This window comes from Hyperoodon ampullatus (assembly GCF_949752795.1).
Source record: "Hyperoodon ampullatus genome assembly, chromosome: 1".
Taxonomy (NCBI): domain Eukaryota; kingdom Metazoa; phylum Chordata; class Mammalia; order Artiodactyla; family Ziphiidae; genus Hyperoodon; species Hyperoodon ampullatus.
The window spans coordinates 162,529,530-162,585,779 of NC_136914.1; the positions used below are offsets into that span (position 1 = coordinate 162,529,530).

The 56,250-nt window shown below is 43.7% G+C and overlaps 2 protein-coding genes across 2 annotated transcripts; both read left to right on the forward strand.

Moving 5' to 3' along the window:
* Nucleotides 1–3,504: 3,504 nt before the first annotated feature.
* On the forward strand, nucleotides 3,505–30,639 carry LYAR (Ly1 antibody reactive; the record flags this gene model as incomplete). Its single annotated transcript, XM_079698284.1, has 9 exons — nucleotides 3,505–3,584; nucleotides 8,392–8,569; nucleotides 9,945–10,059; nucleotides 13,371–13,478; nucleotides 13,595–13,678; nucleotides 16,867–17,299; nucleotides 26,778–26,864; nucleotides 29,923–30,008; nucleotides 30,505–30,639. The coding sequence occupies exons 2-9, from the start codon at nucleotides 8,448–8,450 to the stop codon at nucleotides 30,637–30,639; spliced, it is 1,170 nt and encodes a 389-aa protein (XP_079554410.1). The 5' UTR covers nucleotides 3,505–3,584; nucleotides 8,392–8,447.
* A 13,402-nt stretch (nucleotides 30,640–44,041) lies between these two features.
* TMEM128 (transmembrane protein 128) lies at nucleotides 44,042–51,889 on the forward strand. Its single transcript, XM_079703990.1, has 5 exons — nucleotides 44,042–44,145; nucleotides 45,788–45,929; nucleotides 48,154–48,312; nucleotides 50,351–50,459; nucleotides 51,713–51,889. Exons 1-4 carry the CDS (start codon nucleotides 44,049–44,051, stop codon nucleotides 50,448–50,450), a joined length of 498 nt encoding a protein of 165 aa, XP_079560116.1. The 5' UTR covers nucleotides 44,042–44,048; the 3' UTR covers nucleotides 50,451–50,459; nucleotides 51,713–51,889.
* The last annotated feature ends 4,361 nt before the right edge of the window (nucleotides 51,890–56,250 follow it).

A 56,250-nucleotide genomic window follows, 5' to 3' on the forward strand; every position in this document is an offset into this window, starting at 1 on the left:
CTAAGGTTGACTCCATGAATGGCTTACTATACCCTGAGTGCCTTTACATTCCTTTTGTGATTCCAAATTTTCCCCTCACCCCCCCAATCCCTTCACCTCAAAGGATGAAGTGCGCCTTCTCCTTACAAAGCTAACTTCCCTTCTCCTCCCCCTCTAGGACTCTGCTTCATCACCCCTTTCAGTGCTCCACTCTGTCCTCCACTGGCTCACCAGTCCCTGTAAACACGCCAAGATGGCCCCGTGTTGAAAAAAGCAAAGCAAAACAAAACAGGACAACAAACCTTTCCCCCAGGTATATCTAATCATCACAGGCCCCCCCACACACGTTTGAAAGAGCAAGCTACACACCCTACTTTCTCACCACTCCTTTTTTCACCTTACAACCTGCTGCCCTTCTCACTGTGCTGAAACAGACTCCCCCCCGGTGGCCTGCCCTCAGTCCCTTCCCCCCAAGCTTTCCCACAACAGGTGGTGGTGCAGCCTGCCCACCTCCACTGTGGAACTCCTCCTGCCCAGAAGGCTCCCGGTTCTCCATGTCCCTGATCTGTCCCATCTCCAGGCTGCACTTCTTCCCTTGTGGGCCCCCCACACGTTAATGTCCCTTAAGATTCAGCACCTGGGCCCTCTTCTCTTTCCCGTCACCATCATATCTATTCTTGGCTTTCACCTGTTCAGAGCAGACAATTCCTAAATTTGAAACTCCAGCTTCAGCCACCAGTTCCAAATGTCCAGCTTTCTGCTGAACATCTCCAACCGTATGACCCTTCAACTTAGAATCTCCAAATCTCACCTCCCACCATCTCACCTCCTGGTTCCTAAGCCCTGGAGCCCATGCTCTTACGTCCATGAGAAAAAGGACATTAAAAACACAACATAGAACCTTCCTCCAAAGACTTAAATGTTAAAATACAGCAAATATTCTGAATCTATATTAGACATTCTCTAGCTATAGAGAAGTGACATGCAAAGTTATGAACCATTCCACAGTTTACTTTGACTATAAAAATTGTAACTATTCTATATTACTTAGTATAGTTCTCTAATTGCTTCATGATGTCAATCCTGTGCCTCCCCAATAAGATTATAAAAAACTCCAGAAAACGAATTTGCACCTTGTATTTCTTATGTGTTCTATGAATAACAGCTATGAATAATAATGTATCATGTACTTAGTAACAATAATAACAACAAATATTTATCAAATGTTTCCTCTATGCCAGGCAGTATTTGAAGCTCTTTACACATATTAACTCATTTAATCCTCAGAATAACTGTAAAATAGATACTACATACTATTAGCTTCATTTTACAGATGAGGACAATGAGGCATTTGGTGGATAAAAGAGGTCCACAACTTCTCGACCCTCTTCCCAAGGGGAGGTGGGATCTAGGTCTCCTCTCCTTGAATCTGAACAGCCTTTACCTTAATCAACAGAACAGGTAAAAGGAAGGGTGTAAAGTTGTGCCCATTTCTGGGCCCAAGCCCTACAAGCCGACAGCTTCCACCTTCCATGTTTTGGACACTGCCTCTGGAAGGCCTGAGTCAACAGCAGGACTGTAAGACACCCAGCTGGAGAGAGCACATGGCGCAGAAGGGCTCAGCTGAGCCCAGCCTTCCAGCCATTCCTTCCCAGGTACCAGATATGGGAGCAAAGCCACAATGAATGCTCCACACCAGCCCTTCCAGCTGATCACCACTCCCAGTCCATACCATATGGAGCTGAAGAACCACCCAGCACGGCCCTGCCTGAATTCCTGACCCACAAAACCGTGAGATAAAATAAAAGTTTTCAAGTCACCAAGTTTTGGGATAGTCTGTCACACAGCAATAGATAACCTGAACAGAGTTACAGAGGACAAACACAGCTAATAAGTAATAGGTAATCAATAAGGCACAGAATTGGGATTTAAACCCAGGGGATCTGACTCCAAAGTCCACATGCTTAACCACTTCTCCAAGTTACATGCAATAGCTCAAAGGCCTTCCTTAGAATAAGTCAGTAGCCTCTTCAGTCTACTACCTATACCTGACTGTCCAGGTGACCCCAGAGATAAGCACCAAATTAAAGCACAGCACACATGAGGATGAACATGTGCAACACAGGCCTTGTGTTGTGATACAAGAAGCACGGGGCTCTCTATATATGTGCAGCTAACTCACTTTGTCACAAGGTAAAAAAATTCTTCTGTCTTGTTGATCAGCATATCTCTGGTACCTAGAAGAGTGCCTTAGACACAGTAGGTGCTCAATACATGGTTTCAGGATGGATGGAGACTCTGGGCCTCAGTTTTTTCCTCTGTGAAAGTGGAGGGGTTCCCCCATTGAGTCAGATAATCTCTAAGGTATCCTCCTGTTCTAAATGCTACAAATCTATACCAAGATAGTATAGATTACTATCTTGCTGACACCTTGACCTTGGATTTCTAGTTCCCAGAACTGTGAGAAAATAAATGTCTACTGTTCAGGGCCCCCACCAGGCTGCGGTATTTTGTTATAGCAGCCCTCACATACACCCTCTGTTCCATTCCCAACCCTGCTCACCTCCAGAATGAAAGCCTCCTTACAGCCCCACTCTAGGCCTAATGCTTCTCACAATTCTGTTCAAACCCCATTCAACCTTCATTCACTCATTGAAGCAACACACAGTCTCCACCGCTGTGTGCGCGACCTGTCTTAAGGGCTGAGAAGAGCAGCCAAGCGATTAAGCCGCAGGCACTCTGAGTGCTTTACATTCACCAACTCATGAAATCCTACAAGAACCCCACCACGTAGGAACCGTTATTACACCCGTTTTACAGACGCGGAACCGAGGCACGGAGAGGTCTTACGCCAGTGGGGCTGGGGGGGCTAGGAGCTCTGTAGTCTTAAGCACTATTATCAACTACAGCGTGATGCAGCGAGCCGGGGCGGGGAGGGACCCGCTTCTTCCCGCGGGCGGTGCCCGGGCGGCCGGCAGCGACGAGCCGGAGGAGGCCGGGAGGGGACGCGGGTGGGGTTTCCATGCCGAGGGAGCTGCACGAAGGGGAAGGCCCCGCTCGAGGCCCCGGACCGGTCTTCGTCTCTGAGCCAGAGCACCGCGCGGCCGCGGGTTAACACGCCTGACCCGGCAGCTCCACTGACCCTCGCGGTGCCCGGAGATGCGAGGGCGGCGGTGGTTCCATGCCCTGCCCGGCCCTCGGGAACCCGGCCGGGGTTCCGGGATGCTCCCACCGCGCCGGACCCGCACGCCCTCGCGAGGCCGGCCTCCTGGCCCGGCGCCCACCTTCCCCTCGGAGGCCGCTCCCCGCCCCGCCGCCTTCTCTTCTCTTGCCGCCGCAGCCGCCCTCAGCGCCGCTCGCCGGGTTCAGCCGGCAGCCGAACCACCCAGACAACGCCCCCTCAGCCAGCAGGATCCGCCTCCGGCTTCCGGTTGCGTCACTTCCGCCACGAGGTGTGGCCGCGGCGCGCAGGCGCACGGAAGGCGCATAACCGAATTTTGCTAGGGGAAGTTCTGGAGGGTGGAGGCGGCTCCGCTGGGCGGGCGGTGGCGATTCCACGTGCTCCTCGCGGCCGGTTGAAACCGTTGGCGGGCGCTGGCTCAGAGGTGAGGGGCGGTGGCCCAGAGGTCCGACCTAGGAGGCTGGGGCTCAGAGAGTGGGGCGGGGGACGCGCTGTGGCCGATGCCTGCGTTTCCACAGTTAGAGAGTCTCTCCTTTGGCTTCTACGCATGGAAGGAGGAAATGCATTCAGGTCCCATTCGTACTCTGGGGAAGTGGAAGGAGTCCCGGATTTGGGATGACCAATCCCTCTGGGTTTTAAAATGGAAAGGTCCTCCTGCAGGGAACCCACAGAGGGGGTTGCAGCCAGGATAGTTGTTCACCGCTGTACTGGGCTGCAAGGCTTGCGGCATGTTGGGGACGAGGCGCTTGCCTTCTCTGAGTCTTGGGGAGCTGGGTCCCAAAGGAGGAGGCCTTAGGGCATAGTGGTTGAGAGCCCGGGACTTAGGGCCAGAATAGCTGCGTGTGAATCCAGGTTTGCCACTAACTGGGTGTATGACCTGCTGCAGGTTACTGAACCACTTCGTGCCTGGTCTGTCAAAAGGGAATAATATAGAATCTAACTCAGAGGATTCTTGTAAGGATTACATGAGCCCAAACGTGTTAACCGCCTATGATAGGGCTTGGCACATAGTAGATGCTCAATAAATGTCAGGATTTTCTGCAGCCCCTGCCTCTGAGGAGAGATTAGGGGCCTGAGGTGGGGTGTGAGTGCGTGCAAGGCCGCCTTTCCTGCAGAGGGCCCATCTGGGACTTATTCAAAGAGCGCCCCCAGCCTTCCCCACCAGTGCCTAGCACGGTGCCTGACAGGTAGACTTGCACAGATAGTTATTACACCAGTGTTTAAACCCGTGCTGGTGATGTAGTGTGTGGGGAGGGTGTGAGACTGGAACTGGGAGGCAGAGAGACACGGCTCAGCTTCTTCCAGCCTCAGCTGGCTCACCTGTCCAGTGGAGATGGGTGTACCTGCCTCCTAGAGTTTTTGCAGAGCAAGGGAGAGGTCCCCCCTGAGTGCACATCCAGACCCTCATCACCTCACATTCAGAGGTTTAGGTGTGATGGTGGACAGTTTGTACTTGTTGATCCTTCCCTTTCACCATACCCTTCGTTTCTTGGAATTCTCCCTCCTCCCCACCACCCCCCAAGGGGCTCAGGGCTGGCGTAGTTGACGAGATGCATTGTTTCACAGATGGGAGAATTTAAGTTCTGAGGGTTGAGTGCTCAAGGCCACAGAGCTCACTGGGGGCTGTTGACAGCTTGGCCCCTCAGGTGGGCTGTTTCCATGTGTGATGGTGGCAATGGGGTTTAGGTCTGTGTGTGTATATGTGAAGGAATGTTTTAAGAATAGTTTTGTTTTTTTTTAATAAACAATACAAAAATGTGTTGGGAGGAAGGTAAAAAGTCACTCCAAATACAATCCCAGAACAAACCTGAGTTCATGTCATCAGGGAACACAGCAGTAGCGTGGGCACCCATGGGGTGGGGAGCCATAGGAGACTAGAGAGAGTTTATGAAGATGGATGGATGGACTGAGGGTCACATTTAAAGAAGCATGTGTTTGGAGGGGACTGGGAGCCATGTCACTGATGTGCAGATTAATAGATCACAAGAAATTCTACCATTGGGCAAGGATCCATCACTGACATCTGGTATCTTATTTAACTTTCTCTATGATAGATAATAGACCCATTTTACAGATAAACAGAATCTGCGAAGTTTAGGTACCTCAAGGTCATTTAGTTTTCACTTGGCAGATGCGGGCTCCAGCTCAGATCCTCTGGCCCTGACTCCAGGCCCAGGTCAACAGAACTCGGCCACCGTCTTGATAAAAGGAGACTGAGGTGCCTGGATTGCTTCACAAGTTCCCGGGCCCGTACTGATCCTGTCTGTTGCCCATCAACTCATCGCTACTGTCCAATACCCATCATACTCTGCTGTGACAAGGGTGGTCTCCTTGCCCAGTGTGGCCTGGCTTTAGGCTAAAGACTTAGGTTTCCTTTAAATGGGCGGTCATGACATATATGGCACCTGAACCCAGTAGACAGGTGTCCTAAAAGTCTTAATGCAGCCTGTTTTTAGCTTTCCTAACCTCAGAGCTACAAATGTTACAAATTTACCAAAAACATCATTTGAAAGTTTAATTATTTAAATTTCTTCCACATTTATTTAGTCTTGTGAAGTTTGAATGAGTTGAGTCTTTTGTTTCAGGAAATGCACTGCTATCTTCAATTAGAGGAGCTGAATTTTCACAGGGTGTCTTTTTATAAGTTTGTAGCGTTTGCACTTCTGAAATTGTCAGCCCTGCACTCAGACTTGCCAGGCAGGCTGTGCAGTTAGGGTGGTTTTGAGCTTGCTGTTTTGTAGCCCCTCCCTCCTCTCCCCACACAGGCACACAGGCAAGTGTTTACTGCATAAAAGAAAGGGGTAAGCTCCTTACAGACCATATCTCCTTAGCAAGCAGGTGGCCACACTGCCCCCATTGCTCATCAACTCTAAAAATGCAGTAATGGCTCTAAAAATCCAGAGGCACCGTGAGACTGAGTTCTGGCTTACTGTGCAATCTACCCATTCTGCCTTTTAAAGAATCGCAACAAATTTCTGAATGTGAACATATGCCACAAAAGACCAAATGAAAACGTTTGGAGGGGTATTTTTCTGATGGACATGTGACCAAATTCTAATCCTCTCCTGAACTGATGTTTACACTGTGTATGGTTAATCCCCAGGGGTAAAACATGTTTTACGCAGATATTCCGAGCATCTTTTTTGTCAACATCACTGGCTTCTTTGAGTTGATAAATTTTGTCTCCAGCGGTCCTCTTTGGGCCTTTAATTCCTGACCTTCCACTGCAGCCTGCACCTCCCAACTGGATCTCTAAGCTTGCCTAAGCCTCCTCCCCTCTCCTCTCCCCCTTGATTAAGATGCAGAATAGACCTCAAAAATGAAGGTTGGAAAGCTTCAGTCCATAGCTTCAGTTTGAGGGGGTATTTTTTTCATTGTTGAATCTCATTATGAAAGTACTTTTAAATTTTCCAGCAGGTAATTTGGCTCATCGCAGCTGCTTCTACCTTGTGTTGTACAATGACAGTCCATTTCTTGGTGATTAATTAATGGTTTACTCGCATTCTTAGACCAAAGTGCCGCTAGAGACTATTTATTTGACAGTGTGGTGTTGGCTTTTGTTCTGGCCTTGTTCTTATGAGGCAGGGTGGCTGCTCTGTTGCCTGCCAGTAATTTATCATCCTTCTGCTGGGTACAGAATGCTGGCTTCGGGGGAATAGGTCATAGTCCAAGTGATGCCAGCCCCCCAGGACTTGTGACTGTTTCACATGTCTTTACCATAATCAGGTGAGAAGATGGTCTTTGTTGGTGCGCATCCCAGAACAGTCAGGTTTGTTTTCCTCTGGATTCTCTGCTAGGCTGTAGCTGACCACATGTAACCCTGATGGTGAGCTGAGGAAGGGGTCCTGGGGTCAGGGACCCGCGTTTTGTGTGTAGCACATCAGACAAACTGACATCTGACAGTGCTCCGTGGGGCAAGAGACCCCCAAGAGAGACCAGCTGGGCCTCTGTAAACCCTGGAGTTGCAGCCAGGATGTACATTTCCATTCAGGTTTGAATGGATGGGAATAGCCCTGATCCTTGCTTAGGTATGTCCCCTCCAGCAGTGACTCAGAACGTGGGAGTGGAGGAGAGACAGTGATTTCATACATGAGAATTTTCCACGACCCAGGAGTCACTCATTTGTGCTGAAGGATTCTCGAATGAAACAAATTGTATCAGTTTACTTGATCCTTACCTTCACCATGAGGAAGAAAGTGCAGGGTTAAACAATTGTTCTCAATATTTTTGCTGTGAAACTTATTTATAATGTAAAATGACAATACTCTTAGAATCTAGTGATAAAAAATTATATAACCCTGGAAAGTTACTATGACTTCTGTCACACTTTTAGGTGAATTCGTGTTTTGTTGAGCACAATAGCATCTCCGTGAACTTTTTAAATGGTAGTTATGTGTAGGTGTGGACCCACTTAATCATGGGGCAGTGCTCGGGACACTTGGGTTTGGGAACACCCTTCAGTAATGCAGCACCCAGCATTGGGACACCTGAATATGGTCCCATTTCTTTCTTATTGATCTGACAGGGAGCCAGCCACACCTACTCCTGTCCATTAAAACTGAGAGGCACATCCTCATTTTTAACATCTGGTGGGTACATAGTTATGCCTATATGAGTGCTTTTTGTGCTTATAGAAATTATTTTTAGGCCTCTTCTCCACTTTCTAAACCTTCCTCAATTCCCCTTTTGCTGTGTTCTTATTGTATTTGGGGACTTGAAATAATTTGCAGCACATACCTAGAGGCTTTAGAAAGAAAGAGAACGCATGTATGCACTTTTAAGTTATTGGGAAAGGTAGGATATTTCATTTAACGCCCCCAAAACTCTTCATCTCTAGAGACAGCCTGTGAAGCTTAAATCCTGGTTCTGCTACTGTGTGACCTTGGACAAATTACTTAATCTCTCTGAGTCCCAATACCTCATGTAAATTGTGAACAGTAATAGTTCTTACCTCATAGGGTTGCTGTGAGGATTAAATAAATTCATTAGCATAAAGCTCTTAGAATAGAGCCCAGCACATGGTAAGCACTCAACAAATGTTAGCCATGTTATTATTGTTGGTTATAATTTTACTTATGTGGTGGTAGAGGTTTATGTGGATTACTAATCAACTTTGATTCTGTTGTGTTGTTGTTTTCATGTGGAAAGCTAGCTGTCTGAATCATATATTTGGAAAAGAAGTTTCAGACTACACTGATAATTATCTTTTTTCCTTTTTGATTTTTTTTTAGGATAAGACTTAACACCTGTCTTGGATAAAAAAAAATATTTAATCATTTAGCTAAAAATGGTATTTTTTACATGCAATGCATGTGGTGAATCAGTGAAGAAAATACAAGTAGAAAAGCATGTGGCTCTTTGCAGAAACTGTGAATGTCTTTCCTGCATTGACTGTGGTAAAGACTTCTGGTAAGTTCCACAGAATTCAGGTAGATCCATAGTAAAGGTCCAGACCAATTATGGAACCCCTGGTCCCACAAAGCAGTAAAAAAAACCAAAAAGAATAAGCAAGAGGCAAATCTGAGAAAAGAAATTAAGAAAAAAAATTAAAAGTGCCTTACAAGACCATTTGCCTTTTAAGGGTGATTTAAAGAGAAGACTCAGGGAAAGGGAATTATGGGTTCGGTCATAATCTGTTCAGTCTGTGACACTTGCTGTTGTGTCCTTGGCACCGTTACCAGACCCAGGGAGGTGACCACGTGGAGTAGGGTTTCAGGGGTGTGGTGTGCTGATCACAGTGAAGAAATGGATTTATAGACCAGAGAATGAATTTATTAATTCACAGTGGAGGAGCTATCTGGGAGAAGAGGCTAGGCCCTCCCTAGAAAATCGGCGGTGATGGTGGCAGTGAAGCTCCTGGCCCGCCGTGTGTCAAGTGCTTCCACTGAGAGGGTCTCTGGAAAGGGGAGGACTGAGGGGAGGAGGCAGATGGATCTTGCTCGTCCACTCTTTCTTCAGGAGGGTCATTTGCAGTTGGCCAAACTCAGCCTCATACGGATTCCCTTCAGCTTCAGGGGGTTCAGGTAAAAAGGTCATTTTTGGTGCATCTGCCCTAATGGCCTCTATGGCATTTGGGGGATATTTGCTGACAGTCCCTTTTAATTTCTTTCTAAAGCAGTGATATTTAAAAAAAGAAAAAAAAAGTTTGGAAACTGCTAGAGTCTTCATTCATACCTAATCCTAGGAGGAAGGATATATAGAACAGGTGAAAATTGGGTGGTTTCTCCTTAGGGCACTTTGCCCTCAACCTTGTCCCAACGTTTCCCTGAGGACCCCATAGAGCTTCAGAAAGATCGTTTGAGACAGAATCGAGTTTCCTTTTTTTCCAAGACTCCTAGATCTTTTTTGTGACCTGATACCACCATTTTACACCACCTTTTAACTTAGTCTACAACTGATTATTGATTGCCTGCTATATTACCAGGAAGTCCTACAGGTTTTGTAATTTAATATAAAGCCACCCTGTTGCAGAGAATTCTTTTCTTTTTTATTTAGTATATATTCACATATGACTAAAAAAAATGCTGCCTATCAATTTGATTTTAAGACATTTGTATATAAAAATAGGTGGAAAGTTTGGTGATGGGTTTTGAACAGTTGGGAAAAAGGAAAATGTGATGTGACTAGGAGGTTACCAGTATAGTAAGTGAAAGAGGTGGGATGGCTGTGCAGAGCACAGATGTGAATGTAAGTGTGGATGGCAGAAGGCTGGGGCAGCGTGCTAGCTTTAGACGGAGACTCCAATTTGAGAATCAATCTAATGGTGGAACTTTCTCACTTTAAGGGGTGACGACTATAAAAACCATGTGAAATGCATGAGCGAAGATCAGAAGTATGGTGGCAAAGGGTATGAAGGTAAAACCCACAAAGGTGATGTTAAACAGCAGGCATGGATTCAGGTAAGGTCTTTTTTTTTTTTTTAATTATGATTTTACTTGGACTGTATCTCTTTTTTTTTAAAGACTTCAACTGTTTTGTTTTTTTATTTTTTTATTTTTATTTTTATTTTTATTTATTTTTGGCTGCATTGGGTCTTTGTTGCTACACGCGGGCTTCTTCTAGTTGCGGAGAGCGGGGGCTACTCTTCATTGCGGTGTGCAGGCTTCTCATTGTGGTGGCTTCTCTTGTTGCGGAGCATGGGCTCTAGGTGCGCGGGCTCAGTAGTTGTGGCGCATGGGCTTAGTTGCTTTGCGGCATGTGGGATCTTCCCGGACCAGGGCTCGAACCCATGTCCCCTGCATTGGCAGGTGGATTCTCAACCACTGTGCCACCAGGGAAGCCCTGTAAGATCTTTCTAATTCATCAAGAAGCTTCATCTGACATCTTCTACTTTCTTGGGACACCTAAGAAACCAAGAATAAACGTATCATCCATGCAGGCAAGACCCAGAAACATCACGTCTTAGGATAGAGCTCTTTATTTCTCTTTCAGTGCAACTGCAGTGTATTTTGTCTTTAATCTACACGTTTTGCAGATTTCTTGCAAAAATATTTCCAAATTCTCACTGACTTTCCCTTGGCTACAAAACCGAATGGAAGCTTTCTAATTCGTATCTGTATCTAGTGATGATGCAACTTTTATAACTCAAACTATGTTAAGCTGTGATGTCTCTCATCAGAGTCGGGCAAAACAGAGACATTTTCATAAATGTGAGGAATTTTCTACTTCTAAAATAAAATGAAAGCATACATTATAAAAGTGGCAAAAGCAACGAAATCCCTAGTTTACTGAGGTATAATTTCCAGTATGTTATTCACCATTTACAGTAGAGTAGCAGGAGGAAAGATTCAGAAAGGAAGGTAGGAGAATGAAAAGACAAATGTCATCTGTGTGGAAACTGTATTTTCCTGGAAATCAAATAAATAGTTATTCTCTTTGATGACAGAGTTTAAATGTGAAGTTTCTGATGTTGACTAGCTTACTGAGTTAGAAAACTCCTGGGAGCGAAAATCGGTTCACGAAGGACTAACAAAGTCTGCCAGTGCGGATTGAGAAGCTAGTGAGACCCCTTGTCTTAACTGAGATATTTGGGCTGGCGGCCATCAGCCATACTTTGGGGCCCTAGGTCTGCTGTCCCTGAGTACCAGATGACATTCCTAGGCCCCTGAGCTGGAGGTACCTGGTGTGTGAGTTCTGTGTCTGTTGGCATCACATCTTGAATGAAATCCTCTAGAGCAGAGGTCAGCAAACTACAGCCCACAGGTCAGATCCGGCCCACCGCCTCTTTGTAAAGTTTTATTGGCACCCAGCCATACCCATTTGTTTACACATTGTCGGTGGTTGCTTTAGTGCTACAAGGACTGCACTGAGTAGTTAGGACAGAAACTGAATGGTCTGCAAAGCCTCAAATCTTTTCAGAAGAGGTTTGCCCACCCTTGTTCTAAACTGTCAGGCTTCAGCAGCCATACCACTGTATTAGAGATCCGAGGACTTTGTTCCGGATTCTGTCCTGGTGCGCCGGTCCGCTCCCCATCTGAGTCCTCTCTAGCTCCCTAGCTGGCATCGTTAGCAGACACCTGAGACCGAATGTGGTCTGCTGGGAGAGTGCACAGGTCCTGCTGCAACCTGTCCAACAGACATGGATTTGGGTATCTATTCTTTTCCTTAAATCCTTAAATTCTCCATTTTTAAAGATTGAATTTTGGAATCCCATCAGTGTTAATGTTCACCGAGCATCCTTCCCAATGTCTCTGTGCTTACACACGGAGAGTGGATAGTGGGTCAGGGAGAAATACCCTATCTGGCATGGATCTCAGTGTTTTCCTCCAAACTTGGTCACCGGTACGCTTCTCCTCTGGTTCAGCACGCGGCTCTGGCCAGTGCTGAGCTAGCCTGACTTCTTCCTTGTTCATGCTTTCTTGATTTGTTTTTCTGCCTGGGTGCCTTATCCTCTTTGTACCCTGTATCGGTTTTTTTCTGGTCTGTTTAAATATAGCTGCAGTTCTTCCCTAATGCAGGGACCCTTTCCTGCACTATATTTGTTTAGCTGCATTATTTGTCTTTATTTGTTGGCTCATAAATGACCATCTTTCTTATGTATTGCCATCTCCCTAACTTTAATAATTACCTTTTTCCTCTGCCTTCACTGGGATCGCCATAAGCCCTTTCTCTAGATCACTTATTTATCTTTCATCTCTGTTCTTGGTATGTCATGTTTGTTTGTTAGATTTTAATATTGTTGTCTTGATCTTAAATTTATTCCCTAGTCCCTAGAATATCCATTTTTGTCTTATTCTTTTGATCACTTTTGGTTTGTTTATATTTTTTTCTTTCACTTTTTAAAAATTGTGATAGAGGGCTTCCCTGGTGGCACAGTGGTTGAGAGTCCACCTGCCGATGCAAGGGACACAGGTTCGTGTCCTGGTCTGGGAAGATCCCACATGCCGCGGAGCGGCTGGGCCCGTGAGCCATGGCCACTGAGCCTGCACGTACGGAGCCTGTGCTCCTCAACGGGAGAAGCCACAGCAGTGAGAGGCCCACGTATCGCAAAAAAAAAAAAAAAATTGTGATAGATTATACATGACATATAGTTTACCATTTTCAAGTATATACAACTAAGTACATTCACAATGTTGTGCAACCATCACCACCATCTGTCTCCAGAACTTTTTCATTTTTTGATAGGTATTACATTTGAATCTGTAGCTCTCTTTGGGTAGTACTGACATCTTAATAATATTGTCTTCAATTCATGGACATGGGATATCTTTCCATTTGTTTATATCTTTAATTTCTCTCAGCAGTGTTTTGTAGTTTTCAGTATGTCTTTCACCCCCTTGGTTGGTTAAGTTTGTTCCTAAGCATTTTATTCGTTTTGATGGTATTATAAATGGAATTGTTTTCTTAATTTCTTTTTCGATTTGTTTACTGTTAGTGTATATAAATGCAACTTGATTTCTGAGTGTTGATTTTGTATCCTGTAACTGCTGAACTTGTTAATTGGCCCTGAAGATTCCTTTTGTGGAATCTTTTGGGTTTGCACCATATAAGACTATGTTATCTGCGAACAGAGATGATTTTACTTCTTTCTTTCCAGTGTGGAGGCTTTTTATTTCTTGCCTAATTGCTCTGGGCTTTCAGTACTATGTTGAATTTGTAAACATAGACATTAATACAAAATCTATACATGAAGTGTGAACCCTTTAGTTTGACTTTCATGCAACTCATCTGTCAATTGTTTATTGTTTTTGTTTTATCTTCGTTTTTGCAGAAAATTAATGAATTAATAAAAAGACCCAATGTCAGCCCCAAAGTGAGGGAACTTTTAGGGCAAATTAGTGGTTTTGACAACGTTCCCAGGAAAAGGGCGAAATTTCAGGTATGTATTTGATACGATTTCCTTGAATGGAAGGGATATGGGCCTATTGGTGACAGCTTATGTATACCTGTCAAAATATGGGATAAGTGGGTTTTTTTCTTTTTTTTTCCATACAGAATTGGATGAAGAACAGTTTAAAAGTTCATAATGAATCCATCCTGGAGCAGGTGTGGAATATCTTTTCTGAAGCTTCCAGCAATGTAAGTCAGATCTCACTCTAGACTTGCAGTGTGGCAAAAATGATTAGTAATAATGAAATGGGAATGTCTTATTTTTGGAGGTCAAGACAGCCTTCTTTTTCAGAGAGCCTCTCTGTGCCTTCATTAATGGGAAGGAATAAACAGTGCACTGCAGAGATTTCCTTATTGTGCCAAGAAAGGTATTTAATCCCAATGTTTGATAATGATACCAGCTAACATGAATTGATCCGCTTAGAAATCAGGCAGCGGGAAGTGTTAGAAAGAACAGGACCTTCGGGTTTCTGACCTAGTTTGAATCCCTGCTGTGCTGTTTGCCAAGCGTTTGATCTTGAGCATGTTATTTAACCTCTCTGAGCCTAAGTTTCCTTATCTTAAGTAAAAGTGGGTATTTATACTCAATACTCACTGGGTACCTGATGTGTGTCAGGCCCCAAACAAAAAACAGAAAATATCTCAGGTGTGATAGTGCCACCAAGAAAAATAAACAGGGTGAGGACAGAGAGGGTGACTAGGTGTTCTTTTAGGTGTGGGGTGAGGGGTCACGGAAGGCAAATGAGGGTATACAGGCATCCCAGCTCATGCCCAGCAGGTAGGGGGCACTTGGTAAGTGCTGGTCTCCTTCCTTCTGCTGGACGGAGAAGTCATTGGAGTAAATGAGTCAACCACCTTCAGTCAAAATGGTTTGATGAGAGAGGTCCCAGATGTGGAATACACATGCAGAGAGTCTTACTTTGATATCTTGTAGGCACATTCTTGGTTACATTGTTAAACATTTTTGTCATTAATTCAGTTGCACTTAGCTCCTACTTGGAGCTTAAGTCCCATCTGGAGACGTATTGTTAGTGTTTCAAAAAAAACAGCGGGGTCTGACTGGTTTTTTATTCTAGTCACTTTGTCAGCAATTGATTTGCTTTTTTATGTAGAGAGAATAGTTTTGGCCACAAATTGGGATAAAAATGAAACTTTCTCTTGGCAGTGTATCTAGCGTTTGTCTCTAAACATACAAACTAGGCCTTTAAAACCTTATAACCAGTCATTTAATTGGCAGTTATGTGGCACCTGCTTTTTAAAGGTTATTTACATTTTAACTAATAATCAGAAGTTTAAAATTACTTAGTTTAACTCCAGAGTTCAAGAAAAAAGTGTTTTCCACTTTCCTTTTTAAAGCTGTGAACATACTAAGAATTAAATAAAATAACCAGGAAGCAGCTCGTGGTAAACTCTGAGCTCTGTAAAACGAGGCTTGTTATTGCATTGCCTTTGTGCAGTAAATGTCCCAGCACATGCCTAGAGATCGTGGTGCAAACAGTTCAGAGGCCCCGGAGCTGCTGGGCTGGAGGCTTTGTATTCTTCTCAGCTGCAACACTCTCTGTACCCTGGTATACATCGCACCTGGTCACTGTGGACGCAGCCATCCTCAGGCCCAAGTCCTGCCCTCCAGAGCTGTATTCTAGTGGGGGAGACAGACAGCTGCGTATAAGGGTTGATGCTATGGTGTCAGGTGGTGATACGGACCAGGAAGCAACGGGAAGCAGGAGACGGGGCAGAGAGTAAAGGAGGGTGCTCTGTCAGGAGAGAGTCGGTGAAGTCGTCCCTGAGGGGACCACGTTGGAGGAGAGCCTGGAATGAAGTAGGAAGTAGATGGGGAGTGAATTTGTTCACTCATTTATTGAGTGGCTGCTGGGCTGGTGAATATGTATCTCCCTCCCTCCTTCCTTTCCTCGCTCTCTCCCCTCCCTCTCTCCACCTTCTTCCAGCAGCTGGGGGATTGGTTTGGAAGTGGAGGCGAGGCAGCAGCTGGAGACTTAGCTGAACGGGTCAGTCTCGGGGCTGCGGCGCTCAGACCCTGGTGTGAGCATGCTCGCTACACACCGTACCCTAGGAAGGAGCTTGTAGGACAGGGTGTCCCGCTTCCTCCTGAGATCCTTTCTGAACTCATCCCCTGCCTCCCCCGCATGTACATGGGCGACTTGACTTCTCTGAACTGCTGCTGAGTAAACTCCCAACTATTTAGTTTAATCTTTAGTATTAATATCCTAAATGCTACTCTTGGGGCCGGGGGCTGGGCATTAAGGGTTGCCTGAGGCGGGAGCTCAGCAGACTTCTTGTTTGTCAGTGAAAGCCAGTCCTTCATTTGGTCCAGCTTGGGGGCAGCATTCCCCCCTTGTGACCTCGCCTCTCAAAGGAGGAGGACTGCGGTGACTTGTGCCAGTCACCTGGCCGGTAACTAACAGAGATGGAACGTGGGCCCTGGCCTCGGACTGTCCACCACACCTGCAGCAGCCCCGCAGCCGCCAGCACTGACCTTGGCCCTGTCCCTCCAGATGCATCAGGGCTCCCCGAGCAGTTCAGTGAATTGCTCCACATCCTCTCTCGAGAAAGGGCAGGCCTAGAGACTGTAGCATATTTATAGTCAGAGGACAGCAGGCAATGGGGCTGGCTTTGCTGAAGTCATTTTAAAAAACAATCTGTGTGCTGGTTTGAATAAGGTGGTGCAGTAAATGGGAAGTTTATCTTATTCCAGCTCATATTTCCATGGTTCCTTACTCGCCACTTTGTACTCTGTCTAGGTGTCCCTGACTGTCCGCTAAGGGTAACCATCAATCTAAACACTGATGATAACAGCACCTCTGTCTAGTACTCAGTAGTTTACAAAACTCTTCCCGTACATCTGGCTGCTTTACTGAGCATCGCTTTTCTCATTTCATTCGTACATGAACTGTATCAAGTAGATATCACTAGCTTTCTTTTCACACATGAGGAAATAGTTTTGGAGCAGGTAAATAACTTGCCCTGAGTTACCTGGCTAGTAATGAACAGAGCTGGAACTTGAACCCAGGTCTGCAGATGCATAAATCTGGTGGTTTCAGCCACACCTACATGCTCATCTTCTACCTAAAAGGCAAATAGCGAGCCAGAGTGAAAGGTCTGGCTTTTACGTGGCATATGGATTCTTCACTTTTCCAGTGGAATGAAAATGTTAAGTGCAGAGAGGAATGTGGACTGGGGTAGTTTTTTCCATTTTTGTTTATTTACTGCCACATGTTAACTATTTTTTTGGGGGGGGTCACAGTTGTAAAATGATAAGTAATAACAATTTCCTTAGAAGAATTTATTCAGTAGATACGTGAGATGATATGTGTCTGGAATGAGTATTTATGTGTTTCTTGGTTTTGCTTAATAATAAGGAACCAGTCAGTAAGGGGCAAGATCAGCAGCCGCTGGAGCAAGCGGTCAAACCATGTGCAGAGAACAACGCCAAGGTCGCGTCCTCCAAAGCAAATGACAGCATGGAAGAGCCAGCAGAGATGAAGAAGAATAAGAGAGAAAGGAAGGAAGAACGGCAGAAGAAGAGAAACAAGGAAAAGAAAGAACTAAAATTAGAAAACCACCAAGAGAATTCAAAGAGTCAGAAGCCTAAGAAGCGCAAAGCAGGACAGGAGGCCGAGCAGGAGGCTGCAGGCGAGGCCGTCTTCGAGGCCACCGGCTCTGCAGGGAAGAAGAGCCACAGGAAGAGGAGCAAGGCTGAGTGCACCCAGGACGGGGCGGTGGATGGAGGCGCGGAGCGGGAAGGAGAGACAAAAAACAGTCTAGGGAAAAGAAAGCAGAAGCATTCGGAAGGTTTGTGGCTAGCTTATGCTCCAGGGTTTGTTTTTTGTTTTGTTTTGTTTTGTTTTTATAAATTTATTTATTTATTTTTTGTTTATCTTTGGCTGTGTTGGGTCTTCCTTGCGGCGTGACAGCTTTCTCTAGTTGCGGCGAGCGGGGGCTCCTCTTCATTGTGGTGCACGAGCTTCTCATTGCGGTGGCTTCTCTTGTTGCGGAGCACGGGCTCTAGGTGCTCGGGCTTCAGCAGCTGTGGCTCACAGACTCTAGAGCGCAGGCTCAGTAGTTGTGGCGCACGGGCTTAGTTGCTCCACGGCATGTGGGATCTTCCCGGACCAGGGCTCGAACCCGTGTCCCCTGCTTTGGCAAGCGGATTCTTTTTTTTTTTTTAACAACTTTATTGGAGTACAATTGCTTCACAATGGTGTGTTAGTGTCTGCTTTATAACAAAGTGAATCAGTTATACATCTGTTCCCATATACCTTCCCTCTTGCATCTCCCTCCCTCCCACCCTCCCTATCCCACCCCTCCAGGAGGTCACAAACCACCGATCTGATCTCCCTGTGCTATGCGGCTGCTTCCTACTAGCTATCTACTGTACGTTTGGTAGTGTATATATGTCCATGCCTCTCTCTCACTTTGTCACAGCTTACCCTTCCCCCTCCCCATATCCTCAAGTCCATTCTCAAGTAGGTCTGTGTCTTTATTCCTGTTTTACCCCTAGCTTCTTCATGACATTTTTTTTCTTAAATTCCATATATATGTGTTAGCATACGGTATTTGTCTTTCTGACTTACTTCACTCTGTATGACAGACTCTAGGTCTATCCACCTCATTACACATAGCTCAATTTCGTTTCTTTTTATGGCTGAGTAATATTCCATTGTATATATGTGCCACATCTTGTTTATCCATTCATCCGATGATGGACACTTAGGTTGTTTCCATCTCCAGGCTATTGTAAATAGAGCTGCAATGAACATTTTGGTACATGTCTCTTTTTGAATTATGGTTTTCTCAGGGTATATGCCCAGTAGTGGGATTGCTGGGTCATATGGTAGTTCTATTTGTAGTTTTTTAAGGAACCTCCATACTGTTCTCCATAGTGGCTTTACCAATTCACATTCCCACCAGCAGTGCAAGAGTGTTCCCTTTTTTCCACACCCTCTCCAGCATTTACTGTTTGTAGATTTTTTGATGATGGCCATTCTGACTGGTGTGAGATGATATCTCATTGTAGTTTATTTATTTATTTATTTATTTATTTATTTATTTATTTATTTATTTATTTTTTAATTAGTTTCTGCTTTATAACAAAGTGAATCAGTCATACATATACATCTGCTCCCACATCCCCTCCCTCATGCATCTCCCTCCCTCCCACCCTCCCCATCCCACCCCTCCAGGCGGTCACAAAGCACCGAGCTGATCTCCCTGTGCTCTGCGGCTGCTTCCCACTATCTATCTACCTTACGTTTGGTAGTGTATATATGTCCATGCCTCTCTTTCCCTTTGTCACAGCTTACCCTTCCCCTTCCCCATATCCTCAAGTCCATTCTCAAGTAGGTCTGTGTCTTTATTCCCGTTTTACCCCTAGGTTCTTCATGACATTTTTTTTTTTTTTAATTCCATATATATGTGTTAGCATACGGTATTTGTCTTTCTCTTTCTGACTTACTTCACTCTGTATGACAGACTCTAGGTCTATCCACCTCATTACAAATAGCTCAGTTTCGTTTCTTTTTATGGCTGAGTAATATTCCATTGTATATATGTGCCATATCTTCTTTATCCATTCATCCGATGATGGACACTTAGGTTGTTTCCAGCTCCGGGCTATTGTGAATAGAGCTGCAATGAACATTTTGGTACATGTCTCTTTTTGAATTATGGTTTTCTCAGGGTATATGCCCAGTAGTGGGATTGCTGGGTCATATGGTAGTTCTATTTTTAGTTTTTTAAGGAACCTCCATACTGTTCTCCATAGTGGCTGTACCAATTCACATTCCCACCAGCAGTGCAAGAGTGTTCCCTTTTCTCCACACCCTCTCCAGCATTTATTGTTTCTAGATTTCTTGATGATGGCCATTCTGACTGGTGTGAGATGATATCTCATTGTAGTTTTGATTTGCATTTCTCTAATGATTAATGATGTTGAGCATTCTTTCATGTGTTTGTTGGCAGTCTGTATATCTTCTTTGGAGAAATGCCTATTTAAGTCTTCTGCCCATTTTTGGATTGGGTTGTTTGTTTTTTTGCTATTGAGCTGCATGAGCTGTTTATAAATTTTGGAGATTAATCCTTTGTCAGTTGCTTCATTTGCAAATATTTTCTCCCATTCTGAGGGTTGTCTTTTGGTCTTGTTTATGGTTTCCTTTGCTGTGCAAAAGCTTTGAAGTTTCATTAGGTCCCATTTGTTTATCTTTGTTTTTATTTCCATTTCTCTAGGAGGTGGGTCCAAAAGGATCTTGCTGTGATTTATGTCATAGAGTGTTCTACCTATGTTTTCCTCTAAGAGTTTGATAGTTTCTGGCCTTACATTTAGGTCTTTAATCCATTTTGAGCTTATTTTTGTGTATGGTGTTAGGGAGTGATCTAATCTCATACTTTTACATGTCCCTCTCCAGTTTTCCCAGCACCACTTATTGAAGAGGCTGTCCTTTCTCCACTGTACATTCCTGCCTCCTTTATCAAAGATAAGGTGACCATATGTGCGTGGGTTTATCTCTGGGCTTTCTATCCTGTTTCATTGATCTATCTTTCTGTTTTTGTGCCAGTACCATACTGTCTTGATTACTGTAGCTTTGTGGTATAGTCTGAAGTCAGGGAGCCTGATTCCTCCAGCTCCGTTTTTCGTTCTCAAGATTGCTTTGGCTATTTGGGGTCTTTTGTGTTTCCATACAAATTGTGAAATTTTTTGTTCTAGTTCTGTGAAAAATGCCAGTGGTAGTTTGATAGGGATTGCATTCAACCTGTAGATTGCTTTGGGTAGTAGAGTCATTTTCAAAATGTTGATTCTGCCAATCCAAGAACGTGATATATCTCTCCATCTATTTGTATCATCTTTAATTTCTTTCATCAGTGTCTTATAATTTTCTACATACAGGTCTTTTGTCTCCTTAGGTAGGTTTATTCCTAGATATTTTATTCTTTTTGTTGCAATGGTAAATGGGAGTGTTTTCTTGATTTCACTTTCAGATTTTTCAGCATTAGTGTATAGGAATGCCAGAGATTTCTGTGCATTAATTTTATATCCTGCTACTTTACCAAATTCATTGATTAGCTCTAGTAGTTTTCTGATAGCATCTTTAGGATTCTCTATGTATAGTATCATGTCATCTGCAAACAGTGACAGCTTTACTTCTTCTTTTCCGATTTGGATTCCTTTTATTTCCTTTTCTTCTCTGATTGCTGTGGCTAAAACTTCCAAAACTGTGTTGAATAAGAGTGGTGAGAGTGGGCAACCTTGTCTTGTTCCTGATCTTAGTGGAAATGCTTTCAGTTTTTCACCATTGAGGACGATGCTGGCTGTGGGTTTGTCATATATGGCCTTTATTATGTTGAGGAAAGTTCCCTCTATGCCTACTTTCTGCAGGGTTTTTATCATAAATGGGTGCTGAATTTCGTCGAAAGCTTTTTCTGCATCTATTAAGATGATCATATGGTTTTTCTCCTTCAATTTGTTAATATGGTGTATCATGTTGATTGATTTGCGTATATTGAAGAATCCTTGCATTCCTGGAATAAACCCCACTTGATCATGGTGTATGATCCTTTTAATGTGCTGTTGGATTCTGTTTGCTAGTATTTTGTTGAGGATTTTTGCATCTATGTTCATCAGTGATATTGGCCTATTGTTTTCTTTCTTTGTGACATCCTTGCCTGGTTTTGGTATCAAGGTGATGGTGGCCTCGTAGAATGAGTTTGGGAGTGTTCCTCCCTCTGCTATATTTTGGAAGAGTTTGAGAAGGATAGGTGTTAGCTCTTCTCTCAATGTTTGATAGAATTTGCCTCTGAAGCCATCTGGTCCTGGGCTTTTGTTTGTTGGAAGATTTTTAATCACAGTTTCAATTTCAGTGCTTGTGATCAGTCTGTTCGTATTTTCTATTTCTTCCTGATTCAGTCTTGGCAGGTTGTGCATTTCTAAGAATTTGTCCATTTCTTCCAGGTTGTCCATTTTATTGGCATAGAGTTGCTTGTAGTAATCTCTCATGATCTTTTGTATTTCTGCAGTGTCAGTCGTTACTTCTCCTTTTTCATTTCTAATTCTATTGATTTGAGTCTTCTCCCTTTTTTTCTTGATGAGTCTGGCTAATGGTTTATCAGTTTTGTTTATCTTCTCAAGGAACCAGCTTTTAGTTTTATTCATCTTTACTATCGTTTCCTTCATTTCTTTTTCATTTATTTCTGATCTGATCTTTATGATTTTTTTCCTTCTGCTAACTTTGGGGTTTTTTGTTCTTCTTTCTCTAATTGCTTTAGGTGCAGGGTCAGGTTATTTACTCGAGATGTTTCCTGTTTCTTAAGGTGGGATTGTATTGCTATAAACTTCCCTCTTAGAAGTGCTTTTGCTGCATCCCATAGGTTTTGGGTCGTTGTGTCTCCACTGTCATTTGTTTCTAGGTATTTTTTAATTTCGTCTTTGATTTCTTCAGTGATCACTTCGTTATTAAGTAGTGTATTGTTTAGCCTCCATGTGTTTGTATTTTTTACAGATATTTTCCTGTAATTGATATCTAGTCTCATAGTGTTGTGGTCGCAAAAGATAGTTGATACAATTTCAATTTTCTTAAATTTACCAAGACTTGATTTGTGACCCAAGATATGATCTATCCTGGAGAATGTTCCATGAGCACTTGAGAAAAATGTGTACTCTGTTGTTTTTGGATGGAATGTCCTATAAATATCAATTAAGTCCATCTTGTTTAATGTATCATTTAAAGCTTGTGTTTCCTTATTTATTTTCATTTTGGATGATCTGTCCATTGGTGAAAGTGGGGTGTTAAAGTCCCCTACTATGATTGTGTTACTGTCGATTTCCCCTTTTATGGCTGTTAGTATTTGCCTTATGTATTGAGGTGCTCCTATGTTGAGTACATAAATATTTACAATTGTTATATCTTCTTCTTGGATTGATCCCTTGATCATTATGTAGTGTCCTTCTTTGTCTCTTCTAATAGTCTTTATTTTAAAGGCTTTATTTTAAAGTCTATTTTGTCTGATATGAGAATTGCTACTCCAGATTTCTTTTGATTTCCATTTGCATGGAATATCTTTTTCCATCCCCGTACCTTCAGTCTGTATGTGTCTGTAGGTCTGAAGTGGGTCTCTTGTATACAGCATATATATGGGTCTTGTTTTTGTATCCATTCAACCAATCTGTATCTTTTGGTGGGAGCATTTAGTCCATTTACATTTAAGGTAATTATTGATATGTATGTTCCTATAACCATTTTCTTAATTGTTTTGGGTTCGTTATTGTAGGTCTTTTCCTTCTGTTGTGTTTCTTGCCTAGACAAGTTCCTTTAGCATTTGTTGTTAAGCTGGTTTGGTGGTGCTGAACTCTCTCAGCTTTTGCTTGTCTGTAAAGGTTTTAATTTCTCCATCAAATCTGAATGAGATCCTTGCTGGGTAGAGTAATCTTGGTTGCAGGTTTTTCTTCTTCATCACTTTAAATATGTCCTGCCACTCCCTTCTGGCTTGCAGAGTTTCTGCTGAAAGATCAGCTGTTAACCTTATGAGGATTCCCTTGTGTGTTATTTGTTGTTTTTCCCTTGCTGCTTTTAATATGTTTTCTTTGTATTTAATTTTTGACAGTTTGATTAATATGTGTCTTGGCGTATTTCTCCTTGGATTTATTCTGTATGGGACTTTCTGTGCCTCCTGGACTTGATTAACTGTTTCCTTTCCCATATTAGGGAAGTTTTCAACTATAATCTCTTCAAATGTTTTCTCAGTCCCTTTCTTTTTCTCTTCTTCTTCTGGAACTCCTATAATTTGAATGTTGGTACATTTAATGTTGTCCCAGAGGTCTCTGAGACTGTCTTGAGTTCTTTTCATTCTTTTTTCTTTATTCTGCTCTGCAGTAGTTATTTCCACTATTTTATCTTCCAGGTCACTTATGCATTCTTCTGCCTCAGTTATTCTGCTACTGATCCCATCTAGAGTATTTTTAATTTAATTTATTGTGTTGTTCATCATTGCTTGTTTCATCTTTAGTTCTTCTAGGTCCTTGTTAAATGTTTCTTGTGTTTTGTCTATTTTGTTTCCAAGATTTTTGGATCATCTTTACTATCATTATTCTGAATTCTTTTTCAGGTAGACTGCCTATTTCCTCTTCATTTGTTAGGTCTGGTGGGTTTTTATCTTGCTCCTTCACCTGCTGTGTGTTTTTCTGTCTTCTCATTTTGCTTATCTTACTGTGTTTGGGGTCTCCTTTTCTCAGGCTGCAGGTTCGTAGTTCCTGTTGTTTTTGGTGTCTGTCCTCAGTGGCTAAGCTTGTTTCAGTGGGTTGTGTAGGCTTCCTGGTGGAGGGGACTAGTGCCTGTGTTCTTTTTTTTTTTTTTTTTTTTTTGCGGTACGCGGGCCTCTCACTGTTGTGGTCTCTCCCGTTGCGGAGCACAGGCTCCGGACGTGCAGGCTCAACAGCCATGGCTCACGGGCTCAGCCGCTCCGTGGCATGTGGGATCTTCCCGGACCAGGGCACGAACCCGTGTCCTCTGCATCGGCAGGCGGACTCTCAATCTCTGCGCCACCAGTGAAGCCCTAGTGCCTGTGTTCTGATGGATGTGGCTGGATCTTGTCTTTCTGGTGGGCAGGTCCATGTCTCGTGGTGTGTTTTGGGGTGTCTGTGGACTTATTATGATTTTAGGCAGCCTCTCTGCTAATGGGTGGGGTTGTGTTCCTGTCTTGCTAGTTGTTCGGCATATGGTGTCCAGCACTGTAGCTTGCTGGTCGTTGAATGAAGCTGGGTGCTGGTGTTGAGATGGAGATCTCTGGGAGATTTTCGCCGTTTGGTATTATTTGGAGCTGGGAGGTCTCTTGTGGACCAGTGTCCTGAAGTTGGCTCTCCTACCTCAGAGGCACAGCACTGACTCCTGGCTGCAGCACCAAGAGCCTTTCATCCACACGGCTCAGAATAAAAAGGAGAAAAAGTAGAAAGAAAGAATTAGAAGGAAGGAAGGAAGGGAGGAAGGAAGAAAGAAAAGAAAGAAAGAAGGAAGGAGGGAAGGAAGGAAAAAAGAAAGAAGATAAAGTAAAATAAAGTATGATAAAATATAATAGTTATTAAAATAAAAAATAATTATTAAGAAAAAAAAGGGACGGATAGAACCCTGGGACAAATGGTGGAAGCAAAGTTATACAGACAAAATCTCACACAGAAGCATACACATATACACTCACAAAAAGAGGAAAGGTGGAAAAAATCATAAATCTTGGCTCTCAAAGTCCACCTCCTCAATTTGGGATGATTCGTTGTCTAAAGGAGGGAAGGAAGGAAAGAAAGAAAGAAGATAAAGTAAAATAAAATAAAGTAATAAAATAAAATAAAGTTATTAAAATAAAAAATAATTATTAAGAAAAAAAAACGGATGGCTAGAACCCTAGGACAAATGTTGGTAGCAAAGCTGTACAGACAAAATCTCACACAGAAGCATATACATACACACTCACAAAAAGAGGAAAAGGGGAAAAAATCATAAATCTTGCTCTCAAAGTCCACCTTCTCAATTTGGGATGATTCGTTGTCTATTCATGTATTCCACAGATGCAGGATACATCAAGTTGATTGTGAAGCTTTAATCCGCTGCTTCTGAGGCTGCTGGGAGAGATTTCCTTTTCTCTTCTTTGTTCTCACAGCTCCTGGGTCTCAGCTTTGGATTTGGCCCCGCCTCTGCGTGTAGGTTGCCGGAGGGCATCTGTACTTCGCTCAGACAGGACGGGGTTAAAGGAGCAGCCGCTTCAGGGACTCTGGCTCACTCAGGCCGGGGGGGGGAGGGGTACAGAGTGCGGGGCGAGCCGGCAGAGGCCGGCGTGATGTTGCACCAGCCCGAGGCGCACCGTGCGCTCTCCCGGGGAAGCCGTCCCTGGATCCCGGGACCCTGGCAGTGGCGGGCTGCACAGGCTCCCCGGAAGGGGAGCGTGGACAGTGACCTGCGCTCGCACACAGGCCTCTTGGTGGCGGCAGCAGCAGCCCCGGTGTCCCACGCCCGTCTCTGGGGTCCGTGCCTTTAGCCGCAGCTCGCGCCCGTCTCTGGAGCTCCTTTAAGCAGCGCTCTTAATCCCCTCTCCTCGCGCACCAGGAAACAAAAGATGGAAGAAAAAGTCTCTTGCCTCTTCGGCAGGTCCAGACTTTTTCCCCGGACTCCCTCCCGGCTAGCCGTGGCACACTAACCCCCTGCAGGCTGTGTTCACGCCGTCAACCCCAGTCCTCTCCCTGCGCTCCGACTGAAGCCCGAGCCTCAGCTCCCAGCCCCGCCCGCCCCGGCGGCCGAGCAGACAACCCTCTCGGGCTGGTGTGTGCCTGAGGGCACCGATCCTCTGTGCGGGAATCTCACCGCTTTGCCCTCCGCATCCCTGTTGCTGTTCTCTCCTCCGGGACTCCAAAGCTTTCCCGCTCCGCCACCCGCAGTCTCCGCCCACGAAGGGGCTTCCTACTGTATGGAAACCTTTCCTCCTTCACGGCTCCCTCCCACTGGTGCAGGTCCCGTCCCTATCCTTTTGCCTCTGTTTATTCTTTTTTCTTTTGCCCTCCCAGGTACGTGGGGAGTTTCTTGCCTTTTGGGAGGTCTGAGGTCTTCTGCCAGCATTCAGTAGGTGTTCTGTAGGAGTTGTTCCACGTGTAGATGTATTCCTGGTGTATCTGTGGGGAGGAAGGTGATCTCCGCGTCTTACTCTTCCGCCATCTTCCCTGGAAGTCCGGCAGGTGGATTCTTAATCACTGTGCCACCAGGGAAGCCCCCCAGGGTTTGTTAAATACTTTTTTTTTTTCTGCTGTACGCGGGCCTCTCACTGTTGTGGCCTCTCCCGTTGCGGAGCACAGGCTCCGGACGTGCAGGCTCAGCGGCCATGGCTCACGGGCCCAGCTGCTCCGCAGCATGTGGGATCCTCCCGGACCGGGGCACGAACCCGTGTCCCCTGCATCGGCAGGTGGACTCTCAACCACTGCGCCACCAGGGAAGCCCCTGTTAAATACTTCTTAAGCTGTGATTTTGGGATGTCTAAAATCTGTTAGACCTTGCATTTTGAGCCATGTAAGGCAAAGAGCATGAGGTTTGGGATTAGACCGTCCTGGGCTTAGTCTGGGCAGGTGCCATCACCTCGCAACTGCCCATTTTGTCATCTGCCTTGGAGGAGAAACCCCATGGGGCTGGGGTGCTTGGGGAATGAGCAGGGTGATGGATCTGAGGGGCCTGGCCATGTAGGCCTCTCATTAAATGGTAGCCGCTAGTATAACTGTGAAATATTTTTTTAAATCTTTCTAATTCCTTAGTTGAAGCAGAGTCTAAGAAGAAAAAGATTAAGCTCCCGGGACATTCTGAGGACGGAGAACCGGAAAACCGTGAGGCTTCTGCAAAAGGTATGGCTGCCATCATTTGGAAGCTCTGCCCTCTTTAGGCTGGGGGAGGAGGAGGAGAGCTGGGCCCGCCTGATGGTCATGCCCTCCGGAGGCACGTGGAAGAACTTGAAGCAAAATCCGTTCTCTAGGGTGTGACTGCTAAGTAATGAGCGAGAGCTGTGTGAGTTGGTCTTACAGGGTCTGTCCAGCTTTGAGGATGGAATGTAAAGCTGTCTGGATTGGAAGCATGTGTTATCTTTGGAGCTTAAAATAAACCCTGGTTCTGAGGCCCTGTTCGCTCTCCCTGCTTCCTTGTCCCTGCCTCTCATCCTCCCCTAGAAGTATCCTGAGGTCCAGCTGGGCTTGGCTGTTCCTCCTCCCATCTCTGGGTCTGTCCCTGCTGTCCCCGCGCTCGGAGCCCCACGGCCACCCCGTCCCTCAGCGAGAGTGTGCACTTGTCAGCTCCAAGGTTCCTCTTAAATGCTGCCCCCTCCGCAAAGCTGTTCCCACTGCTCAGGCCTAGAGCACTCCCTAGGGTCCTGCCAGTTAAGAACAGGCCCGGGGACTCGATGGGAATCAAGACTTTATTCACAGAACTTCAGTAACTGCCCAAGTTGGGTTAGATTTCTTAGCTTGTAACTTTGATTATGTGAAGCTTCTCTTTTTTTTTTTAAGTTAAATTTTTAGTTTTGAGATAATTGTAGATTCACGTGCAGTTGTAAGAAATAATACAGACTTACGGATCCTTCTGTAGCCTTTACCCCATTTCCTCTGAGGCTGATACCTCACACAGCTGTAGGACAAAACTCCACTGGGCTGTTGACCTCGTACAGTCAAGAGACAAACATTCCCGTCCCCACGAGGACCCTCCTGCTGCCCTCTTATAGCCACACCCACTTTCCTCTCGCCCCACCCCCTCCTTTACCCCAGAGGTCAACACTGTCCGCTTACCTCCATTTACCTCTCCGTTTACCTCTCCATTTCTATAATTTTATAATTTCAGAATGTGACATAAATGGCATCATTTAGTATGTAACCTTTTGAGATTGGCTCTTTTCACTCAGCGTTATTCTCAGGAGATTCATCCAGGTTGCTGCACATCTCAGTAATCCATTCCTCTTCATTGTGAGCAGTGGCCTGGTGTGAATGTACCACAATTTGGTTATCCATTCATCTGTTGACAGACATCTAGGTTATTTCCAGTTCAGGGTTATTATGAATAAAGTTCATGTACAGGTTTTCCTGTGGACATGTGTCATGTTTTCTGGAATAAATGTTCAGGAGTGCAATGGCTGTCTAGTACGGTAGTTGCATGTTTAGTTTTTTAAGAAACTGGCAGCTTTCTCAAGAGTGTCTGTACCATTTAATATTCCCACCAGCAATGTGTGAGGGGTCCAGTTTCCCCACACCCTGGCCAACATTTGGTGTTACTGTTTTTTATTTTAGCCATTTTAATGGGTATGTAGTAATAGCTCATAGTGGTTTTAATTAGTATATCCCTAATGACGTTGAATATCTTTTCATGTACTTATTTCCCATTTGTCTATCTCTTCATTAAATTGTCTGTTCTTGTTCTTTGTCCATTTTCTAATTGGATTGTTTGATTTTTTTTTAACTGTTGAGATTTGAGAGTTCTTTATATATTCTAAATACTAGTCCTTTGTGAGATATGTGGTTTTCAAGTTTTTTTTCAGTCTGTAGCTTGTCTTTTTATCCTCTTAACAGTATCTTTTTGTAGAGCAAAAGTTTTTGATTTTGATGAAGCCTCATTTGTCAGTTTTTCCTTTAAGAGATGATACTTCTGATGTCATCTAAGAACTCTCTTTGCCAGCCCTAAATCCCAAAGACTTTTTTTCTGTTTTTTCCGAAATGTCTTACAGTTTTAGATTTTTTACACCCAAGTCCATGATCCATTTTGAATTAATTTTTATGAGGTATGAAACTTGGTTCAAAGTTCATTTCTTTGCTCATCAATGTCCAGTTGGTCCACACCATTTGTTGAAAAGGCTGTCTTTTCCCTCAGTAAAGTGCTTTTGCACCTTTGTCAAATATTCGTTGGGCATATTTGTGTAGTTCTGTTCTGGGTTCTGTTTCATTGGTTTGTTTATCCGTCCCTCCACCACACATTCTTGACTAGAGTAGTTATATCCAAAGTTTTGAAATTGGGTAGGCTTATTCCTCTCGCTTTATTCTTTTTCAAAATTAGAAGATTTAGAATAATCTTTTCTATGTCTGCAAAAAATCTTGCTGTGATTTATATAGGAATTGCATTATACCTGTATATCAGTCTGGGGAGAATTGATCACTTTACTGTGTTGAGTCTTCTACGCCATGAACATAGCATGTCTTTCTGTGTATTTAAATCTTTGATTTCTTTTATTAGCATTATGTATCTTCAGCCTACATGTCTTCATCTTCCCAGAAGCAGAAGTTCCCTAGATTAGTCCTAACCTGCTGACAGTAATTATTTGTGGCTGTCCTCTCTGGTTCAAGGTTCAGCCCCTTTTGCTCATCTTTGCTTTGCTTACTGTGCTTAGAAAGCCCCTTGATCTTAGTGGATCCTTAGTAAATCTTAAGTTCATTAGATACAAGTCCTATCTTTTTATAGGAATTTATAGGATGGTGGTACTTAATGATACTTAGTTAACCTGCTCACTCTAAGAATGAGTTATGTGGGTGGTAGTCAGTGCTTCTCGGCCACTGTGATTGGACGGGTCGGGTGTCTGCAGCACGGTACTGTGGCATCCTGTCTGTTCTGGGCTTCTTTTTTTTTTTTTTTTTTTTTTTTTGCAGTACGTGGGCCTCTCACTGCTGTGGCCCCTCCCGCCGCGGAGCTCAGGCTCAGCGGCCATGGCTCACGGGCCTAGCCACTCCGCGGCATGTGGGATCTTCCCGGACCGGGGCACGAACCCGTGTCCCCTGCATCAGCAGGCGGACTCTTAACCACTGCGCCACGAGGGAAGCCCCTGGGCTTCTTCATTCCTGAATAGCAGCAAATAGATGGTGCAGAAATGGTTTCTTAACCCTTTTGGTAGTACAACAAAATACAGTGTTTTACATATAATTCTCTATATTGTAGGTAAATTCAACTGGAAGGGAACTATTAAAGCAGTTCTGAAACAGGCCCCAGACAACGAAATAACAATCAAAAAGCTAAGGAAAAAGGTATGAAGTATGAACCAGGTATATATAAGCTGGGGAGAATCAGTCTTTATTTTAAAATGTATAGTTTTGTTCTGTTTTTCTAAATCTGAAATACTGTAGTGTGTATGTGTGTGTCTCAGTGACTTTCAAGTTGCTCCTTTTAGCCCCTCAGGGCTTGTGGGGAAGGGATGGAGCCAAACCCCATCCACACGTCCTCAGCCAGAACAGTGCCCACATGAAATATGAAAATTACTGCTCTGGATATGTTGCTATCTTTTGATTATTGCAGAACATTGTTTTTTTCTCATTGTAACTTTTTATCAGTGTCTGAAACATGCAGCCAAGTGCTCACACGTGTACAGCTGCATGAATTGTCACGAGCAGGACACCCTTGTGTAACCAGTACCTGAGTTCTTTCATTTGTCCCTGTCGGCCTTATTGTGGGTCAGAGAAAGAACATTGTAGGTCAATTTTCAGGACAAATACACCCATTTGACAGTTGTTTTTCTTTGTGAAGGTTTTAGCTCAGTATTATGCAGTGACAATTGAACCTCACAAGTCTGAAGAGGAACTCCTGGTCATCTTTAACAAGAAAATCAGCAAGAACCCCACCTTGAAGTTATTAAAGGACAAGGTCAAGCTTTTAAAATGAACATTTTTATATTTAAAAATCGAATCCATTTCGTTGATCTTCTTCTTTCACAACTGTTTGTAAAACATGTAATGATTATAACAACTCAAATTTTGCTTTCCAAAGCTGTATTTTTAAGTTAAGAAAAAAATATATTTTGGTAGAACTTATATGAAAAAATAAAATATATTCTTGTCCCAAGTTCTAAATTTGTGGTAGTGAAAATATTTTTAAATGTGACAGGTCAAAAAATAACTCGGTCAGACTAGAAAGCAGTTGTTTTTTTTTGTTTTGTTTTTGTTTGTTTGTTTTTTTGCAGTACATGGGCCTCTCACTGTTGTGGCCTCTCCCGTTGCGGAGCACAGGCTCCGGACGCACAGGCTCAGCGGCCACGGCTCACGGCCCAGCTGCTCCACGGCACGTGGGATCTTGCCGGACCGGGGCACGAACCCGTGTCCCCTGCATCGGCAGGCGGATTCTCAACCACTGCGCCACCAGGGAAGCCGGAAAGCAGTTGTTTTAACTAAATCACTTCTACACATTTTCAATTAGAGGGTTTTGTGGGTTAGTTTTTTGCGTGGTTTAGTGTACATGTGAATTGTAGTATTTCATCCAGGAATAGTCGAAACAGTCTTTTGTGTGTCATAGTACTTGCCCAGCCAGAAGTTCTGCTCTTTAGAAGGGATTTCTCTTTAACAGTTTGGCCCATCCACTCTGGCCCAGTCCATCTTCGGCCACAGATGGCAGATTTGTTGGTGACTAGATTTTGGGGTGTGGCCTGTGACCAGGTATAGAGAACCAGCTCGTTTGAAACTGAACCCATTATTCGGTGCTCCAGTTGGATTGGCATGCTTTCAGAACTGGTCCTCTAAATCCTAGTTTATTATGCAGGAGGAGAGCCAGGCCACTCTTTGATATTTGAGTAGGTTTTGCCCACAAGTTCCTTCACAGCTGGTGTGTGTGGTAAGAATCACCCCTTTAACCAGTGTTAACTATCATCGTTAATACCTCTTACTACAGGTGAAAGCAAGAATGGGGCATGGAACAAGTGTTAAAAGGATTGGAGGGGGGCATTAATAGGAGTGGCGGGGGTGGGCAGCAGGGCAGACAGAGATATGCTGTGAGCCTCTGAGTTCCAGATGAGCCAGCTTTCCTCCTGCACTTGCACTGTGTTCTGTTCTGATTTGGGGATGTGCTGCTGGGATTCATGGCGGGATTCAGTGGCACTGTGTCAGGAGCAGTGAGGACCCGGGCTTTAGAATCAGGCCTGGAGTCAGGCCCTGGCTTGGTCCCTTCGTAGTTAACTGCTCTGAACCTCACTCTTTTCATCTGGACAGTGGAACAGTAAAGGTCCCTCTTGGGTTGTGAGTGAAGGGACTAATTTGTATAAAGCTCACAACACCATACCTAAGCCCAGAGACACCCATTCAGTGGTTGCCATCACTACTGTCAGCAGGAACAGTTTCTGAGCGACAAGAGGCTTTAGACATTTTGGAAGCAAAGGGGGGAGAAAAGTGGGAAAGTGAAGCTTGACCCAGAACACATAGAGGGACAAAGCAGAGCCCTGAGTCCAGTCCAGGACGTCCCTGTCCCAGCACTCCAGGAAGCAGAAGCAAGGACCGTCGTCCTCTGGGAATGGGGGTGGGGCTACAGCACTACTCCCTGTGGGTACTACAAGCACCACAGTATTTCAGGATTTGTGTTGATTTTTATTTTTCCGTCAGTTTTACTGTCATGCGTTTAAGGCTGTTCCAGAATGCTAGCAGAACGTTGGGCCGGAGGACGTAGCCCCTCAGCTCCCTTGAGCTCTACGAGGATGAAGCAAGGCCAGCAAATGGCGATTCTGATGGTCAGTGTCATGGGCAGGTCTCTTCGTTGGAAACTGCAGTTGGTGGCAGGAACGTCTCTCCATGCCTGTAGTTGTCCCATGGCTCTGGCTGCAAAGCACAATCTACAGATCCTTCCCAAGGTCTTAGCACAGAGACCACCCTTTGGTTTTGGCAATTGCCTGCCTGACTTGAGCTCAAACACAGATGATATTGGAACTCTGGGGACTTTGGAACCAATCTAATGACATTTGTTTGGGGCTTTACAGCTTCATTTTGTCTAAGTTGAGTATAAGATTGAATTCTACCATGTTCCGCCTGTCCCTATGCTGGTCTGATGGGTCTGGCACTTGGGTTTCCCCAAACCTGCCAGGCATGCATTTTGACACACTTAAAAAAAATTTTTTTTTTTGATAACATCCTTTCTGGCGTTCCTGGTATTTGTCAGCTGTATGCACTGGCCATTTTCTGTGATGCTGTTTACAAATAGGATTTGGGAGAAGATGGGCTGTATTCTGCCCGCCAAAAGATTAAGATGTGTTGCCAGCTGGGATCCTTCTTTATGTCAGACACACAAGGCATTTTGCAGTCTGATGAGGAAACTGAGGCTCAGAACAGTGAAAGGGAGGCCAAGCAGGAGTGAACCCAGGGCTGCCGTTTCTTCTGATTGGCTGTGACAGCCAGACTTGTGCTGATGCAGAAGTCTAAATAGTCAAGCAGCTGAAGGCAGGGGGCATTTAGGTGGAGAGAATTTAAAAATTGCAAAACCACTCAAGTTTCCCCAGGTTAATCTTGCTCCGGGCAGGTACGAGTGGTTTGTTACCTGGGTGTGAAGTAAGAAAAAAGAGGCTTTCAAAGACCCTGTTCCTAGTTCTCTATTTAAACCCACCTCACAGGGTGGTTATAAGAATAAACTAATAAAAGTCAAGGTTAATCGCATTGTAACAGGTCTGAAAATTGTTATGAATATCCTTTAAAAGTTATTGTATTATCCTTCTAAACATGTCATTTTTCTTTCAGGGTTAAACCTTGAGCTGACCAGGTCCTATTAAAACAATTTGGCCAAACAGTTCGTTCGGGTCTATCCATAACATCTTACAAAAAAACCTGAACAGACTTGTTGGCCAACCCAGTATCAAAGCAGCCTGAATTTCCTCTCTTTTCTGAAATAGATTTCTAGGACTTGGGGAGAAAAAAGAAGAAGCAATCTTTGGTATAGATTGTTTTCTTTTATTTTTTTTATTTTTTTATTTTTTTTTTGGGGGGTAGGAGTTTAGTAATTTATTTATTTTTTTGCTGTGTTGGGTCTTCGTTTCTGTGCGAGGGCTTTCTCTCTAGTTGTGGCAAGCGGGGGCCACTCTTCATCGCGGTGCGCGGGCCTCTCACTATCGCGGCCTCTCCTGTTGCGGAGCACAGGCTCCAGACGCGCAGGCTCAGTAGCTGTGGCTCACGGGCCTAGTTGCTCCGTGGCATGTGGGATCTTCCCAGACCAGGGCTCGAACCCGTGTCCCCTGCATTAGCAGGCAGATTCTCAACCACTGCGCCACCAGGGAAGCCCAGATTGTTTTCTTTTAGATAGCACTTTTGCAGTTGAATAAGGAAAGTTTTAAGGAATCAGTAGTTTTATTCAGTTCACCTCCATTGGTGAAAACATGTGTAGTTCTTTATTCCGCCACTGAAAACTGATCCTCCTAGGTGTTTTTTTGTTTTGTGTGTGTGTGTGTGTGGTGCCCCCTGCCCTGTCTCGGTGATGAAACTGGACTCCAGCATAAAGTAGATAATCGTATATTGTTGACTTTTACCTGGATATAGAACCATGACACCATAGCACTCTTAATATTATAACTCCTTCCTTGTGGAAGGAAATTAGAGATCAATTATGCTCAGATAGGAGAAAAGGCATTTTATACGTACTTACCAGTTCTTTGTGGTTACTGGAACTCAGCGTACATTCAGCCTTTATCCCTTCTTCTAATTAAGCTTTCAAGATGGCTAGAATAGGCCTTCTAAGTTTCTTTTCTCCTTAGCCAAGGAGAGTGTATTGTATTTCTCATTTCCTAGGTACAGCAGTGTTAACTTTATGTTGATTCCTAAATGACACATGGGCAGGAGGTGGGTTGTGTAGTTAATCCTCACTCTCTCTCAAGTAAGCTGGATTTTGGCAGAAGAGTTGGTACACGTGAGAACCTCGCCCCTCTCAGGTTCGGAAGAGGAATCACTGATCATAAGCATGCAGTGGGATTTCACAATTAAGGAGATTCTGTTGGGAAGTCGTGTGCACTGATTTTTGCCTTTCCTCAAAAACATGTTTGGACCTGAATCTTCCAGTACCCTAAGAGCCTGCAGTTCTGCTCTAAGCCCTCTTGTTGTTAAAATTATTCTAAGTCACAGGGACTAATGAGGTAATTCCAGAGTGCCCACCCTGGGCCAGTCTCTGTCCTGTCTTCAGGGAGAGGGAAACAGACAACCTCAAGGCAAGCACAGTAAGAAGTCCTGCGGATGAACCAGCTGTAAGGTACACCCAGCGGGAGAGGGAGTCATTCCGCCTAGGGTGGGGATGGAGGCCGTTAGGTTATTACTGGCCCTCTGGATTGAGTGACAGGTATTTACTAACTCCTTGCGGGCTCGGGTCATCTTTCTCTTACCCCTGCCACCTCACTGTAAGGAGGACCCTGTGTGGCCTTCCCGGAAGAGGTCCCCACCCACGTCCTCCGCCTGCCTTTTGTCTTAGAAAAACTTTAGTCAAAGAATAAATTTAATCAGAGAAGTGAGAAAATGCAGAAAGAAAGGAACACAGGCAGGACAAAATAATCATACTTTAGCCATTAAACAAAGTCAAGGACCTTTAAACAAAGTCAAGTTCTTCCTCAAGGACTGTAGATAATATTCTGAGCCATGTCCTTTGAGCTGTTTTGTAGACTAAAACCCTCACCAGGTAGAAGAAATGAACTGTATGCTGCCCACAAGCCACGTAGACCCCAAACCCGTTGGAACCTGAAGGTTGATGATGCTGATTCCTGATTACTTCACCACCAACCGATCAGAAGAACGTCATGAGCTGATCACGTCCTGCTCCTTGAACACTGTTAGACCCCTCACTACACCCTCCAGTGGGGAACACACAGTTTTGAGGGTGTTAGCCTGCCGTGGCCCCCTTTGCCTGGCAAAGCAATAAAGCTATTCTTTTCTACTTCACCCAAAACTGTGGCTGCGTTTCTATTTGTCACTGGTGAACAGAGGCCGAATTTCGGCAACATCACCTACTTTCACCCTGACTCTCATTCCCACCCACAAGGGAGGCAGTGGGAGGCGGTAAACGCTAAACAGGGCTCCATGTGCCAGAATGAGACTTGACATTGAATCTGACTTCATCTTATTAGCCAAGGGCAGGTTATGTAGCCTCCCTGAACCTCAGGGGTTTTGTCTATTATACTGCCTTCCTAGGGTAGACAGAGTGAAATTAAAATATTGTACATGAGGTGTCCGGCACATAGTAAGTATCTGATAATATTTCGTCTTCCAGTGTGTGAAGTCTGCCCAGACTGCACTGTCTACCATGGATTGTCTGAGGCACTGGCCCCAGGGAGAGGCCACATCCTCTAGATACCTTGCTTTTTTCCAGCACATGGCTTTCCAAGTGACTGGGCTGTTAAAGCAAAAAAGAACCACAGTGGCCAAACCGAGCAGTAAGGCAGCATGTTTTAATGTAGAAATCCACTCTAATTCTGAAGTAATACTCTAGTTTTCAGTTATATATCATCATTTTTCAAGATACAGATACAACCATAAGACTGTCACACAAACTTATATTTTTGATAAAAGCTTTCTATTGAAGTCTTTACATACAGAAACATAAAAACTTGCATGGACAGCTCAAAGCATTTCACAGAGTGCACACACTTAAATGCCGTTACTACCCAAATCAAAGAAATAGACTCTTTAGCCGAAGGGTAAGCATATCCTTACTTCTGTCAGCATGGATTGATTTAGCCTGGTTTTGAATTTTATGTAAATGGAATCATAGGGCATGTACCCTTTGGTGTCTGGCTTCTTTCACTTAAGATTCCATGAGAGGACTTCCCTGGTGGCACAGTGGTTAAGAATCCGCCTGCCAATGCAGGGGACACGGGTTCGAGCCCTGGCCCGGGAAGACCCCACCTGCCGCAGAGCAACTAAGGCCATGCGCCACAACTACTGAGCCTGTGCTCAAGAGCCTGCGAGCCACAGCTACTGAACCCGCGCGCCACAACTGCTGACGCCCGCGCACCTAGAGCCCGTGCTGTGCACAAGGCAAGCCACCACAATGAGAAGCCCGTGCACCACAACGAAGAGTGGCCCCCACTCACCGCAACTAGAGAAAGCCCGCGCACAGCAAGGAAGACCCTACACGGCCAATAAATAAATAAATTTATTAAAAAAAAAAAAAGATTCCATGAGATTCATCCATGTTGCTTTGTAACAGGAGCTTATGCTGTCTTTATTGCTGTACAGTATTTCTCCATTCTACTGTCAATGAGATGTTCAGCTTTTCCTGTGGGGCGGGGGCGGGGGAGGGCAGCTGAATGTCTAATGAAATCAACATCTACACGTATACTGGTGCATACACTTTCTCATTTCTGCTGCGTGCCTGCCTTGGAGTGGAATTGCTGAATCATCAGGTGGATTTCAGCTGTAATAGATACAGCCAAACTGTTTTCCAGGGTGCTTTTCCCAGTTTACATTGCCACCCTCAGTGTGTGAGGGGATATGTGTTTATTTTGCCCCAAAATGCGCTGAAATTGAATATTTCTCAAATTTCTATCTCTGTATCTAGCTCCTCTAAATAGCTGTTAAATTTAGTGCTGTCAAGTATGATCCCTGGGGGTTACCACTAGATTATAAAACTGGAAAATGTCATCTCCAAGTTTTCAGATTTCAGTCTCGAATGATGTTAAAAATAAATCAGAATAGCAATTTCCCTCAGCTTAAAAAATGACAACTACTTAGATACTCTACGACTGTCCTTTTAGATCTGAGATTTTTTAACTTGCAATTTGGGGCTGAACCTTCCTTCTGTCTGTCTTGGTTACAGACAATGAGGATTTCAGAGAAACCACTGTATGCCCTGGTGAAAGAGAAGTTTCTTTGTTTTAGAGGTGAAAGGCTAATGTAGCTTTTTTCTTCTGGGATCCAGGGAAGCTTTAATTTATTCCCTTTGATATAAGTGATTAAACTGCCCTTTTAGTAGCTTAAATTGTAATTGCTGAGTAAATACATGTGTTTGTCAGAGTTGAAAGGTCAGACATCGCTGGGAAGGTCAGGCCATTGTTTGGCCACAGAGCCAGTATTGTGAGCTGCTGAAATACGACCTTTGCTGCTGTGCCTTCCTGGTGACCTCAGGCCAACTTCTGTTGGCGGCCTGTGGTGGTCCATATATTAGATTTCTCCATTGTAGATCAAAGGTAGGTAAAGACTCAGTCCTACTGGGTAGTTTGAACAGCGTTGCTCTTGGGATCTGGCATCAAGTTTACATCGGGATACTAATAGTAATGTAATAGGATAGTCCTGCTCCAACCAATTTTATCCTGAACAGAGAGGTATTTTACAGCTAAAATTGAAACGGCAATCTCTCAGTTTTAGAAAAAGTTTAAGGTAATAGAATTTTCTCAATTTTAAGGTGTCCCTGCATAAAATTTCTTAAGCTTCTTGGCCCTTGTCACCACTTGATTCTAGTTTAGATTCCGTGAAACCTGGCATAAACTTTTATAGCACTTGGTTATTTTTTGCTTAATTTATCCATATTTCATGATATCCCCCAAAAGTGGTGCTCTACTGTATGAGGATGTTTGAGAATAGTGGGTCTAGAAGGAGAGACGGTGGTTCCAAAGCATTGTCGTGGTGGCAGGTACTGCATGTAGGTCCCTAATATCCATCTTCCAGTTTCATCCAGCCTGATGCTGGGTTTCATGGTGTGGCCGCCCTTCCCTTGCAGCCAGTTCTGCTCTCCGTTGCCAGTCTTTTTTTTTTTTTTTTAAGTTGATTTACAATATCGTGTTAGTTTCAGGTTACAGCACAGTGATTCAGTTTTATATGTATATATATGTTAATAACCTGTATATATAGGTTATATACAGGTTATTAGAAAGTATTGAGTATAGTTCCCTGTGCTATACAGTAGGTCCTTGTTGGTTATCTATTTTATATCTAGTAGAGTGTATATGTTAATCCCAATCTCCTAATTTATCCCTCCCCCACCCCCTTCTCCAATGCCAGGCTGGTGTTTTCCCCTCCTTGTTCAGTTTTCTTAACCTGAGGGCCTGCAGGTTCCTCAGGAGTTGTGGCCGTGCTGGTGGAGGTGATGCCCAAGGGGAGGTCACAGAGCCCAGCTGACCCTCTGTGATCAGGATTTGCCCACCAATACAAAACTGAAGCACCTTGATTTTCCTAAGGTTGGCAGGGGGGTCTCCTTATGGATTCTGTTTAATATATGTATGTTTGCATATTTACTTTAGTGATTTTCAGTTCATCTAGATGAGTGAAGTGAGTCTTTTAGGGAAGATTCTTAACTGATATAAAAGCAGTCCCCAGCTAGCATTCTGTACTGTTGTCTGGCATGTCCCAAGCCCTCAAGCTAATAACAGCTAATAGACTGTATCTGACCTATCAACTCCAGTTAATTGGGGGTTTTCTGGTGTTCTTGAGGATTTCTTGGTTTTCTGGTGTTCTTGAGGATTTTGAGCCCTTATCCCTCTCTTAGGAAGGGGAAGAAATGCTGTTTTCTGTTAGCAATGCCTGCCATGGGTTGGGTAGGAAAGGGGCAACCAGGTCACCACATGTTCCCTTCTGGGTTTCTAACAGGATAAGGGAGTCTGGCACCAGGGAGCCAGCATTCGGCAAGAATGAGCCCTCCGGGCACTCTGACTTTTCCACAGTTTCTGTTCTGAGAAGCTCTGAGTCATTAGCACGGCAGCTCAGTGCTTAGGCTGGGAGCCTAAACCGCTGTGGGTTCAAATCCCAGCTCCACTTCACTAGCTGTGAGTCTTGGCAGAGACCTTTACACTCTGGGAAACTAGGTATTCACTCAGCAATTACAATTAAACTGCCAAACAGGTAGTTCAATCACACTCAAACCTTGTTTTATTGTAATTTGCAAACACTTGCATTTTTTACAAATTGAAGGTTTGTGGCAACCCTGCATCAGGCAAGTCTATCAGTGCCATTCTCCCAAGAGCATTTGCTCACCTTGTGTCTCTGTGTCACATTTTGGTAATTCTTGCCATAGTTCAAACTTTTTCATTATTATTATATTTGTTATTGTGATCTTTCATGTTACTATTGTAATTTTTTGTCTTGCATTTTAAAATTCAGGTATAGCATTGCTTTTTTTAGACATAATGCTATTGCACACTTAATAGACTACAGCATAGTGTAAACATAACTTTTAGATGCACCAGGAAACCAGAGAATTCATGTGACTCACTTTATTTATTTATTTTTTAAAACAATAGAAATGCATTCTCCCACAGTTCTGGAGGCTAGAAGTTCAAAATTAAAGTGATGGCAGGGTGGAGCTCCCTCTGAAGCCTGTGGAGGAGAATCCATTCTTCCCTCCTCCTGGCTTCTGGTCGCTGGTTGTCGATCCTGGCGCTCCTCCGAGCTCCTCTGCCCTCCTCGGCTCACAGTGTATGCAGCACTTCAGTCTCTGCCTTCCTGGTCACAGGGCATTGTCCCCTTGCCTCTCTGTGTCTCTCTTCTTCATATAAGGACAACAGTCACTTTGGATTAAGCCCACCCTTCTCCAGGATAATCTCATCTTTGCTAATTACATCTGCAATGACCCTATTTCCAAATAAGGTCACATTCTGAGGTACTGGCGGCTAGGGCTTCAACAAAGCATCTTTGAGGGACACAGTTCAATCCATAACACTCAGGGTTGCTTCCTAGTCCACTGTCAGTTCCCTTAGCCCTGCCCCTAGCTTGTTAAAGAATCCTTTCATTGAACCTTCTTCATTTACCCCTTTGAGTGTGCGATTCCTGCTCTGAAATGGAACTTTGACCCTTATGAGCTGTGTGACCTTGGGCAAGACACTTAACCTCTCTGAGGTTCCTTCACCTCTAAAATGAAAATAATTTTCACACCTTCCCTACCTAATTCACTGAGTTGCTGAAAGGTCTTTGTAAACCAAAGAGGCCCATAGCACTGACGGGGATCATTATCATTCTGTGTGTGTTGAAAGGTATGGCTAGGAAAGGGCCATGTCTAGATTGTTCTCTTTGATCTGAACGGAACCTAGCACCACATACCAATACATGCTGAATAAACGCTTCTTGAAGTTGTTGATGACCTATCTTGGGCATCCTGGCCGGTATTGAGAGGCTGAACACTGAACTGCTCCCCGGAAGACATGCTTTATTGAGGACATTTAGTTCCTCCTCAAGGGCTATAGATAATATTCTCAGCCATATCCTGCGAGCTGTTTTGTAGATCCTGAAACCCCTACCAGTGGGTCTCTTGTAGACCACAACACATACAGTAATGGCCTTGGCACCTGGGAAGGGAGTCTTATCATCAAAGGAGGACCAGCATTGGTGTCCCGGGAAGAGGGGCATTTAATCTTTATTTTTAAAATGGACATTCTTTACATCTGGTCAATGTGCCCTTTTCTTTAATAATTAAAGCAGATGTACAGGGCTTCCCTGGTGGCGCAGTGGTTAAGAATCTGCCTGCCAATGCAGGGGACACGGGTTCAAGCCCTGGTCCAGGAAGATTCCACACGCCGCAGAGCAACTAAGCCTGTGCGCCACAGCTACTGAGCCTGCGCTCTAGGGCCAACGAGCCACAACTACTGAGCACACGTGCCACAACTACTGAAGCCCTTGCACCTAGAGCCTCTGCTCCGCAACAAGAGAAGCCACCACAATGACAAGCCCACACACCACAACGAAGAGTAGCCCCTGCTTGCTGCAACTAAAGAATGCCCGTGCGCAGCAACGAAGACCCAACGCAGCCAAAAATAAATAAATAAATAATTTAATTAAAAAAAATAAGACAGATGTACAAAGTAGGTTTGATAGGCCACAAACAGGCTATTTTAGTTAGCATAAAATTCTAGTTAACTCATGTAGAAGCCAGAATGATTTCCCTATATCTCAATATGTAAAAATTTCTTTTATCACCTGCTATGTGCCAGGTGTTTGCAAGGCAATTGGGGAGCAGCTATGACATGGTTGTAGCCCCCCCGTCAACTGGGAGTGCACAAGCAGAAGGAAAATTGCAACAAAGAGTAACGAGCCCAAGGAGAAGGGAATAACTGATGAGGAGGTAAGCAGGAACCAAATCCAGAAAGCCTGGCAAGGCCAGTTAATAACTACCACTGCTTGAACGTGTGAGGCACTAGCCTAAACAATTGGTATACACTTATCTTCACTCTGGAACCCAGTGTGTCACAGATGAGGAAACTGATACTTAGGACAATGAAATAACTTGCCCAAGGAATCCAGAGTGATGGAGCCAGGATTCAATAGTCTATGAACACCTTGGATTTAACCACATTGTTAAGGGAAGGCCAGCAAAGGTCACAGCCAAATTAATTTTTTCCCCAAAAGTAATCCACAGTCAAAATGAAATTTCTTGGTTGGTAGCAATCTGATATCATACATCTATCATTTCGGTGCATAGTACACACATTGAAGAACTTATTTAATGGGCCCTAGCAATGAAGATGTGGTCATTAAATGCCGGCTTTTTTCCAACCTGCTTTTAAGTATCATCAATATGGTCTGCAAGAAGTGCATTTAAAATATCAGGGGGGAACAAAAAGCTGGAAGGCATTTGGATCCAAATACAAAGGCCCTGAAACCACCAAAGGGGAAACTGATCTGACCCGAACATTGTACATATGGAAACCCTGGAATGGTTGCGATGCTCTCGGGAATATTCAATTACAAGGGAGACCCAGCACTGACCTTTTTACAAGGAGACAATCAACAGAAGACTGTATTTGATAAGAGGAATTCACTTCCTGTTAACAAGGCTTCTAACCCTGTACAAGCAAAAGGAGAAGGGAGGGCAAAGACCCCAGGTGGCTTTGAAGAGATAAACCCTGGTTCTTTAGGAGTCTGAAAAGAAAAAGAAAAAAACAAAACGGGAAAAAGGAGGTATTGTGTAGAAAGGCCATATGATGCAACCAGTTGTTAAATCCTTTGCTCCAAAGGGTTTGCTACAAGGGCTGAAGAAATGATAGAAATAAACCTGTAGAAACTTGACATTCTTTTCTTGAATATTTATTGCATTTCTTCTGGAAACACTCACAACACATAGAGATATTAAAGAGTGCCTACTAATTCAGATTTTACTTCCTGGGTGGCTTTCTGGACTATCCATCCCTGTATTCAACCTACCTCAAGCCACTCTCCCTGGTCCCCACGTACCACAGCAGAATGAAGGGCTGCCCTTTATTCGGTGCTCCCATAACCCCATATGCAGTATCTCTGTTATGGCATTGGATGGAAATCTCCACCACTAGATTCTAACTTGCCCCTGTCCTCAGCATTTTAGCAGATGTAGCTGCTCAGAAAATGTTTGTTGACTGAATTAATGAAACGCTTCCATACATTTATAAATAGTGCTTTCTACTGTACTAGGTCTCTGTGGTCATTTTTGGCCCTGGAGCTCCTCAAGGGCAACGTCATGTCTTATCCATCTTATCTCCATTGCCTCGCATGGTGCCTACCAGTTCCTAGCAGACAGTAGGTGCTCAGCAAAAGTTTGAAGGGTTAAGAACAAAATTTCTCAACATATGACACGGTAGGAAGGAGGCAGGAGAGTAGCAAACAGGATTACTGATGGAGGAAAACTTGTGAATTAGTGACACAGTCTTTTTCAGTTTATGAGCGTGAGTGATGGGAACTGACGGATTTCTGGGAAAGTACAAATTTAGCTTTCACGTTTCTGGCTGGGGGCCGTAAGAAGGGGGCTAACACGAACCACATACGGGTGCTTCACATTTAAAACCCCAGAACAAATCCATGAGGCAGGTATAATCCCCGTTGTACAGAAGAGGAAACAGGCCCAGAAAGGTTTATTTCTTGCCTGAGCCCACCCGAGCGGTCAGCGCCAGGCCCAGACTCCACCGCAGGTTTCCGGGCCCGGCCCAGCGGTCCTTTCCTCCTCCTGGGTGGCCTCTGACTCTTTCAAGTCTAGCTGGGCGACTCCTGAGAAGGAGGAGGAAAGAAGCTGGGGGCTGAGATGCTTTGGGCATACAGGAGCCACAGGATTCAGGTCGCAGAGCACAAAAGCTACGAAATACCCCGGAAGGACCTCGCACACCCGCCCGCGCGCATTCGCCGGCATCGGTGAGCTTGACCCTTCTGGGCTTCCATAGTTCGGAACAAACTGGATATCTTTAAGTGGGGAAGGATAAATATTTTGAAATTCAAATCATGTTTGCGGATTTGAGCACTGAGATAGGAAAACCAAACCCTCCGTACGTTCTCACGAACAAAACCACGAAGACAACAGTCTCCCTCCTTTACAAAAGGAAATCCCTCCCTCCGCCGGCAACCGATGCCGGAAGTTCCGGTAGGCTTGACGTCACTACCGCCCAGTTTCTGGGCGGTGCTAAGATGGACGCTCTACAGGCTCGGGAGCGACTCCGGCGGAGATACCTGTTCCCGCGGGACGCGGCGGTCCAGCTGGACCGCGAGGGCTACGCCGGGCCGGGTGAGGCACCCCCCCGCCTGGCGCGCTCCGAGTCGCGCCGAGGTTCCCGGAGGCGAGGCGCCGGACACGGCCGGCCCCGCGGGCCTCTCGCAGCCCTACCCAGTCAGGAGGGACCGGGTTTCGTTTTTTCAAGGCTTACCAAGTAGTTTTGCAAGTCGGGTATTTACTGTCGTAAAAGACCCTTAGAGATCAGGTAGCCCAGCGCATCTTGGTCTTCAGGATTCCCAGGAGAGCTGGTTTAACACCTGTTTGGCAATATCCATTAAAATAAAAAATATCCACAGATTGTATGTCTAAGAACCTAACAAAGGAGCGTACTCGTAGCAGTACACAAGGGCGTGTGTGCAAAGTCTTTCATCTCAGCTTTGCTTGTAGTAGCGAACGACTGGAAACATCTAATTGTCCGTCAGCAGGGAGCTGGTTAAATACACTTGGCTGTTTATACATGACATAGCAGGCAGACTTTTATGTACCAGTGTGGATGCTTTTCAAAGGGAGGCTCAGAACAACGTATGGTATGCCACCATTTGTGTTCAAACCAGATAACATGCGGTGTGTGTTCACCTGTAGATGCATAGAATATGCAAGAATTCAGTAGATGTTATTACTGGTAGCTGCTTTGGGGCTGGGGAACTGGGGTTAAGGATAAAGAGAGAGATTTCACCTTAGATCTTTTTGTCCTGTATGTTGTAAATCTTGTGTGTTTATTACTTTTAAAAAGTAAACACAGAAAACATGCGCAGGCATGCTGGTTTATAAATTTCGAGGGTGTCTCGCAGAATTTGTATTACGAATAAGCTTCCCAGGAATTCTGATGGTCAGCTAAAAGTTCGGGAACCTTGGCTACATACTAGTGGTTCTCACATGAACTGAGAGAGAGGGCATGTCAGTCACATGAGGAACTTGTTAGACCCCATTTGACCCATTCTTTCAGATTGGGTCCCAAATGGCAGGAATTTGGCTTGTCCATCACCTGTCTAAGACAGTACCATGTTGGGACTGGACCTCCAGTGTGCCCTTTCCACTTTTGAGCTGCCCCAAAAGGTTGTGTTTGTTTAAAAAATTAAAATATGTACTTGTAAGTAGTGTTTTTGGAAAATCAAGTCCATTTTGTGTTCTTATGTTTGCCACTTGCATTTTTCTTAATTAACAGGACTAATCACTTTCCTAGACTATATGTGAAGCGTAGCATTAAAATTCCTATACTACCAGATGGCATTATTCTTTCCAAAAGACTGTATAAATAAATTTGGTTGCAAAACTCATTTAGCGGCAAAAAAGTTGACTATATTGGACAGGTTTTATGGCAGGCTCCTATTAATTATTTCTAAAAATATAAACCTATTTTGGTGGTTTTACAGAAGAAATTGATACTATAATGGGAGAGAATGTGGTTCTTAGAAAGCTCTAGGAAATTATTTTATTTGACTTAAAACAGGTGTAATTTAAAAAAAAAGGGGGTGGGGAATTCCCTGGCAGTCCAGTAGTTAGGACTCTGCACTTTCACTGCCGAGGGAGCAGGTTCAGCCCCTGGTTGGGGAACTAAGATCCTGTAAGTGGCACGGCGTGGCCAAAAAAAAGGTATAATTCTTCCTGTGAAGTTAATGGTTACTTCATAAGTTGAACTCTCCATTATTTGCAGAAACCTCTACACCTGTTGAGAAAAAGGAGAAACCTCTTCCAAGACTTAATATCCATTCTGGATTCTGGATTTTGGCATCCATTGCTGTGACCTATTATGTCGATTTCTTTCAAACCGTTAAAGAAAACTTTCACACCAGCAGGTAAGAAAACTTTATTGCTTCGTAAGTTAAACATACGTGTTTTATCTTTCACGTTTTGTGAGCCGAATTCTTCAAATGCTTAGTAGGCACCTACTTTCTGCCGGGCATGGTGTTGGAGGTGCTGGTGATGCAGAGTTGAAAAAGAGAGTGTGTTTTCTGGGCACGTACCGCAGAGTGGGTGAGGCTGGAAATTATTTCAGTGGGCTTTTTCAGCACAGATGTTTTGTAGGATGAGGACAGTAGTGAACTTAAGAAGGACCTAATCCACTTGTAAACCATGCAGAGAGAATGACTGAAGGTCTTTAAGAAGATCAAGTACACGAGCATTGGGAGGAGGGATCAGTTTGGTTTCTTTGTGTCTTTCAATTGGTCTAGAACTTGGGCTGGGAAAAGAAGGGATGGTCGTTTCACACACCATCAGTAGCACCTGCTGCTTCGTTCATGAAATATCTCAGGAGAGCCTAAGATGTATCCAGTTATGGTGACAGTGATGAACAAGGCACGTTTCTCACCCTCCACCAGCTCATTTTAGGCTGTGATAGATGAGTAAGTCATGTGGTGCGTACTGTTTGCGTGTACGAGGGTATGTGCGGGATGCTGTGAGTGCACCTAGAAGGGGCACCCAGTCCAGCCCAGCCTCAGGAGGTAGGCCTTTTTGAGGTTTCAGGAGAGATGAGAGGATTTATCCATTTGTGTCCTATGTATCCTTGTATATGAGAATACTAAGTATTCTTAGTAGTTAAAGGAGATGGTGAGGTAAGGAATAGCTCACTACACTGTAAGGTGTTTGGGGGCGCCCACAGGAGTAGTGGTACCCAGTAGCCCACCAGTGGTATGTGACAGAGCCTGGACTCAGCCTCCAGACCAGGACTGGGGGGCATGAAAAGAAAGTGAGAGTCATAGGCCTGTCCTCAAAGAAGTGTCATCTTAGAGGAAAAGAGACAGAAACGCATGGCCGAAGGCTGAGGATTTTGAGTAGAGTAGTGTTGCATTCTTGCTGAGGCCTCGGTAAGCAGCGGGGAGTTGGGGCAGCTGTGGCGGGAGAGCGCTACCCAGAGACAGTCCGTGCAGGCTGCCTTCTGCTTTCTCGAAAAAGGGTTCATTGCTCTGATTCTCCAAATCTGGCCTCCTCCCATGACCCGCAGGGGCTGGAAGGAAGGGGCTGATGAGCTTTTTCTCACACACACTGAGCCAGGTCTCGTGTGGAGTTGGAAGGAGCAAAAAGCCATTGTCCCTTGGGGGAGGACTGGAGATATTCTAGGAACGGGAGGGTTTCATTTAGAAATCTTTTACGAGAGGCAATATGAATTAACTCCTTCCAAATTGATATTCAGTATCTCAAGAAACCCTGCGTAACTTGGAGGAGTTGATGGCATCTGTTGAAATCTTTATTACTGTCACACTCAGAACTTCAGAAACAACCAGAAAGCCGCTCGCTTTCCTGTATGTTTAAAGAAGACGTCCTTTTTTGTCGGTTAGTTTATGAAAGTGTGTGTGTGTGAGTGTGTGTGTGTGTGTGTGTGTGTGTGTTTAGAGTCTTCCTTTTTCATCCTCTCACGTGTCTCACTCTCATCTCTACCTGCCCGCCTCCTATCAGATCTAGACCTCCTGCAAGCTGGGGCTGAGTACCTGTGGGTGCCTCTGCCCCTTCCCCAGTTGATATTCTTCTTAGAAATAGACATTTAGTCTATTAATGAAAACTCTTAAGATACCTGATTTGTTAAGTGCTGTCAATTAGCACTTTTTTTTTAAACTACTTGATTTTTGTGTATATATTTGCTTAACAATCACTGAATTTCTAGTCAGCTTCAGGTATCTGAAGTGCCTTTATAAGTAGTTTATATTGTCTAGACCCAAGGTATGCTGCACACAGTCTGGAGCAAAATTGCAAATAACATCTTTCTAAGGATAGACGTAGAAATTCTGATGCAGTAAGTTCAGATGCTTCCTTTCTGTAGTAGCAGGGCCGAGTCCTACCTGGCTGGTAGGCCCTGTGTTATGGGACAGGACTCAAAATTCAAATCACCTGTATTCAAAGGTAAACTTACAGAACCTTTGTCAGATACATGCACTGTCAAAAATGGGATCACTGCCATTGGTATGGTAAGCCAGCAACGATATGAGCCTATGTCACATTTCAGATGTGTCAAAAAAGATTATTTACTATTAGGCTGCAGAGGATGTAAAAGAGGATAATAGAAGGGTATTATTTTTGTCTCTACAGTTGGTTTCTGTTTGGCGGTGCCTTGTTGCTTGTTAGCTTATCGATTGCATTTTACTGCATAGTCTATCTGGAATGGTATTGTGGAATTGAAGATTATGATATCAAGTATCCAACGTTGATACCTATTACAACTGCTACTTTTATTGTAGCAGGAATTTGGTAAGTTACCTTTGGAATGAAAATTTTTTTGATCAGGTAATGAGGTACGTGGTACAAAATTCAAGAGGGAAAAAAAGGGAATAATGGGAAAACAGTCTCCTTGATTCCCTTTTCAGTAGTATCTTTCTTTACTTATATATTTAGTTATTTAAAATACAAATGGTGACATGCTATATATATATGTTGCATTTTGCTTTTTAAATCATTTTCATTGTGAAGTATAATACAGACAGAAAAGTGGAAGAATCTAAAATGTACAGCTGAATTATGCAGTGAGCCTTGGTGTAAACCCTAACGAGGTCAAGAGATCTGTGCCGGCCCCCTCTAACCCCTTCCATGCCCCCTCCCAGTCACTCTACCTTCATTCCTGCCCGCAGGTAAACACTGTCCCCACCTTCATGGTAACTGCTTTCTTTTGCATCTCTTATAGAAATGGGTTCATATAGTATGTATTCTTTTACATTTGACTGTTTACATGCACCATTATGTATGATTCATCCATATTGTGCATAACAGTTGCTCGTTTTCATTGTTGTTCAGCATTCCATCTTATAACCAAATCCCAGTTTATCTGTTCTGCTGTTGATAGCATTTGGATTGTTTCCAGTTTGGGGTTATTATGAGTGATGCTGTTAAGAACATTCTTGTGTATGTCTTGTGTGTCTGTGCATGTTTCTGTTGGATGTATATGTACATGCATACATATATACATATCTCTAGAAGGGAAATCGTTGGCTCATTGGGTATGCATACCTCCAACTCCAATAAATAGTGCCAAACTATTTTTCCAGAGTGATCTTTTTTTTTTTTAAATTGAGTTTGGAATTCTTCCATACCAGTACATATAGATGTGTCTCATTCTTTTTAACAGTTACATCATTATCACTGCATGGACATACCATGATTTATTTAACCAGCTCCCTGTTTTTTTTATTCTTTCGCTGTTATAAATAATGCCACAATTAACATCATTTTACATAAGCTAAGAGGTTCTCAATGAAAAGTTTTTTTTATGTTTATAGAAGTATTTTATAACTTGCTCATTAAAGAAAAATCTGTAAATTACAGAAAAACACGAAGTAAATCCCATGATCCTGCCAACCAGAGAGAAAACTACACTGAACATTGTGTATGGCCTTTTAGGTTTTTTTCTCTCTTTATATTAATTGCATTTTAATTTGGGGAAAACCACACACCTTTGTACACATTCAGTTTAAATGTATTTTTTCTATTATGTATTTTCTGTAGTTGAAGTTTATGGGTGTTTGACATATGTTGCATTGTGATGCGGTTTTTTATTAACCCTTCAGTGACGAGTGTAGACAGTTGTCTTATTTTATAATTTCTTATAAGGCTAACGTCACCCCCAGAAATATTGTATGTTTTAGAACAATAGGATTATAGCTATTTAAATTTCTACTTCTCAAAATATTATGTTAGTCATTAACTATCTGAAACACTTATTTAATTGACTATAATTTTCCTTTATTAACTTCTGCTCTTAAAAATTCAGTTCATAAAAATCATTGCACTTAGAAAGTGTGTTATTCTTACCTTGGTGACAGGAATAGTGTTTTTCTCAATGGAAAGTTTAATAGCAGCTTATAAATGATTACTTTTTCATTCTGTTTCTAACAGCAAAATACTTTAACCGTCTAATTTTTTTTTTTTTTTTTACCATTATAGTTTGGTAGTGTGTGAGATCGTAAAAGCAGGCTGTAGTCATTTTATTTCATGTTCCTTTACAGATACTAATGTTAAGAGACTGAAGTCTCTGTTAAGCCAGGCCAGCTCTCGTTAGAGGAGCTTTAGTGATTCCAGTTCTGAGTACTTTTTGAAGAAATTGTGATATTTCCAATATTGGCTAAATCACATATCTGAGAAACATGATTTATATATAGAAAGTTACTGGCTGAATGAACTTTCCCAAACCGGGTAAAAGTGAGTCCTTTAAATCTAGATTCTACAATAGAATATAGTTGTATAGAGTATAGCTATAGTTGTGAACCGTGTGGCTATTTTGTCCTTTTCTTTTCAGCTTCAATGTTGCTTTATGGCATGTGTGGTCATTTTTCACTCCACTGCTGTTGTTTACCCAGTTTATGGGGGTTGTAATGTTGATCTCACTCCTTGGATGATTTCTAAAGGTAAGATTTCTGGAATGGTATTTCTAATAATGAATGCATTTGAAAAAGTCTTTCATGATAATTTTTAGTGGACATAGCAATAACGGACTAGTAAATTATTTCAGTCATGTTTACATGAGAGTTGTTCATCCATTGAACTCTGAGGTAGAAGGGACTGTGATCCCTTTCCATTTGCATAATTTAGTTCTAAGTGACTACTTTTTAGAGAAGGCACCCTGACCTTCCAAGATCTCATGAAGAGAGTATTTGCACCTTCCAATATGGATAAGTTCACACATTGATCCATTTTCTATTGCAGTAGACTTCTATCTACTTCTATACAGATGACTATTGGCTAGATCGTTCTTAGTTAATGGGAATATGGGAAGAATGGGCAGTTTTACCCAGTTGAGAAGAAAAATCTGTTTTCTAACTGTCCTGGCTGCCTCATAAAAATCTGATGGATGGCACATCAGCCTTTTCCTTCCATGTTATTTATAGAATTTCTGCTTCCCCAGAGACCACTGTGTCCCTGGGCCTGCTGCCTTCACAATGGGGTCTATTTGCTAATTGTCAGATAACTCATTTATTGAATAAGTATGTGTTCAGAATACTCACTGTACATGCTTAGGGACATGGTGAAAAAGACAGACGGTCCCTCTCTTCATGTTGCTTATGTTAGAACTTGGAGAAAATCTACTCCATATGTCAGTTTACTTACTTGTAAACTTGAAAACTGAGACCCAGAGAAGTAAACTTGAAAACTGAGACCCAGAGAAGTAAACTTGGAAAACTGAAACCCAGAGAAGAAAAAGTTAATGCACTCAGTTATGGGTGCAAAAGAAAACTGACATTTCAGCTCACAGACAGCATGTTCTCCCTTTGGAGTTTTAAAGGGAAGTAAAGAAGAAATGGATGTCCTCTCATTGTTGCTAGTCTGAAAATAGCTGCTAGCACACACATGCTGATGTGCAGAGTCCCCTCCACATGTTGTGCTGTGTCTAGGACCGTTTGGACTCTCACAGTATGTCCTCTGTCCCTTTTGACCTGTCGCCACAAGAGCATTCCCTCGTCTGACCCTGTCTCCTTTGAATCTCTGGCTGTTCAGTGTTGAGTTTTTCCACGTGTTCAGGAGCTTTTGACTTACTGCCGACATCAACTTATAATTGGTAGCAGAGAGCCAGAGAATGTTGTAAGCAGGGAGATTGAACTGTGCTTTTTAATATTAAATCCAACAGCCTGAGATAGAATGTCTCGCTTGGGTTTTCTTTCAGGTGTAAGGACATGTCAGTTTAAAGTGAATGATTAATATCCTCCTAGCTGAAAGCACCGCAGACATAATGGAAAAGCTACAGTGTGTTTTTGCATCTATGAAGTGAATGGTTTCCTTGGAAGAATTGTAAGTTTATAGCTCTGTAGTTGAAATCAGAATAAATTATATTTCATTTGCATATTCCTAAACTCATTATCGAATTTTTCAGATTCAAAGTAGAAATATTCTATTCAAGACAAATAACTAATTTGCGGTGTTAATCTGTTTGGATCATTGGAGAAACTGTTAGTATAAAAATTTAAATGAATTTTCATTAGAGATGGATAATGTACTCCTGATAGTGTAGAGAAGTTGTTCACTCTTCCATTTAAGGGGGAACAGTTCAGTGTATGAGATGACTGGCTGTGTATATAAAGGAATGATAGTGTCATGTGCCTTTAACCCAACTTCAGCAATTCCTATATAATACCATTTTTATAATAGTTTTGTTAGGAGGAGGACCAGTTGAAAGGATTTTGTGTTTTCCCATCACTTAAGATTTATCACTGTGTAAATTACTGGGTTTTTAGCATTTGTTTAACATATGAACTTTTAATCATCTTAAGTATGTGTAATTTTTTTCTTAATATTTAAATAAAGTATTTCTATAACTTTGTTGTGGGTTTTGGTAATACAAACTTTGGAATTGTTTCTGTCTTCAGCTATTAGCACTTTCACTATAGAAATAAGGCTTCTTTTTAGAGAAGGCTACTCTGCTTTTCAAAGACCAATGGAAGACAGTATTTGCACTTTCAAATGCAAATATGTTTACATTAAACCTAAACATCGTAAGTATTGTGACATTTTAAGTACCTTATGTTGGTTTCTGCGCTCCCCACCCCCAAGGGACTTCAGGTGATGATATGTTTCAGTCAACACTTGTGTCTGGCTCGGATCACACCCTGCAGTAGTAGTTAATCTTGACCTTGAGTAGCAGTTAGTCTTTCTCCAGCTGTGAGGCAGGAACAATGTCTGTGTTGTTGGGTTGCGGGTGATAAGAATAATGTTTATGAAACACCTACTACAGTGCCTGGCACACAGTAGGTGCTCACTCAATAAATGGTAATGGAGAGGGAATGAAAGACAAAGTAGATCAAAGAGCAGGAATGGGAAGAGGCAGGCATGATTGGTAAACAGAATCAAGCTCAGTTCATGTACATATGCCTGTGAGGGTGTATAGAGAGAGTCATTTAAAGTAAGGAGCAAAGTCAGGCGAAGGTCAGAATCAGGTGGCCAAGTCAGTCAGTGATGTGAGGGTCCAGTGCAAGGCTGAGGTTGCAAACCCAGGAAGTAGGATTAGAGAGAGCACTGATTCAGACCCTCTGGAGGGAACTTGGTGGGGGGCAAGGGACGTACTCCCGTGACAACTCCCACAGAGTCCTTCGGCAGATTCTGCAAGAAATCCTTCCTTCCCTCCCTCCCTTCCTTCCATTTTTCTTTTCTTGCAAAGTAGTTTTACTGTTGATACTTGGATAGAAACCTAAGGCTGGGATTTTCTGTGTAATACAGTCATTAGAACCCAGTTAGCCAAGTGCTGATACTGTGGTATAGCTAGGGTGGTAAGGAGATGATCCTGTTACAAAGAGACATCTGAATAAATTTGTTTAAACAGGATCATGCCTGGTCCCTGTGCCCATTAAATAAGTGCTGTACAGATTATTTGTGGGTCTTTTTCTATTGTTATAATTATTTTCTAAAATTTATTTATTTATTTATTTTTGGCTGTGTTGCGTCTTCGTTTCTGTGCGAGGGCTTTCTCTACTTGCGGTGAGCAGGGGCCACTCACTATCGCGGCCTCTCTTGCTGCGGAGCACAGGCTCTAGATGCACAGGCTCAGTAGTTGTGGCTCACGGGCCCAGTTGCTCCGCTGCACGTGGGATCTTCCCAGACCAGGGCTCGAACCCATGTCCCCTTCATTGGCAGGCAGATTCTCAACCGTTGCGCCACCAGGGAAGCCCTTGTTATAATTATTAAATAAAAACTGTGTCAAGCAGTGTTGTTGCTGCTTCTAAACAAGCCTGTGGGAGGAGCATCCACTCAGAATAGTAATGAATAACGGAATTAACAGTTATGAATGTTTACCATGAAAGTCAGGGATATGGTAGAAGCAAGTGTGTGCTCTTAAAAATGTCCCTGACTGACAATCCCAAGTGTCAAGACCGAGTCTTCCACCTGGGTTGCACACTGGTTGCCTCAGGCCTGCTGCTCAGAGGTTCCCATTGCAGCTGGTGACAAGGCCGTCTTGTGAAGAGTCCTCCAGGTGATTCTAACGTTCAGCCTTGTTCCAGAACTATCCTGTTTCAATCACTTTGGACAGAGACGTCTCTGCAGAAGCTAGAATGTTCGAATTGTTAGGGAACACAGAGATAGCAGAATCGAACTTAGCTCCCTAGGGTAAAAACCAGATTGAGGCTCCCTCCAAATCTGTGTCTGGGACCTAGCTTGGGAGGCAGTGGTCTTTCTAGGAGACTTTATAGCATTTAACATCCTGGCTGTCTCAGGGTTCTTTGGTTTTATACAACAACAACAAGAAAAGGTCTCTGGCTTTGCTTAAGCACAAGAGAAATACAGTGGAAAGGAATCGAGGGAAAAGCTAAGAGCCACATCTTTATAAGTAGAATCATTTGGGGCGGTGGGGCGGGGTAGTCCTAGGTAATAGGGGTTATTAGATTCCCTCTTCCGTGGCCACAGTTAGGATAACTGCCCTTCACTTAAAGATATTTTAAAGACTTTGATTCAGCTCATTGTTTCTTGAGGTGGGAAAGAGCTTGGTAGATATTAAGAAATGTTTACATAGAATTCATAAAAATAAATAACAATCAGGAATATTCCGCATACACTAAGGACTAATTTGAAAGAAGCCAAATTGCAGGCTCCGGGTCAAGGGAAGATTGGGAGTTGAACAGAAGAGTAAATTATTCCTAAAAAGGCCACAAAGATCTCTTCTAAGTCTCTCGGATTCAGTTCTGAAGTTGAGGAATGGGATTTTCCCAATTCGGCAGAAATGTAATGTGTAACTATTTTATTTCTAAAGCAATGTGAGCAACTAGCTTTTAGTAGAGCTGTAGCTTTGGCAAACCTTATTATACCTCACTTCGGGTATATTCATGATGCCTTGAGATGCATCATTCCTTTCCACATACAAATGTGTTGTACTATTTACCATTTTCAAACAAACACCCAAGATAGGGCTCCCTCACACTTCTCCAGTTATTAACCACTTTTTGGGTCCCCTTTACAGCAAAACTCCACTGAAGAATTCTCCAGGCTCATGATGTTCAATTGTGTTCCTCATTAAAAAAAAAATTGTATTAGGACGTATGGACGCAAAAGAGTGTGTGTAATGTTCCTTTATGTATAAAAATAGAGTCCAAAAGGATGTCAGGAACTTGGTCCCTCCCCAGCCCATACTCAGGGGTAGGAGTGGACCCTGGAGTTCACTCAGCTCATTGTTTCCCTTGCTCCCGCGCGCCCAGCCCGCAGCCTGATCCCCACTCTCTCTCAGGACCAGCAGGACTCCTCGTAATCCCTCCACCCCTGTCATGGCGCTGCCACAAAACCTGGGATTCCTTCTCATACCCTGGGCTGACTTCCATGTGCATCTGTCTGTATGTTCCGGTTATCACCTATCACTGCATAACAAACCATGCCAAAACTATGTCTTAGGACAACCACCACCCTTTATTTTGCTCAGGAATCTGAAATTTGGGCAGGAATTGATAGGAACAGCTTGTTATGCATGGAGTGACTCAACTGGGACTGGACAGTCCACTTCCAAGGTGGTTTCCTCGTGGTTGGCGAGATGGTGCTGGCCGCCAGTTTCACTCCGCCTGGACCTCTTCATGGGCAGCTTGGGTGTCCTCATGGCATAGTAGCTGGGATTCAAGCGTGAGCTTTTACATTAGTTTTCTGTTCCTGCTGTAACAGATTGCCACCAATAGTGCTAAAAATGACAGAAATTAATTATCTCACGGTTCCTTGGTTAGACGTCTAATATGGGTCTCGGCAGGGCTGCATCCCTTTCTGGAGGCTCTTAGGGGAGAATCCATGTCCTTGTTCTTTCAGACTGTTGGCAGAATTCAGTCCCTTGCAGCTGAAGGACTGAGATCCCCATTTCCCAGCTGGCTGGCAGCTGAGGGCCGTTCTCAGCTTGGAGACGCCAGCCACATGCATTTCTTGCTCGTGTAGCCTTCTTCCTCCATCTTCAAAGCCTAGGACAGTGGGTTAACACATCCCACTTATACTTTGAAATTCTCCTGCCTCTTCTTCCATTGCCACATTGCTCTGACCCACTCTTCTGCTGCCTCCTTCACTCCTAAGGGTCCGTGTGAATACATTGGGCCCAGTCACCTGAGTCACCCAACATCATCTCCATGTTTTAAAATCCTTACTTCATTTCGGTGTTCCTTTTGCCAGGTAACACAACATATTTATAGGTTCCAGGGAGTAGGGTGTGGACATCTTTGGGGCCATTACTCCACCTAGCACGGTGTTCCTAGA

What these genes read in the sequence shown, in the direction of transcription:
- TMEM128 (XM_079703990.1), top strand. Translation starts at nt 44,049, where the DNA reads ATGGACGCTCTACAGGCTCGGGAGCGACTCCGGCGGAGATACCTGTTC. An exon ending in CGAGGGCTACGCCGGGCCGG is followed by an intron (nt 44,146 to 45,787) that starts GTGAGGCACCCC and finishes CATTATTTGCAG; the next exon opens with AAACCTCTACACCTGTTGAG. An exon ending in GAAAACTTTCACACCAGCAG is followed by an intron (nt 45,930 to 48,153) that starts GTAAGAAAACTT and finishes TTGTCTCTACAG; the next exon opens with TTGGTTTCTGTTTGGCGGTG.